The sequence below is a fragment of the Rhododendron vialii genome, chromosome 2a (genome assembly GCF_030253575.1).
Source record: "Rhododendron vialii isolate Sample 1 chromosome 2a, ASM3025357v1".
Taxonomy (NCBI): domain Eukaryota; kingdom Viridiplantae; phylum Streptophyta; class Magnoliopsida; order Ericales; family Ericaceae; genus Rhododendron; species Rhododendron vialii.
The window spans coordinates 24,236,727-24,308,815 of NC_080558.1; the positions used below are offsets into that span (position 1 = coordinate 24,236,727).

Genomic DNA, 72,089 nt, shown 5'->3' on the forward strand with positions numbered 1-72,089 from the left:
CATAATAAATTCATCAAGAAATTACTATTACTATAAGCTCAACTCAACTACAAGCCAAGGGAGAAATAGCTCCAACAAATACAAATGAAAGAACATTTATACGCATATAATTTCTGACATCCTAATGAAATATAAGAGTTTTGCCAACTAAGCTAGTAGTCGCTTGTCGGTTGAGTTAAAGAATTGTTTGATGCAACCACACTCAAAATCACACACTTTCTCACAAAAACACAAGGGTTCCACGCACACTGTATTGTACAATCACATCCAAATATACACACTCTCACAAAACACAAGGGTCCCACACACTGTTTGTTATTTGATTACGGGTAAAATATGTACTTGCCCCTTAAACTATTCAAATTTTGTTTACTTCATCCTTAAACTATCAATTGCACACACTTACCCCTTAAACTAACCAAACGTTACTTACTAAGGACAAATTCCATTTTCCATCCATATTTTGAACGGAAAACTTAGTTGATGGATGGAAAAGTTGCTGACTAAACTTACCCAACATGTTTGGCGAGGGGTATTTTAGACTTTTACTCTTTTACTCCTAAAACCCTAAAATAGGAACCAATAAATCAATTTGTGGGTTTTCAGCTAGTTAACCCTAACTCCCAGAGAGAGATAACTCTACGACTGATTAATTCGAATCCAATGGTTCGCGCCAAGGAGAGGATTGCTCGCACCGAAGATTTTCACTGTGACAACGCCATTGATTCTCTCGAAATCTATGATATCCTCTTCTCTCTTTTCTCCTTTCCCCATAATTTTTTTTCATTTGTTTGTTAGTTCTTTGTTTCCATATATATTCTGCTTTTCCTTCCTCTGCTTGATTCGATAATGGAGGGAAAGGGAAAAAAAATTGCACGACTAGATGAAGTTAGTTGACTTTTCATATCAAAAAATTGAGACTTAGGATAGTCACTTGCTCATTGTCACAGAAGGAGAGAGACGAAGAGGGTGGGTGAAAGAGATAAACATAGTTGGGGGACTGTGAGATGGATGAAGAAGAAGATACCTATATTGGTACAGTAAAAGACATTTTTAGCCTGTACATGAATTTTCCGTCCAAAATATGGATGAAAAGTGGAAAGTGTCCTTAGTAAATAAGAATTGATTAGTTTAAGGGACAAGTGTACGCAATTGATAGTTTAATGACGAAATAAATATTTTTTGGATGGTTGAATGGGCAAGTATACCTTTTGATTACCCAATACCTACTAGTTTCCATTACTACAAGGTCGCATGGAAAGTTACCCACCGATTGAGAACTGCCGAAAATGGATTCGTCGTCTAACCTCACCTCGCTTCCCGAAGAGAGTTTCGGAGAAGAAGATCAACTCCAGCACCAATCCAAGGAGACCAGTAGTGCCGCTTCTTCTGCATTTTCTTCTATTCCTAATCGTCCTCCTATCCAGTGAGTTTTCTCTTTAATTTCTTCTCTTGATTGCATCCCCTTTTTTTGTTTTTCTTTTGTGCCTTGGTTTATAACGCACACCACCTTATTTTTCGATCTCATCAGTATGGAGAATAGAGATAGACAGAAATGAATATACAATCGCTGTAGTACTCGGATTGAGGAAGGAATTGCTGGTGATTACTGCCGCCTATGTAGCTTCGAACCTTCGAGGCTGGCTTAGATCTTTCTACCCTGTTTGTTGACATCCTGCCACCACCGCGAAATTATTTGGAACTTGGAAGCCTAGACCAAATAGCCAATCCATTCAGTTGGAACCTTCTTCATGACAGCCCATTAGTTTGACAGCATCTCCAGCCCTTACCCTTTTTTCCCCCCAAATTTGAGCCATGGAGCAAAAACTCAATTAGGGAATGATATCTCCAATGGAAAACCACAAATTGCAACCAGATTTATTATTTTTTAAATACCGAATAACATACATGTAAATAAGAGAGAGGAAAAAATCATCAATCAGCCCCACAACTCCGGCGTTCAAGCAGGGCTCAATGCGCCCAAGAAATAGGTTTTTGCAGATTGTTTCAAAGTAGAAATTGGAGTTTTTGGATGGGCTTCGTGCTACTTTTATCGTTGGAACGAGTTTCGCTTGATGAAGTACAGATCTTGATCGTGTCGTTTCCGTATCAAAAATATAATTTAAAACAGAATAATTACTACTACCAAAAGCAGCAAGTACTCCGAGTATCGTCCTCAGGGATTACGAAGGCTAAGTTGCGGTTGATTCAATTAATTCCAAAAGAGATTTGATTGTTTGATTCCTAAAATATTAAAATCTAAATTAAATAAAACAATTAAAAGGTAGAGAGAGCTTATGAGAGAAAAGATCTAGGGTTTCTAATCCACTCGACCCGTTGTAACTTGTAACAATATTTATGCAATGACAAAGGTTAATTACTCGAATCAATCTGGATATTCACCTAAAGATTATCATGGATCACCAATAGCATGGGGTATTGCCGCCTAGCACGAACCGTCTTACTAGTACAATCCGTCGCTATGGCACAGATTGTCTAATAGCACGGCGCGTCTTACGGAGCATAACCCATCTCACTCAGTTATCACAAAACAATTAAGAACCGTTATATGAACGTGCATAAAACCTAGGAATTCATACACGAGTGATAGAGAAAATTAATATCGCAAATAAATCCTTATCTCATAATAAAACACTAAATCAAAACATAAACATTGTTACTAGAAGTTCGAGCTTCATCTACGCCCTAGACACAAATTTAGCTGACCATGAGAGTCGGACTTCGCAGCCTTTCTTTTTCTCTTGTGCTGAGAACTGATTTTCAAAGTCAGTGGCTAATACTCTTTTTATATGTAGGGTTTAATGCATGAATTACATAAGAGGTCCATAGGACTTTATGTAATTATTACTCCCTCCGTCCCGATTTGTTTGTCCCCTTTTTGACTTTTTGAAAGCGTTTGACCTCTAAAAAAATTGTCTATAATTTTCAATTCGTAATGTTTTTAATATGCAATATGGATCTTGTTTGGTAGATCTCAATTAGTTTTATTATACAAAATCTTCAAAATCATAAAAAATATTATTAAATGTAAGATATAAATATATTTTTAAAAGACACGAATTTCGACAATTGGACAAATAAATTCAGCGTAATTAGCAATTTAGCTTTGAGTAACTTTGCACCTAGAACCCAAACTTCTTTTGAATCTTCTTTTTATCCAATGTCTTGGGCAATGAGCTCGACCAACCTATAAACAAAATAAAAGTGAAATAAATACCAAGTAACAAATATAAATGACTAACAAGTATAGTTTGGAGGGCCAAAATATGAATATCTGGTTCATGTTTTCTCCAGTTTCAGACCTCAAAAAAAAATGGCGGTCTTCACATCCCATCTGTCTATCTATCTCTCTCTAAAGAAAGGTTTGAAAAATGGGTATGTGTTTCGGTTGTCCCTCATTTGGGCAAGAAATGGGTAAAACCTAAAATGGGGAGGGATTTGGGTAAAGCATTGGAGATGGGGTTTTGAGGTTTTTGCCCAAATTATGAGTTTGGGTCTTAAAATGGGTCAAGGCTGGAGATGGTCTGAATTTGAGCCATTGCTAGTTTATTATATCGACGTGGTGTTAGGGGTGGCAACGTGGTCGTTAGGTTTGGGTTTTGCAATTACTGTTTAGATCTTGGTGAAGATGGCCCAACTATCTCATAGTATTATGAGTTCCTCTGATTTGGGTTTATTGTCTTGCATGGTAGCTGCGACTCTGTTGTTATTACATAATAGTTTGATGGAATTCATTTTATGCAATTCCAAGAGCATAGAACTTTGCTTCATGTGGTTTCTCTACATGCTTACAAAATATAACATTTTCCATTGGAGTAGGACTGGCCAAGCTGGTTTCTCTTATTGTTGTTTTCGTTTTTTTTTCTTTTTCCCTTTTAGTTATGATAATCATCCTTGGTAATCAAATGACCTTTATCTTATATTTTACCTTTGTTCTTGTAGGGCTTCTTCGCAGAAATACTCACCTATTGGTTGGTTGGGCTATTTTGACCAAGAGGATGATATTCACATTCCAGATTCTAATGATGTAAATGGTTCTTTCTTTTGGCTCTTGGATTACCTGTGAGAGTTTCTCTTGTAATTTTAATTATTTTTCATTCTTTAAGAGGGTGGAATTTCATGTGCCTTTTCATTTTAGGTCTTTCACTTATATAAGGCAGGATCGGGTGGACCGGTTGTTTTTTGTCTGCATGGAGGCGGCTATTGTGGGTATGCTTGATTTTATTTTACTTTGCGATGTTTTATATTCTTGCCTCTACTGTATCTCTAATGCGTGTACGTTGACTAATGCAATTCCCCTTTCAACCTTAGAAAGCATGATGCAATATGACCAAATTGAAAAGAAAATTGATGTTTTCTTGCAATTGGATTTGCTTGTAATTTGCTCACAGTTCATTACGTCCAAAAGTGGTCTGGTGTGTGCCCAATTGAACCTCCACAGATTATTCTGGAAAACAATTTGACTGAATATTTGCAAGAGGTAGGATTTATAAATCAGAGAATACTTTTATTCGCATTCCTCTAATTGTCCGATATGCACCTCCAATTATTGACCTGTAGTACCTTTTTACAAATTCAGAATAGAACTACCTATTGGTTCCTGATGTCGGGATACATACCGTACAGAAAAGGAGAAAAGGGTTGGAATTTTTTTGACTATGCATACTTATTTGTGCTGTTATGTATATGTTGTTTGATTTCCTCAAATATTTCTTGTCAAACATTTTTTTTTTCCTTTCTCCATTATATGGCTTATCTGAAGTGGCAATCCATTTTGGAAACTGTTAACAGATCTCAACATATTCAGACTGTAATTATCACCTGAGCCCTTCACAGTAAATGTTTTGTTACAGATTATCCAACTGCTATGTTTTCCTATCTGCCTTAGAAATCATTATTCGGGTCAAGGAACATAATTGCCACACGCTACATTATGTTAGTACTTTACCACATGACTTTAATTTTTGTTTGTTGATAGCTTACATTTTTCCTGTCACAGTTTGTTGATATCTCACTTATGTTGGTTTCGTTGTTTCAAGCAGTCAACTACTTGTTTACCTTTGTACATGATAACAATTTATTTGCTCAGGCTTTCATTTGCTTTGGCTGCAAGTAAAATTAAGGAGAAAGCAAGGGTAGTAGCCATGGACCTAAGAGGACATGGAAAATCATCCACAGAAAATGAACTAGACCTATCGATAGAGGTATGTATTGTTTTGGATCCACTGGTACCAATGGAAAAAACCGTGTTATGCTGCTCATGGATATCCTCTGGTTTTCTGTAATGAATGAGAACGTTTTTTACACCCGTACTTTTGCTTTAATTTAAGTGCTATTCCTATTTGTTGCAGACTCTATGCGATGACGTGGTTGCTGTTTTGAATACAATGTATGGAGATACTCCTCCTGCAATTGTTCTTGTTGGCCACAGGTTGTCAGACTTTATTAACAAGTTCATTTCCATGTGGCGTTTGGGTTATTACATTGTACAATCATGCTAGGAATTTTACACAAAGGAAACAAAAAGAATTTCGCTAACAGTTACTAAGCTGACCTATGTGTTAAAACAGGCAAAGAATAATTTCGTGCTTCTTTTTTTAATACTGAATATGGATTTGAGGCCAACTTTTGAGTTTGTACACGAATGTCATATTTTGTTTATACCATAGTGACATGGTCTAAATCTTAAGTGTTGAAACTTGAAATTGCAGCTATGAGTTTTTTTCATTTTTGCAATTCTATATCAGAAAGGGAGAGCAGTACATTGGTGTGGACTCTTTTCTGAGGCTAGCTCCTCTTTTTTTTTTACTGCAGAAATACCCACAAGTTTCAACTGCCAATGTGCCTAAACCGTTAGTGAATTAATAGAGTAGGTAAGGTCCGTAAGGTCAAGTATGTAAACTGATTACAAGACAAAGTTTTCCCTGCATTTCACTGTTCTTCCCAAATTTCAACTGTCTTTCCTTCAATGCATAACTGCTTCCCCACGCCTTCCCCCTGAGCAAACATGTATATGAAAAAACGATAGGCAAAGGCAGGGAAAAAGATATAGACGTTTGGACTTTGGATGCAGGAAGAAAAATATTATGGAAGGAGAATGATTGGACCAAGAGGAAACTAGCTTGCAGTTTGTGATGGAATATTCATTTTGCAAGTTAACATGGGCATTCATGATTCATAATGTTCTACTATTCAACTACAGTAAGACTCGGCATCAACTGTTAAGTAAATTCTTATGAGATCCAGAAACTATATATTTATGCATTTCTCAACATAAGAATTACGGATTTATGTTGCGAGTTAGATTTTGTTGTTTCTGTTTGTCAGCGCCAAACATCACTACAATAACTTCAGCACACACATCCGCGTAACCATGACTTCTAGTATTGCTGAATGTTAATGTAAGGAGACCCAAAACCCGCTTTGGTGTTCCCCCTAGGACTTCAGATATTTAATCATCTAAGAAGCACAAGCACTTACACGAAGGGACCGCTAGTGTGTCCAACCCTTCAGGGTATCCGTATTACAAGGTTTTATTTGTATCATCGGGCACTTCACCCATACTTTCTGCGAAACCCGGCCATACTTATTGAGCTCTCCGAATATGTCCTATAGGCTGAATCTTTTCATAGTAAGAATGTTATGCATTCTTTGGGATACAAATTGTGCAGTTTTTTTATGAACATTTATGAGATGAATTCATCTTGTGGTCAATCTACCCTTCCCAGACACCCATTAATGGGTGGCAACAAGGTGTACTTCTATATTATATATTACATAGTCAACGATTTGTTTGGCATTCTTTAGAATGGAATATTTATGTGAATGTTATCTTGATGTCTAAGTTGTGAATTACATGGCCTTGTAATTAGTTATTGTTAGTTGCCTTTTTTTACTCGTTTTAAAATTAGTACGTCAGGTATACAACATAAGATATTATTATTGAAGTATGATCATGAACACTTAGTGCTAGGTGTGGCATGTCCTGCTTTTTTTTAAAAATAGGCACTCTAAAGTGTCTATGTTGTGTCATGTGTCCATGTCCGTTAATCATGATGAGGGATGTAATGCTAAGCCAGCTAAATTAAAAAACTTCTACTAAAACAAACCCCAAAGACAAAAACATGACATTTTTTGTGGCACCTTCCTTTCCTGAAAATCATAATAGATGTTACCCCATTGTTGTCAAAATTTAACTGCACTCCTTTCAAGTATACATACCGATGCTCTAGACTATCAATCGAGGAAGCATGGTAATGGGCACATAAATTGAATTGGGTCTCTAGGCCTGCCTTCTCCGATGCCATTTGGTTTTGATTTGGGGGCATGGTTCCGCAGCAAAATAGGTATAGGGGGCCACTGTTTCAGTAGTATTCTGAAAGTAGCCACTTTGTGCATATTGTCAGTCTGTCTCCAATCCTCCCCCTCCCGTACCCCCAATGATTGGGGATTACATGGGTTTTGTTATTGTTGTTGTTGTAGTTCTTGACAGGATGACCTAGTTATGCATTTGATACTAGCAGAGGGTACTTTTTAAGACTAGTGCGTCCTCCCTTTTCCTGCTATAAGTAGTTCATGGCCTCGTTCAATGAAATGTATGTTCTGTCTGAATGGCCAGTTTCTTATTGGTGATTATTTTTCTGTCTTGACAAATCCATGATTGAAAGTGCATTGCTGAGATTGTTGTGCAGCATGGGAGGCTCAGTTGCGATTCAGGTTGCTGCGAAGAAAGCATTATCTAGCTTGAGTGGTCTGGTTGTTGTCGATGTTGTGGAGGTTTCATTTTCAACTGGAAACCTTCACAAATACTTTTATCTCTTTATTTCTTTATTAGCGATTAGTAAAAGTTTTATGAATTATCACTTTGAATTTCAGGGAACAGCCATGGCATCATTGATTCACATGCAGAAAATTCTATCAAGCAGAATGCAGTACTTTTCAACCATTGAGAAAGCAGTAAGTGATGCCTCTATTTAAGCCACATTAGTGAACAGCTAAGAAATCTGTGGCACTATTTGAGGGAATGCAATCTTCTTCAGTTCATTTTGTAACTTCCTCAAAAAGCCAATACAAATTTTACAAAACAAATATCATATCAGTAAATGGATCTAACCAGAACCCATTTGTTAAAAGTGTTAAATATATCCCTCAACCCAACTAAAAATACAAACACCTGGAAAAAGTATCTTATTATTAATGTGTATTGTATATTGAATCAAGGCCTGAGAGCATGTTGTGCTCATAATTGAAGTATGGTTGTGATGAAAAATGAATGACTCTGGAGGTTTTGCTTTATGGCTATATATCAAAACAAAAAAGGAGGAAAACTTATCATAAGATAACTATAAGAGCCACACTCTATGTTAATCATTGACTGGGTTGTCATTGTGGGTGCAAGTGGTAGGAGCGGACCTGTGATCTTCCTATGATATGCGATTGTGATACACATTCCCGTAGGTTGTGACACACCTTCTGAGGTGTCAGGTGTTGGTCAATACCACCTCTGTCTCTCTATGATCAGTCAAGGTGGCGCTCCCCTTGGAGAGGGCAAGCCTTGGCAAATCCTTTGCTCTATCCTTCAAATCACATGCCTCATTTGGTCCTGAGGTACCTGTTCCTGACCTAGGGTACTGTGGAGTCATCATGCTCAATAGAGCCTTATTTTCATGTGTAGATAGATAGATGGCACGGGAATCTCGCCAAGTGTTCATAGTAGCATAGTTGGGGGCTCCAAGAGGGATCCCTTGCATGGAGAGATGGGGGGACATGGAGCCCGGGGTACTTTGTTTGGAGTATGAGGGGCATGGATTCAGAAGGGCTTAGTTATCCGCTCTCTCTACCGGTGGATTCCCACTTGTAAGTGCCATGTGGCGAGGTCCTTCCGGAGACCCACAGTCACAAAACATGTTCTTTTACCAAAAGAAAGAATGTTTAAATGGATAATTGGCTCCCCAAAACGGAGTAAATAAAAGGACGCAGTTACGTGGAAGGCTTCAAATCAAACAATGACCTCCTTCAGACGTTCTTGTATTCATGTACAAGTTGGCTTGGATGAGTTTCTTGTGCATGCTCATGTTGCAGCAAGAGCGATATACCAACTAGCCGGAGCTTAGCGAACTGGAGCTGAGTTGGCACTGGTTTTACCATTATCGAGTGGTTCTAAATTGATTATTTAGCAAAACATATTTGCATATCTGGCTTAAAAGTATTCCAACAATTGCTACAATGTAGTTTAATCTTCATGGCCATTGCTCTCCGTTTCTCATCGATCTTGTCGTTTGGACTCGGAACGTTCTTTTTATGAACCCAATTTGTATATTTCAACCTTTGACCTTAAAATATAAAATTTCTGTTTTACTCCCTCCGTCCCCATTGTCCCTCGTCCTATCCCAACCGGATAAAAAACTAATTATAACTTTTAATTGGTAATACTATTTATATGCAATATGGATCTTATTTGATAGATCTCAATGAGCTCTTTTAAACGAGGTTTTCAAAATCACCTAAACAATTATAGATTGCAAGATATAATCAATTGAAAAGTGGCACGGACTCCCAAAAGGGACTAAAGAATGGGGACGGAGGAGCATAACTTTTGACCAACTGTGTTCTCTTTTCACCCTATAATTCCTTGTCCCTTGGTTTATCTTGTAGAGGTGCGGATGTTTGTGGAGTTGCTTCGTGGCACACATCTTTTCTAAAATGTCTTGGTGTTGTTTCTACAATTGTATAATTAGACTCTCTACATTGACAGCAAATTTTCTCATTGTATGTTTGTTTGACTGTCGAAGATTGGGCTGTCAGATTGATTTGTTACTGTCTCTATGAATAGATCGAGTGGAGTGTCAGAGGAGGTTCTTTAAGAAACATCGAGTCTGCTCGTGTATCCATCCCCGGCACATTGAAATATGATGATTCCAAAAAATGGTTAGTATATCCTTTACGATTTACTAAATACAATGTTTCTTGATTGTTTCCATGTCTTCATTGTCAACTTTATATATTATTGTAAAGGTTGCTCATATGATTCTGATTAGCTCTATATCCTAGTCCGAGACCTAATAAACTCAAGTTTACCTTGATGTTGCAGTTATATTTATCGTACACAGCTGGAAGAAACGGAGCAGCATTGGAGAGGCTGGTATGAGTTAATTTCTATATTACTCCTAACATATTTGCACACTAGAAGTGCACCCCGTGCGATGCTCGTGGGTAATAATACTTAAATAGGTGGAACCATGGAAATACTTTTGACTTAAAGCAAGAGTGAACTTGTGAATGTTACAGGTTTTCATTTGTTTTTTCAATAAACACGTGTGAATTGAAGCTATACAAAAGAGAAAATTTAGAAGGAAAAGTAGTAAGTGTTGTGTGATATACCTCCAATTTAGAAAAAAAATCTTAGTCCTGTGGTGTTATGAAATTGTTAACTTGAGTCATTATGGATGGAAACGATATAGAATATTAAAATACAATGTGTCAAGGTGTTGTGGTGGATCAAGGGAACATTGCACGCGATGGAGGGAATGTGAAACTGTTATTGAGATTAAAAATTCAAAGTTCATGCTTCGGTATACACACACACACGCACACACAGAGTTAGCTTCTTATAATGGCTCCCCTACCGTATTAAAGTGCGGACGTCCTCTTTTCTCCTCTTTCCCGACCAAATTTCGATGATCCGAGCCGCTTAATGTGTTTAAAACGTAATTTTAAGGGTACCCTCAAGAAATCAGCAAAAAAAAGACCGGGAAGGGCTTCATCCGAACAGTTTTTATTTGAACCGTTCGATAAAAAAAAAACCGCTCGGACGAACCCCTTCCCGGTTTTTTTGTTTTGCTGATTTCTCGCGGGTACCCTTAAAATCACGTTCTAAACACATTGAGCGGCTCAGATCATCGCAAATTGGTCGGGAAAGGGGCGTCCTCACTTTAATACGATAAGGGCGCCCTTATAAGAAGTTTTGTGTGTGTGTGTGTTATATATATATATATATATATATATATATATATATATATATATATAGACATAAGTTTGACACTCCATCTCAGCCCTTGAAATCAACGACCGAGATTAGAACATAAGAGTGTATTCATTCTCTCCCCCTACTCCATCTCACCTAATCTTTTCTCTATACCCTCTCCTGTAAATCACCTTTCCCCTTCCCCCACTATGGCGACCTCCATCTCTGGCATAAAAAAATTAAACGTCTCTCCCTCCATCTCGTTTTACATCTCTCTCTCTCCATCCATCCCTTTTTACATCTCTTTTCCCTCCATCCCAGGGAAATGGGTTTGCTCTGTGAGGTAATTTATCTTCACCTCATACCAACTGCTATTACAGAGGCTTTTTGGGTTTCCATAACAATAGCTTCTGCGGCTAATTTCTGGGTGGAGATGGAGAAATGCTACTGGTATGCTATACGAAATCTGAGTTCGCGGTTCAGATGTAAGGTGTTAGTTATCCATAAGTCCACAAGTGGATCTAGGTGGGCTGGATTGCCACCGTTCAAATAGGGTTTGGATACCCCAAAATACGATTCATTTGCAGCTACTATTGTCGGCTAAGGGAGAGATCAGCATGACGTTTATGCCAAGTGAGATATTTGGTTTGATCAGATATTCATATGATTCAAACCACCTTCCCTCTCCAAAAGGCTACTCTTTTCATACCCTTGTGTTCCCTAGGCACCTTCCACTCTATATTTACTCTGCTTCATTGAAACATATTGGCCTCTCAGAATGTATCAACGGACCTCCATTAACATCAGAAGCCACAAGGAAATGCAAGAAGACTACTGTTACGTTTCATCTGTGATGTCTGTGTAGTCATTGGTAACCTAATATCCTAAAAAATGAAGCACCTTCAGTTGCCACGCATTATCTAATTTTTGTTCCATAAAGTAACTTGTAGCTGCTACTGTAGCTATGGATGGGAGTGGGGATGGCGAGGAAGGGAGGGTCCAGGTTCGAAAGTTGGGTAAATATAATGACTTTGTAGAATCATAAGTTTAGTATATCTTAGCAACAATGGCTTGCTCTCAACTACGGCATGCGTGTTGCACGTCTAGTCAGTTTGGATAGAATAGTGAGAGTTGGTTTTATTCCACAAACGTCCACAAACCACAAGTGTTATATTGTTATTTTCTAATGTCAAGGGCTACGTTCCCACATTGATGATTCCACAATGGGATAAAACTGTTCTTGCCTTAATGTTCGTATACGAATAATTATTGGAGAAATGTGTTTTATGTTTAAATATAAGTAAATGTTGTCTACATAATGGTAGGATAACACCATTACTGTAAATCTGAACTAAGAGCATCCACAATGACCTAACTTAAATTGGATAACCAAAAGTTGTCACACTACCTTTTGATTATCTATTTAAGACATTGTTAAGATTAGCAATGCAGAGGTCCACAATAGCATGATCAAAATTGGATAACCGGAACTTACCACATCACCTTTTCAAACTACAAAAATCTAAAAACTAACAACTGTGAATAATTTGAATACTTTTTTTTTTTTTTAAAAATAACAGTTTATGTTAAAAACAGTTGTATAAAAAAACCGTTTTTCGAAACGAAAAAAGAAGTTTTGTGGAAATATGTTTTTGAAAAAACACAGTTTTGCGTAAAAACATTTTTGAAAACATTTTTTTTTTTTTTTTGAGAGAGAGAGAGAGAGAGAGAGAGAGAGAGAGAGAGAGAGAGAGAAGGGAAGAGAGAGAAGGTTTTTGTGTAATGATGGGTGTACTTGATTGCCGATCCACTAAATTTGATTATTGGCAAAAGTTTGCTAGTTTTGGTCCAAAATTTGGTTAGTTGCTAAAAGGTTGCTGAGTTTGGTTATTCCAATGTGAGCACTTTTTGAGCAAACATTGCTAACCTTAGTAACCTTTTGGTTTTGATTTGGCCATAGTGGATGCTCTAAATACATCAAATTCCAGTTCATGTTTGCTATAGTAGATCTTCTCTGGCTTTGTAACTTCTCTTTTGGTGCTTTACTTTGTATATGTAAAAGAGGTCGGTCCTTTTAACCAAAAAAAGAGAGAGGTCAGTCCTAGTTTGGAATGCTGGTATTTCTGAACTAAACGAGATAGAAATGGAACTGATTTTAATTAAATCTTCATGGATTAATTTTTTCCCCCTAACTTATGGCTAGTTTACGCTATTTATTTTCAGCTCTGATAATCTGATGCATGGGGAAGTAGAAATTTATGAAATAATTGTTGGTTTAATTATCTTCTCTCTGGAATATCACATTTGTGTTGAATTTGTCATTTTCTGTTTCCACTTCCAATCAACTTATTGTATTTGTTCCAGGTATGAAGGCCTTTCAGAAAAGTTTCTGTCGTGTCCTGCCCCAAAGCTCTTGCTGTTAGCTGGAACAGACAGACTGGACAGGTTTTCTCCAATAACTCTACCCCAAAAATGTAGGAACACATGATAAAGGCTGTAAAAGTTTCATGGTAGTCTAATTTATCGCCATTCATGTATCATGACTCGGGAGCTAGAGTTATATTTTGCTTGGTTGTGCAATAAAATTATAATCTGTTGATTCCACACAGTTCAACAATCTAATGCCAAGTCCTAAAGGAAGGACTAATATATTGATCCAAGTATCAAACTGCTGGAGCCAAAATTGAGATTTACCGTGTGTGGTGATTTTTTTTCTTTTGGGCAAACATGATGGCAGGAGGGAAATTTTAGTAAGACCTTGAAAAAGCCTCTCAATCATACACTAGCTAAAGCTAGGAGAATAGGAATGCAAAATTAGTTCATCAAGATCCAATCAATGCAACCTAAACCAGAAATTGATAATATGATGTAAGCCATCTTGAATTCTTGATCTGCACGTATTCAGAATGCCTCTGATATGAAGCAAACAGATGAGACATCTTGAAACTCGAATTCTGGATTGTCACACCCCCAATTGGCTTACGCATATGCCACTTTGTTAGCCTCCCTGTTTAATTTTTTTTTTTTTGATAAGTAACAATGAGCAATACACTGAAGGGATTGTTTCAGCTGCTCAAAGTTCGTTGGATCTTTTGGAAAATAGTATCCCATATTCAGCTTTCCCTCCTCAGCATCAAAATGGTGTTAGGGGGAACACCACCCTCAAATTTTCATATGAATAAAATCTTCGTTCCCTTTCAGCATCTGAGTTACTCTTTTCTGGCACAGATAGAGGATCCATTTTGCAGCTCCGGACTGATCTCAAAGTTTTTGTAGGAAAAGGGCATTGTTAGCCTTCTTAACAGTGGGGAACTATTTGGTGGAACTGGAAAGCTCTCATCCTTTTGCACTTGCCCAAGACGACCAGATTGATTTAAGTACATGCTGTGCTAGGTTTCTGTTTGTATAGGATGATAATTGAGCTATATGGTATACTAGCATACACATTTGCAAACATGCATTTTGTTATTACTGACTCCAATTTTGCGTAAATATGGGAGTAAAAAATGCCTAGTACTCTTCTTTCTGTATGTTTTAATTTGTGAGAGGAGGACTGACCATGAATCGCTAAGACTCATACTGTTCAATTTGTTGTGGTAAACCTTCCTTGGAACTTTTCTTGAGGTTTCATTTTTTATACCAAGTGGAAAGCAACAGGGGTTGAAGATGAGAAAACTCCTAGTGGAGAAAGTTTCTAATCATGGGCAATACCCTATGTTCGAAAATGGTGCCCCCATGATGAAGGAAATAAAGTTTGAAGGGAAGAAAATCTCGGAAAGGAAAATGAAGATCTACATTTTCTCGAAAACAAAAAGCTTATATATAGTTTTCACCAAACTGTTAGAAAATTTTCTAGACTAAAGTTATTTTCAGCAAGTTTACAATCTTGAAGCTTGCTTTATGGTTAGTACTTGTGCTAGATGCTGGAAACATTCGATTTGGCAACTCATATTTTGATGAATCAATAGCAGATAGCATGGTTCATTGTGAACACAAGTGTCTTTACTGGGAATCTTTATAATGATACAGACCTCTCACCATTGGTCAAATGCAAGGCAAGTTTCAAATGGTAGTTGTCCGGCACACTGGGCATGCTATACAGGTCCATTTCAGTTTCATGTGAATTTTTTTCTTAATTAGTCTGGTTTTAATCATCATAATTCTCGTATTGGTTTGAAATATCATTTAGTGCTGCAGGAAGATGTACCTGATGAATTTGCAAGCCTTATACTCAACTTTATTTCTCGCAATCGGATAGGGCCACATGGCATCGAGGTTAGTGTTTGTGATTTCAAATAATTAGTTCCTTGGATTTTGAGATTCACGAGTCACATCATTCATTACTTGTAATCCAGTAGAGTTACGGATTTTGAGATTCACGAGTCACATCATTCATTACTTGTAATCCAGTAGAGGTACTTCATATTGAATGAGCCTTGACTAATCCACCTGAAATGTTTGCAATCTTGCTCTTGACGACATGGATACAGTTCATGCATTTTGGGACAATTATTCATTTACGATGGTCATGTAACCAATTTGCTCCTTCTATATAAACTTCCCAAAGAGATTCTAAAGGCCTTTTTTGGCACATATATTTTGCTACTAAGTATTCCCCTTGTCCGCTGCTTTGTGTCATGGAAATCCATATGGCTCTCAATCTTTCTTTTTCTTTTTGATCGGCAGCTACCAGATAATCTTGGCCTGGGTTAGATTGACATCTGCTAACCATTTATACGGCAAAACATACACCTGGTCTACTACAACGCATAACATACGTGAGGGTCCAGACTAATCCCATGTCTTTAAGGCAATGATTCTTGGATCTTGGATAGACTAATTTCATGCCTGAGGGAGAAATCCTTTCTAGGGATCTTGCATGCTAAAACAAGGTAGGTTATTATCGATGTAAGTGGCTTGTGATAATCGCAACATCATTTACTTGCATTCTCGCCAAAACTTAATCCCAAGAATGTGACCGGCTTCCCCCAAGTCCCTCAAATCATAGTGGCCGAATAACAATTCCTTTAACGAAAGATAACACCCCACATTATTTGCGATGAACAGACATCCACTTATAGTACTAGGATCACCACCATGTTTCTGTCTATTTAATAGCTTGATCTAGATGCATGCTAAGCTCATAAATGGACTTTTAAAGCTTGCACAAATGTGCTTTTGTCCCTTTGCTATGATCTCTGTTTGGTTGCATCATGCATATAAATTCCCCAAGATTCCCATTAAGAATGCAATCTTGACGTCCATTTGCCAAATTTCATTAACGGAAAGAACCACAGTTGTAAGAGTATCAGAATCGACTTATGTATGACAACTGAGAAATATAAGTTTCCTTGTATGACAACTAAATAATCATTGATATCAGTATATCAATTACACTATACTATGAGTTTTTTTCCTTATCTACAAACCGTACAAGGTGGAAATAAGGATCGTACCTTCAAGGTCTCTCTCATTTGATCTCAATAGATCCGAACCAAACGTCTATCTCGATTAAACAAGAACAACCCATACGAATTAATTAAACTTGATTGAGTGCACATTTCACGATCTTCTACTAGATCCCTTGAATGCTTGACCACGAGTTGAGAGTGCACTCAAACAACATTCTAGATTTCTCTCAATTTGAAACTAAGAAATGTCTCTGAGTTTTAGTCTATCAAGAAAGTTTTGGAACCGCCTGCATATAGGTTACAGTAGAGCCCATTAGTAGTAGATTAGGATTTGATTCCTAACGTTAAGATTACAAGTACCAATATGAAATAAAGTTCTCCAGTTGTTTTTATTTACGTAATTGATAGCTTTATATTTCGTTAAGACCTTTCAGTTAACTTATTAGCTTCATAATCTCTTTTATCCATCTTAATACTGTGTTTATTTGACTCCGCAGATACCAGGGATTTGCCGGCCATCACAGTTTCAACCCTGATTGATTTTCTGTCACAACTAAAGATGACAAGCCTGGATATGGTGACTCATAATAGTCGATAGGATTTCCATACAAGATGTTTTCAACTGTAGTGTTTGGGAGGTTTTCCTTTTCTTTTGGTTCGTTGATTGGAATGCTGCAATTAGTGATTCATTTACCCTTTTTTGACAAAGTAAGGAATTTTATGAAATGCAGCTGCAATTTGTGATTCTTGATCAGAGGATGTTTGGGACTTCTCCTTACATAAAAAAAAAAAAAAATTAGCTCACGATTATTGGAATACTCATCGCTTGGTTCCATAGCTCAATTAATGGTTAGGCAGGTTTCTGCCTAGCTGATTTCGGCTCCTGCTATGATGCTCTCAAGCAGTTTGGGAGCATCATGCGCCAGAGCCGGACACTAGTGTTCGCGTTCTCAAGCGGTCGAGGAGGATTCTTATGTTTACTAGGCTGCTGTTCGCGTTCTCAAGCGGTCGAGGAGGATTCTTATGTTTGGCATCGGCGATGGGCAGCAGAGTTGAGGTCGAAGAACAAAGGGGAACCCAGCTTGCACGAGGCGATGATGTGGAATAGTGATGAGTCGTGGTGGTGGTAAAATACTTGATACGTGGTCTCAAATCAAGCGTTGCTAGATGCTGACAAAGGCGTAGATTGGCTCTACTGCCTTTGACGGAAATTACTTGCAAAAATTTGTACTGTTTTTTTTTTGGTAATTGTACATGGTTTGCGATTACAGAAATGCTACATACACTACCTCATTCCATTATACCATCCACTACATTTTTTGTGGGGCCTATTTTGGGTCCCACAAAAATATGGAAAAATATCCATACATTTTTGTAATTGTTTGCTGAAATTTGATTTCATTGTCGGACTGGATAGGAGATTAATGTAACATAACAAGGGTAATTTAATTGTTTGCTAAATACTATTAGAGTGTGTTCCACTAGTACTTTTTTTTTTTAAATAAATACTTTTTTTTTGAATTAGAAGTGATGTGTTGTGAGAGAATGATCTATCTCATAAAACGAAAAATAAATACTTAAAAAATAAGAACTTGGTTATTTAAAAGCAAGCTAATTCAAAAAATAAGAACCTGAAATGGTTATTTAGCTTCTACAACTTATTGACTTTTTTTAGAGCTAACTTACAACTAAATACGATTTCAATCCGTAATAAGTACTACTCTATAAAGTGGCATGTGTTGCCATAAAAAATGGTAAGCGTAATCATAAAAAATTGTAAATAACGTGAAAAGTTTGATTAGATTATTATGAAACACTTATTTGTGATTCTGTAATTTAGTAAGTTGGTAAGAGCTAATAATTACAACTAAATTTGGTTTGTTCTTAAGAAAAACTTACTTGATTAGCTTCTTCAACTTATTGGCTTTTGACAGTTAGGAAGCTTCTTCTTCAATATATATATATATATATATATATATATATATATATATTGGAGAAGAAGAGAGATAAATGAAAGCTAGAGTGGATAAGTTTTAAGAGTTTAAGATAGGTTTGGAAAAATCTAGTGCCAATAATGCCATAACTGGTGGTAGGTAAGCAAGGCAATAATCAAAACGTGCTAACTTTCTATGGTAAATTGGTTTCAGCATATAGTCATCTTTATCTTTCAACAAAGTAGGAAACAGTAAAGACGGAGTGAATGTTGTGAACAAGTGTTAGCCTATAATAATAAAAAATCAGCTTTTGTGGCATCTGTAGCCTTATTTTATGATAAGTGGTAGATATACATTTATGTAACATCATTAATGTTGTAAATTAGGGTATAGTACCTCCTACCGCATTGAATTTACTACTCTTATAAGGCTAAAACTTCCTATCTCACATACTACTCAAATCATTGATTGAAGATCAGAAGATGAAGCTAATGATAGACACTAAATTTGGAAATTGAGCTACTCAAACTAAAAATCTGTCATCTGTGTCATATGAATCTTCACTGGTAACGCATGGAAATTTCAGTAAGTGGAACGTACATCAAATGTGTGTAGAGAGAATGGTGGAGACGGGCTCTAAGATTCATGGAAGGGGAATATGGTTTGGTTTCAAGTGAGAGGATAAGGAGTTGAGTTTTGTTCACCCTCCACTTAAGAGGGTGAATATTACCCTTCTTCCTATTGGTTGAATGAGTGTGGATCCCACCACAAGGTGATGTCATTCTTACTAGAAATTGTATTGCATAGTAAGCATGACATCACTTTGTGGTGACTATTTCAACTAGTTTGCAGACACGAAGTGACTACAAACACAAAGTAGGTTAGGATCAAAGAGAGAGAATACAAGACACATGATACATTAGGAAAACACTGACTTTCATTAGCTTGGTTTTTACAATAGGCAAAGCCCCCCTTTTATAGGCGTAAGGCAGGGTGGCTTGCATCATAGCTTACATCACTGAATAGTATGTCATATAATTGGTTCACCTGCCATGCTACTGTACCTACAGACTAAAGTCCACATTTATACATACGTTAATACAAGTGGTATGGCATATAATTGGTTCACCTGCCATACTACTGTACCTACAGACTAAAGTCCACATTTATACATACGTCAATACAAGTGGTACCATAATTGAACACTGCTATTTACATGACTATGACATTTCAATGCTATCAAGACTTTACACAATAGTAAATTCCAATAATTTCACTCCCTCCCGGAAATGGAAGGAGAAACAGGTGGCATGAGCACGTGATTTTCATTTTGGATTATCTGAACCACTGCTTCCAGAATAATTTTCAGTTCTATCAGTCAAGTAATACTATTATTTTTGCGCCATTCTTCCGGATAAGTATCATTGAATTTCCAATTTGCAGATTCATAATGGAGGAGAGATGATGGTACTTCTGCAGGTGTCAATCCATTGAGTGAACACAGTGTTTGAGTCATGACCAGATAATTTCCATTGTGGACCTGGATGCTTTGAGACTCCTGATATGCCGAGAGGAATATAGTGTGATACTCCTTTCTCTATGTAATAGAACCATCTGGATTGGGATGACTCCTGTTATTGCAACTTGTCCAAAAAGTAAATTGGAGATCTCCGCCTGCACTGTTGGGGATTTGTCTGATCTTCTGTTGCCAGTAAGGTATGCTTCCAAAGAGCAAAAGAAATTTCAAAAAGAAATCTTCTGGAGGTTGAACTTGATTGAACGCCGCATGAGCCAGATAGACCAATACTGCTGATTTATTAAAACAGACATTTATAGTATACACATCAACTAAATACCATAAGAGGAGATAGGCTTCTTTTTTGAAATAAAAGACATTATGGTAAGATACTTCAAACTGGGTGAGAAAAGGATAGACAGGATGGAAAGGTAGACCTTTTATGAGACCTTCATTAAGACCATATGCTGAAAATGCTTGGTTTGTATATGCCATCTGGAGAAGTTCCTGATGAACATTTTGAATTTTCTGCTGCAAATCTCTGATAAGAAGTTCCAAAGAGGATAACTTCTATGAACAACATTCTCCAAATTTTGTTGGGAGTTAGCAATTCTCTGAAGAATTTTGTTCTGAGCCAAAGAATTTGCTGACTGCCAATTTATTGCTGCTTCTGGCGCTGACACTGCTTTTGTGCTACCATCGGGGAGAATGGTAGTAAGGTCTGGAATTTTATGACGGTGAGTTGTTCTTTCTTGAGAACTATGAAATTCCAGAGGAGGAAAATCTGCTTCAGTCCAGGAAGGAAATGAGGTGAACATAAAACACCCACTTGGTTGACTCGAAGAGCCATCATCAGATGGAGATTGAGGAGGAGGTGGAGATTTACAAGGAGTGGGAGGTGACGAAGGACATATGAGACATGGTTCTTCAAAGTCCTCTTCATCTTCTAGAAGACTGTCTTCTAGACACTCATCACAGTTACAAGCATCAAAGTAATAATAACCTGTTTCTGAATTTTTGAAATAGAAGACTGGAAGGCCACTGGGTTGGAAATATTTAATTGGAGGGCAGGTCTAGAACCATCTACAAATATGTCAATTCTTGAGGGGAAAATAACAGGATGAGTGGAAGATGATGGAGAAGTTTCTTTTGGAAAAGAAATCTCTATTGTACCATCAGGTTTTGAGATGAAAGTTGGATTTGAGGATTGGACAGGTATGGGCTTGTTTTGATTTTTCTCATAAGCTGTAACCCAAGACTCTGGGAGAAGCTTGAGAAGCTCAGGACGAGAAATCTGTCGTGAAACATGGACATAGGAAGCTTGGTGAGGTGCGTTGACTGTTAGGAAAATGGCTTCATCTGTGGAAGACGGTAAGGACATGTCAAAAGCATGACTTTGAAGGTGATAGGCCATTTGGTAGTGAAGGGTTGCTGCATATGTGGTGGAAATTTGAGAGGCACCACCAATTTGAACTTGCATTTTCAAGGCTGATAGCAAATGAGGATCTGCTAATGGCATGTTGAAATTGGGGTAAAAGGTAAAGATCACAGTTCCAGTATTTAAGGTGGTTTGAACTGTAGCAATACATGCGTGCTGGTACTGAATAAACCTGGTGTCAAACAGAGCAAGTCTGGAAGTAACAGGTAAACTTTTTCTGCCATGAAAAGTGACAGCCAATCAGATTGCTCCAAAATGAAGATGAGTAAATCCTTGTTGTTGCCAAAGGCGAGGCAAATCAACTGGGATTTCCAAGGGTAAAAGTTGTTCAGCTTCTGTAGCTGCTATGAAGCATTGATCAAACTTAGAGGCTTGAACATAATAGGAAGAAGGGTAATGTTCACCCTCTTTTAAAGAAGGTGAACAAAATTGCACTCGAGGATAAAGAAACAAGAGTGTGTCTAGTGGAAATTGAAGAGGGGATGTACTCCACCTCAAAGAGCGACAAGGGACAAGACCTCCTGGCAAAGGGGGTAGTGAATGATTGCGAGGGCATGCCAAGACCATGACGTAGTCTAAGTATGAATAAGGCTGTAGGGCCTGGTTCTTGACTTCAAAATGAAAACAAGAAACGAACCAAATGCCACTTGTATTATCGAAAATCAAGTAACAATAATGTCAGAATTAGAAGCTTGAACAAGGAAATAAACTCCCTTTGTTCTAATTGTTGTTCTCTTTTGGGAGTTTCAACTTTGTAAGGAGACATGTAATAATTGCCCTTGCATTCAAATTTAATGACAATATTTAAATCATTGCCCCTATATTCTACCCAAAAATGCTAGGGGTATCGAATCTTAGGGTACCGAAATGTACAATCTCATTAAGAGTTTAGAATCCTGAATTCTGAATGAAAACTTGAAGTTTGGATCAACCACTTACGCATATCTAATTGAGCTGAGTTTTTACAGCGCCACTCGAAAAATTATTTTAAAATTAATGTATGGTTTGGATTATTCGTGTGGGACCCACAAGTAGGCCCCGAAAGCCATTATACATTTTCAGTAACCCAAAATTTTGGCACCAATAGCCGGACTCTATGCTACTCCCTCCATCCCTTTTTTTGTGTTCAGTATTCCATTTTGGACGGTCCCTTAATAAGTGTCCATTTTGTAAAGTTAGGGGGGTAAAAGTTGGTGTATTGTCTATTTTGTCTCTAAAAGTAGATTTTATTTTGAAAAGTTAGTGAGTAAAAGTGTAATGATGATGGGTAAGTAGGGAAAGTGGAGGAAAAAGTTGATGTGAAAGGTGTAATGATGATATCTTTTTAATAAGTTGGAGTTACGAAGCATGACACTTAAAAATAGACGAAGGGAGTACCTACTTTGCAATACTTTGTATTCACTTTTGAGGGATATTTTTGAAAAATCAACAAGTTTCTACTTCCCAGTTTTAGAAAAGGACCAACATAACGAACAATCAGGAACACATGGAGTAACAAGTTGCATGAACTTAAACGTTATAAAAGCTAAGAAGCTGAAAGTAAATAACTAGAATTGGAATATTGAGGCGCGAAGCTCCTACCTTGTCTTACCCTGGAAGTAAATGCCCAGTAAAAAAAAATAGTGGGCCCTGAACATGAGCTACGTTCCAACCGTTGCTAAAATCGGTCAATTATATTCAAAAAAGGTTGAAATATGTTCAACTGTTGGTAATGATGGAAGCTCCCCTAATTGCCGCCATGTGGCGGTTTTTCAAGACCTATTTCTACATCCTTGTATGCACAAACCACTTCTGCTATAAATACGGTTCACTCACGCTCCATATAACAATAACCTCCTTGTAGTTGTTATAGCGGAGGAATTTTCCCTCCTAAATGCTTTGAGAAGCTGTCATCTGTCCTTGGAATTGGACCCTGAAAATGTAATACTACTTGTTCTGTGTCTCCAAACCACTTTCTTTTATTTCTAGGAACTCAAATTGGTTGTAGACATTGATTGCAAACCAAACTCTTCTGATGAGTGTCACATGGCCCTTTGGATCAGTCAAGAGCTTAAGTGCTCCTTACTTTTCTGGTCCTGTTCCTTAATTTTGCTAATCACACCAACCATCTTCAACTGAAACTTGCTCCATTAAGTGTCACGTGGTATTCATGACATGGTCATCGTGCAGTTTACCCTTTTGATGCTTAAAATCCAAGAAAACATAAGGAATTTCCTTGGATAAACCCTGAGGATCAGCATGTGAATGTAATCAGACTTTGAAAAATCTCAACAACTTTGAAATGTAGAAGTTTGTTGCTTAATGATAGGGTAAATTTGGTGTACCCTTGTTATATCGAAATTGGTTTATTAACCATTGATTTTTTCGCACTTGAACTTAATTGACCTTGACTTCCTTGTTGACCAATAATGCAAGCCCATTTAATTTTGACTTTTTGTTGACCATGAGCCCAGGCCCAATTTCCATGTCACACTCAATCATTGGCTTTTTACAAAAATGTCAAAAATGGGTATAAACAGGATGGCTCCAAGAGGTGAAGAATAATGAAGAGATAAACCTGGGCAGTCAATTAGAAAAAGAAAATTGGATGAACAAGGGAGAAGCAAGGTGGGAAAGTGGGGTTTGCTCGGTGAGAAACTAGCAGCAGGTAAAAGTAGCTAGAGAGAGTGGATGACAGATCGACTATGGACTGCGAAGGTTATAATGGGCAGTGTACACGTAGCAATCGTGGCACCAAAAGAATATTGTGGTGGAATTATCACCCTCCGTTATCAGATCAGAATTTAAACAGTAAGATCAATAAAATTATCGACAAAACAAGTCAAATGTGAGACAACTTTGAACTTATGTTATTGGCAATTCAACTTGAATCACATAATGCATGTGCCTGAGTGCTAGACCGTAAGCATGTGTTGGGACATTCCAATATGGTAAAATTTGTGGGAGTGAAGATTAAGAATGGAGGAGGGGAGGGTCCTACCGAAAGATTATGTGACATGACTTCTTTTCTCCGAGGAGAATTTTGTAATTGAGAATGCAATAAAATCTTTAAAGAAAATAAAAACTAGCCAAATATTCTGATTGTGTTGCGAGTTTCAAGATACTTCAACTGAGATCCAAGTCCGATTTCTATCCGTACTTTTGAGACAATATCCAATAGGGCCGGCTATTTGCAACCCACTAATTTCTTAATTACTCAATTTCTACATACAACACACAACATATTTCTACAAACACAATTTACTCTATACGACCCAATAAATTTACCTACATTTTCCAACATACCCCTTTTTCTCAAACCCCCTCAACCACCCGCATCACCACCACGACGACATCCTCCTCCACCACTAGGATCTCCATAACCACCACCACCATGACATCCTCCTTCACTACCATGTTCTCCACAACCTCCACCACCACCACAATCTCGACAACCTCCACCACCACGATCTCTACCACTGATGAGACCAAGAAAACTCACAAAGTAAATTGTTTTGCTTTCTGCACAACTTCAGATACACAATCTCAAAAATGTTATAGAATTTTGGGTTTTAAAACCCGAAAATCTTTACAAAATTTGGATTCTAATACCTGAAAATCTTTGACATATTCATGTTTTAATATCCGTATGGTTTTAGAACTAGATTCATACTTTAAAATTCAAAAATATATGTAACTTTCGAGTTTTAAAACCCGAAAAAACCTTCCGGTTTTCGGGAATGTGAATATGAAATGATCGAAAAAATGCTCCACGTTATTCGTTCGGAAAAACTCAGAACGCTAGGAAGGAGTTGTTTTCTTTCCCCTTGTGCCGACGGTAGATTCCTCCGCCAATACCCCGACTCTCTCTCTCTCTCTCTCTCTCTCATTAGGGTATTTGTGTATTAGTTGTGAAATTTTTTAACGGATTGTATGAAAAAGATAGTGGATTGCAAATAGTCGACCCCTATCCAATTTGTTGAGGGAGAGTAAGTTTTGAGAGCCTCTCTAAGCTAGCAAGAGAGAGCCCCCTTCCCCATCAGCTGCTTCCCCCTTCTTCTCTACCCTTCCCCCGACAGCTCCACCAGCTCTCCCCTCCCATTTTCTTCTCTCTTCCTACCTCTATGGTTGTGAAATGATTGAGACTCTATCGTTAGAGAGAAATCTCTCACTCCCCCCATTATATTTGGACTATAGAGACCTAGATCTAAATTTTGGCTCTTAACTCCAATCAACTTGGGCAACGGGTTTATAAGCTCTCCAACATGGACGATGAAGGCGTCTTGCGACAAAAAGCAAATCCAATTGCGATTGTCCACCCAACCCCAGTGGATGGCCAGGAACAACCTTTCTGTTTTTTTGTTGTATTTTACTTTTAATCTGTTTTTGTTGGGATGATCTTTCAGCTAAAAAGAAATAATTATCCAACATCCAATTCACAATCTTACCTTCCCGTATGCTGACGGTCTAATTTATTAGACACACAACTACCGGTGCCATTTTAAGATTGATTTAATGGGAAGAAGATATAAATACACCCGTGGCAATTATGCAATTCAAGTAAAACTTTCTGGCCTCCGTGCAAAGAAAAACAAATATATGTTTGCTGGTAAACTTCCCAATACAAAAATTCATGATCTTCAGTGAAGCTCCATGTCTTTCCCATCTCCTTGTTCTTCACTTGTGCCTGAAACAAAGGTTCCACAATTGCGCTTCTCAAGACAGTTATCCCAACTGTGCAGTTCTTAGAGAGTTTCAAAGAGAGGCAATGTTTGGATCATGGAATGGAGAAGGGATTCAACGAGGGAATCAAAAAATGCAAGAGAAAAGATAGGGATATTTGACCTAGAAAAGCTAAATTGTTTACTTCGTTTTTTCCCTTCCATAAATCTAATGATCCAAACACAGCTGGAAAAACACAGAAATAAATGCACATTTTGTGGATAGAATGTCAGACTTACAACCAAAATAATTTCCTAGAAGCCACAGAATAGGCCTTGCTTTAGGATACGAGTAAACCAGATCGACAACCGCGAAGTGAGCTAAGCAACAGTATAAACCTTCACCACTTTGGATGTGTCACAGACAATAAGGTTTTCAGAATCAGCTGGCGTGGTGCAGAGCCAATTGACCTGACCAGGTTATGAGGTCAGTGATCAGAAGCTTAAACAGTAAATGAGGATAATAGACTGTGGAAAACTCACTTTTTTGCTCAAATTGATGTTCAAATGCATCAGATCAGGATTGCTGCTGGTTTGGCCATCATCAAAATATCTACACCAATCCCAAACCTTCACTGATTTATCATTTCCACCAGACACTATGTGTTTTCCTTTCTCCCCAAACATTGAAAATGCCCTGATTAAATAATATAGTATTTGTGACTAATCAAATTCCATTTGTCGGAGAGTAAAAGTCTAATAAGTACTTACACGCATGATGCAGACGCAGTGTGCCCTCCCAAAGAGTTATCCAAACACAACTTTTTTCTCCAATTCTGATCTTGAGTTTCAGTCTGAACAGATGAAGCATTGTCTTTTGCTTTTGATTGAGCGCCCTTATGGGGCTTTAAGGAATTTTTTGACTTACTAGAAGCAAGTTCTGATTCAATATCGATCACCTCAACAACACCATCACCCCTGGCTACAACGCATACCTTTCCTACTTTGTCTACCATATCAACCTCAGGAACGGCTAATGCATGGACAAAAGCAGGATTCAAGCTTTGTCCTGCGCTACATCCACCATCTGCGTCAGGAACACCTGCATGAAAGCAACAATCAGTCCAACCAAACTTCCGATAAAAAAAAAAATCGACCCAACCAAACTTCAAAACCACATCAGGTCCTATTTGTTTTGTTAAATTACAAACGACAAACCTATGAAGCACTATCACTTCTAGAGGTCGCCATAGCTGTCTCAAACACTCCGGGACAAGTATGAGACATGCCATGTGTAGCATGTCCATTATATTTTAATATTATGTTCATTAAATTTTTATATTTTCCTTATGCTGGGACACGCCGGGGACACATGCAGACACGGCAAGGTGATTTTATAAATTTTGATAGCTTTTCTGGGGTAAAATATTCGAAACTTTAAAAGTGTTGGGCCAGAAGTGTAATATCAAACATGTGTATGTGTATAGGCATACATTATCGGTCGAAAATGCATTCGATAGGAGTCATAACGAAATATTTAGTGGCTACAGTTTAGGAACTGTGTCCGTGTCTCCATTTTTTAGAATTGCCATTTCCCATATCCATGTCACCTACAATGGCCTTATCCATATCTTTGCTACATAGCTGCCAACTTATCTGAATGCTCAAGTCACTACAGAGGGGTACCTTCACTTATTACGTCATAAACGAGGCCCGCATGTATGGAGAGCCTCTCTTCTATATGCCAAGTACGTTGGAAGTATTATGATTATAATAATCAGGTCGGTGGTCAGGTTTGAAGTTCAAACGAAAGCACTATTGCCTGCTCCGATAAATAACCACAGGATTTAGTTTCCATTTCTGAATAATTAACAGAATCGCACACAGAACAAATGAGTGCCAAGGGATACTGCCAACTAATTCTCAACTGTATATTACTATTAAACAAGCAACTTCTAGCAAGAACCGGAAGCACAACCAGGCCCGGCCAAGGGGTAAGCCCAGCAAGATGGCGGGCTTGGACAACCCTCGGCATGGGGCAATCAAAAGACAAAAAAAATCCGTAAATATAAAAATAATAATAAATGCAACAAAGAAAAAAATTAGGGGTATGTATAGTTTCCATCCAAAAAAAAATAGAAAGTTTCTTGGAATACAAAAAACATGTGAGAGAGAGTTATTTTCAAGAACTTAGACATTTGAAAACAATATGGTTGAGAGAAGTTATAAGGTCTTATTGGAAAGATGGTGGTTTTCAAATGGTATGGCTGGTTTATTGAATTTTGTTGACTATACCGGTCATGGTTGCTTCGGCGGCGGAGAGGAGCTTTTCGAAATTGAAGTTGACATAAAAATTTACCTTATAACTACCATGTCACAGTACTTTGATAAGTTAAAGTACAATGATTTAATTGAAGAATTTACTTCAAAAAATGCGAGGAGAAGTTGTTTTCTTTGAATCGGATCATGTTAATCCTAAATCAATATGATCAAGGTTGCATTTTGATTTTGATTTTGATTTTTTAATGTAATTCAAGCTAAAAGTACAATGTAACCTTATTTTTGTTTATTGTCTGTTTTTTTATTTTTTATGACGTGATAGTTGTTAGTGGGCAACCAAACTTAAGGTCAGGTTTGGGCAACCCAAATGCCGGGACCGGCACTGAGCACAACCATCATATAGATAATCAATGCAAGCATTTCAAACCTAACTCGTCCTAAGTCTACTTTTAGATATTTCATAGAGAGAAACAGAGATTAGACGAGGAGAGAATGGAACAGGACACATACTGAAGTCAACAATTTTGCGTGGGCGTCCTTTGGAGAAATCCCACATCACAAGCTTTGAATCAAGACCACCGGTGATCACTGGAATACAAAACCGTATAGAAGTTGTTAAGTGGTAAGGCATAAAATAAAGTTTCAGGTGCATATTTTAAGATTCCCGAAGTATTTACAATTGCAATTATGACCTACCTTGCACGTAACAAAATTATGTAATTAATTACAGTTCCTTAACAATCCGGATAGTTTGCAACATGATCTTGCACATGAAAATAGTGATAATAATGTGTCATAGAAAGGAAGAAGTTTACCACACCATAACTCTCAAATGTTTATCACGTTTTATGAAGATCGGTTTTACCACTTCATTTATATCGTAACACCAATTGAAAATTTTTGATCAGCCAGAATCGTGAGTTAAAAAACTGTTATACAGCTCTCTGTGGACTCTGATTCCTTTATTGATATTTCCAACAGGTTGTCACTTGTCAGTCCCAGAACTCAGAAATGTGGTTCAGTAAGGCAGACCATTTTTTTTCTCTTTCTGATAAGAAAGGTGGTTCAGTAAGGTGAAACAATGTTTGTTATTTCCAACAGCTTTGGTTAACCGAGGCATGCTTTCAATGACATTTGCATTGGCATATGATCTTAACACTATAAGTCCACATCAGATTACTTGGCCAACCACATTCAAGGTTGCATTATGCATAGCATAATGACCATATCTGGTCTGGTAGCATTGTTCTAACACAAACATCATGTAATATCAGAAGGCAGAGAGATCAGTCTGTCTCTTCTTCTTCAAGTGGAAGGCTGCGTAACCTGTTGAAATGTGAGTACATGGAAAGGCAGTGCAAGTGGGCATACCCACAAGCACACACGAGAGAGAGAGAGAGAGAGAGAGAGAGAGAGAGAGAGAGAGAGAGAGAGAGAGAGTTGCATAGATAAGCAATAAATACCTTCCCAAGGCCTCCAGGGAAGGAATTGTACACAAGTACATATCTAAAGAATTCAGTCAAGGAGAAAAGGCTTAAGATACTTGAAAGAGATCAAGAATTTCGCCAACCACCAAACCGAAGGTGAAAGAGAAAGAACAGATTACATAAATACAACCTCAACCTCTCAGCGGGAAGTATATCATGAGAGAAGTCCGTTTACAACACTACAATACTACACTTCTTCAGACGAACGAGACCCATTGAAGGGTAACAACGTGAACGGTTTGAATAAATGTAAAAGGATACACTTGTATGGCCAGCTCTTAGTGTTTTATAGAGGCATTGCTGGCGAATATCAACGATCTGCCACAGATGCACTGCTCAGTAACTGATGGAAACAGATTTTCTAAACATAATGCGTAGCTAATGATGAGAGAGGGACAAGGAGAAGGGAAGAGAATAGCCAATATGGATCAGAAATTATAAAGCCTGTGGACAGGAAAACAACAAATTAGCCAATATAGATCTGAAAATAAACAGATGTAGGATATACGGACCAAGTTAAAAGGTGCCAAAGATGGAGAAGAAATTGTCTACTGTATAGAATGCAGGGGAATTTTCATTTGAGAAGATTAACCGCAAAGTCTATTAATATGAATTTTGGTTTCAAAGTACACAAGCAATTTATAGTCCCAAACTACTCTTCATTTTATGTGTTCCTTCCACTTGATTCATTTCGTTCAAATTTGAGAAAGTCTCTTCTCCATGCAAACTATCTTTTTCCGGAGACCATTGCGCAAGTTGTTTTTGTTTCCTTTCCTTTCATCACCTTTGGCAAATAATTTCTTCCAAATGTTCTCTTTTCTTTTCTGTTTTTTATTTTTATTTTTATTTTATTTTATTTTATTTTATTACAAGCGGTAAAAGAATACAAATATCATAATTACATCAAACTGGAAACAAGTCCACAATCACTACAAGCCCAACCCAACTAACAGCCCCATTAAGGAGAGAATAAACCCAACAAATATGAGGGGAATAACATCCAGGCACATGTGGAGCGATTCGAACTCCTGAGCTCTTAGTGAAATGCATGAGTCCTTGCAACTGAGCTATCCCCGTTTGGTTATTTCCTCCACATGTTCTAAGAGCATCCACACCGGTGTTTGCCATTTTACCCTTGCCATTCTCATTTTCTAGCCAATGAAGTGTCATTTTACCAAAAAAGGGGCAAGGGTGGTACACCCTTGTATGCTATTTTGTCATTCTCATTTTTATCTGTTTCTCAATCAAAAATGACAACTTTGCCATATATTTTCTCAAATTTGGCAAATAAAATGGCATTTGCCATATGTGAGAAACTTTTGAGTTTGTGGGTGTGGGGTGATACTTGCCATTTCTTTTGCCATTTTGGAGAAATGGCAACAAATTTCTCAAAAAAAGCAACCGGTGTGGTTGCTCTAAGCATGTACTTAATAGAGGCATGAAGTTTACTAAGGGTCAGCATTGAAAAAGATCACTGCGTCATATCCTGGACTCCTTTTCTAAGATACTCCCTTCTCACTGTTGCCCTTACTCTTCACACTAAAAAGTGGAAAAACCAAGAGCATGGTATACCATCAGCTAAGAGGAAAAGCAAATTGGAAGACGGATTACTTCCAGCATTTCACTAGCCATTCCATATAAAAGGCCAACAAAAAACTCACTCGATAAAGAACCCACCCCTATCTCTATTACATGAGTGGAACAGTTTCGGGCCCAAAGACACCCAATTTGGGTTGGGCTCTTTGGCCATTGGTGTGCAGGGTTCCTATGCAATTCTGCCAATTGACGTCTCACAAAAGCTTCGGAGTTCCATGCATTGGGGCCTGGGGGGAGAGAGAGAGATGCATGTACACACATTTACAATTTTCCGATGAATGTATAGATTTTGATATCAATTTCTACTAATAAAAAGATAGAGAAGTCCGGACTACTAGTCTTCTGCTCTGGTTGGACATTCTCGATTCTCTGATTATCTCTTCCTCACAGCTTCTATGTCATCTTTGTATTCGGGTGTATGGCGCAGCGCGTTATAGAAAATAATAAATAGTGTTTAAATTTTACATAAATATCTACTTAGCATTATTGGACCTAAAAAAGTACCCTCTTGAGTCAATCAACAAACATTCAGGGGCTGGCATTCAGGGGGGTTGCTAACCTGTAACTTTCAAATTTTCTGTAAATAATAATATCACTATGTAAAGATAGGGTTTGATGGCATAGCAGTTGATTGACTGGAGCAGGGTTCTCCACTTTGGAAGCCTCAAGTAAAGCCCATGGGCCCAATGCATAGAATTAAGCCTTTTTGGTCCTGTAAGTGTCTTTGGTAATTTTACTATTTAATACTCCCTCCATCCCAAATTGGTGTTTGTTTCCTTTTCTGACGTATCAAAAAATTGTCTGTATCTTTTAATTAACAATATTTTTTATATCCAATACGAATATTGTTTGATAGATCTCAATTAAAGATTTTGAAATCATAAAAAACATTATAGATGACAATTTTTTGAGTGGTCCCAAGAAAGAAATAGGCACAACAATTTGAGACGGAGTGAGTAATTAGTAATAGGAGGCATTTTAAGTAGGTTATTTTCATTTTTCCTTTTATTTCTATTAGGGCAAATGTTTCCTTTTATTTCCATTAGGGTTACGAGGCTATAGATAAGATACATGTTCAACGCTGTAATCATTAAGACTTTGACAAGAATTTGAGAATTAGGGTTTTGCCCCTTGTGTGTGCCACTCTCCCCTTCTCCCTCTTTCATGTCTCATCAATTGGTATATCTATATCTTCCCCCCCCCCCCCCCCCCCCCCCCCCCCCCCCCCCTTATGCGTACAAGCCCCCCCTCCTTTCCCCTTATGCGTACAAGTTACTATTCTCAAATACTATTCACAGTGCACTAAACAACAAAATTGTCAATTCCGTTCTGTACCGCTTGAAATACCAGCTTGTTCTGGGCAATACCGGATGTACCAGATAATACCAGCCTGTTTTGGACATTTTATTCAGTCCCCTATGTTTAAGATCGGCCTATGGATTACATGGGAAGGGTGAGGGTTGATAAGCGCGTAAATGTTCACATACGCGCCTCCTAATTTATCCTGAGTAAGTCCATTTATATTATTACTTGGAGTTTTATACTTTATTTTTGTATTGTAGGTATTTGGAAGTTTAATGGAATAAAACCGGACTAACAAAGTCAAGTGACAAACCATGGCAGTTTGTTGGCCGAGATAAGTGTGGTCTGTGAGACATGTGCTCTTAGAATTGAAATTGGCTGAAACCATTACAAATGCACATGTCTTGATGGGCCCAAGAGTTAATTGTGTTGTTGGTCTCTTTAATTTATACTTGGACCACGTAAAAGGAGGCCTGGCCATTCTCGGCAGAAGGAATGGCCCACAGCTCTGCGAGAATGAATAGGGTTAATTGGGAGGCCACGCATACAGGAGGAAAAAATAAAGGGAAGTCGGCTACAGCAGCTTATAAAAGAGAGGCCACTTACTTAACCGGGGGGTACTTTTTGACGCACGTATCACTGGAAGAAAACGAGAACAGAGGGCGAGGGAATTATTACGCATTACAGAGAAAAAAGAGAGCTGCGCAGACTCACACGCATTCGGAAAAAAAAGAGAACAGTACGGCAGTCAACAGAAAAATCAGTCCGATGTTCTCCTCTCCGATGTCCGGCTAAACTCGTTTCTAGGGTATAGATGAAGCTCGAACTCTGAGTAACGACTTTTATGTTTCGATTTAGTGTTTTTATTATTCGAATCATGGTTGTATGACTTGAGATTTATTTGCGGCATTAATTTTCTTTATCAAATCTTGTGTATGGTTTTCTAGATTTTCATGCACGTTCATACAACAGTTCTTTATTATTTTGTGATAGCTGAGTAAGATGGGTTATGCTCCGTAAGACGCGCCATGCTATTAGACGATCCGTGCCATAGAGACAGATCGTACTAGTAAGACGGTTCGTGCTAGGCGGCGATACCTCATGCTATTTGATGATTCATAGAAATCTTTTGGCGATACCGTGAGGGCCCGCGAACCCTAACGATACTTGGATTGATTCGAATAATAGACCTTTTATCATCGTACATAAATTGTTACAACGGGTCGAGTGGATTCGAAACCCTAGATCTTTTCTCTCATCAACTTTCGTTATTTCTTAATTGCTTTAATTTAATTTAGCTTTCAATATTTTCGAAATCCAACAATCAAATCCTTTTCTGAATTAAGTTAGAAATTAATTAGAACAACTACAATTTAGCCTTCGTAATCCCTGAGGACAAAACTCGGAATACTTACCGCTATCTTTTAGGTAGTAGTAATTATTCTGTTTTATTAATTATTTTTGATATGGAAATGACCGATCAAGGGTTCCTGCCTATAGGCGGCCATCGGTGTCGCCTCCACTGGCCGATTGGTTTGGATAGAACGTACGAGTGGCAAGCTCAACGTTCCGTTCGGTACAGATTTACAGTTCATTTATATTTTTTTCCGTGACAAAATTTATGGGCTATGGGCTTATATATGATTTTCTGTTGTTTTGCGGCTTTTCTCCTATCCTAACGATCAAAAATCAATTGAATCCTTTGAAGATTAAAGGTCTGGTTTCTTGAGCAAAGCAGAAAGTCTACTTCAAGCCTCAGTTGCAAAGCTTTCTTTTTTTTGCTAGTAGGGTTTTTTTTACTGTTTTAAATCGGTTGATATTATATATTGAATTTAATTTAAAATATTAATTGCGGTAAATCCGGAAAGGTATCGAGATACAGACCGATACCGGTACGTACCATTCCAGTAGGGAAAACAAACAGCATGCTAGCTGGTACGGGATTGACAACTTTGCTAAATAGCCATCAAAACAGCCCCGAATCCAAGGTTTTCCTTCCTAAAATCCTATCCCTTACATAAATAATATCAACTAATTTAAAACACTAAAAAAAACCCTAATAGCAAAAAAAAGACCGGTAACGGTACGTACCATTCCAGTGGGAAAAACGGTATGCTAGCCGGTACGGGATTGACAACTTTCCTAAATAGCCATCAAAACAGCCCCGAATCCAAGGTTTTCCTTCCTAAAATTCTATCCCTTACATTAACCCTTAAAGTCCCACATTCTTAACCCTCTTCTGCTCCACAAAACTGATGTGAACAGCCTGCTACTGCTGCTGCCATGGTTCTGATTTTGAATAAACTACGCGTAGAAGAGTACCCCCTCCCCCCCAAAAAAAAAACAATCATTTTCTCCGGCCATAACCATGGTTACTAATGCTGAGTTGAACTCAAAATTTGATGGTCTACATCAAGAACAAGAAGGTTTGAAGAAATCAGTGGAAGAGATTAATAAGGCACAACAAGTATTGAATGAAGATGTTGCACAAATAAAAGCTCTTTTGAAATAATTAGTAGCCATGGGTTTGGAAAGTGTTAAAGCATCAAACTCCAAACCAATTGGCAAGGAGTTGAGAGGCCGCCCGGCTCATATACTAGTTTTGGAAGAGATAATTAACCAATGTAGGACAAACTCCAACACTTTCCCGCACGTGAGATCCCCCGACTAGCACGTGGAGAGATAACAAACGATCTATTACACTTGGATCACAATAAACAATGATGCACTTATGGTACAAATAAGGGGGAACAATAATTCTCCGAAACCCTAGCTTTATACCCTAACTTTGATACCATGTTAAAGTATTCAACTCCAAACCAATTGGCAAGGAGAGAAGAGGCCGCCCAGGCTCATATACTCGTTTTGGAGGAGATAATTAACCAATGTAGGACAAACTCCAACAAAAAGTACCTTAAAAGATAAAGCTCAAGCTAGTGGGTCTTCCAATGTTCCTCCTCTACAAATTCGGGGACGTGGCCAACAATGCACGGTAGAAAATCAACGATTGTTTGACGTTGACCGAGGAGCAAAGCTAGAAGTTGCAGACTTTAATGGGGACCACAATCCGGAGGTATTTTTTGATTAGGTGCATAGCATAGAGAGTTTCTTTCATTGGTACCAAATGACAGATGAAAGAAAATTAGGCCCTGTTCCACTTTCTCAAATAAGGACTTATTTTTCAAACTTAAAAATAATGGGCTTACAAAAATAATTTTTTAATTTTTTTTGCAGGGTTTGATAGATCTCATCGAAATATATCAATTAAGATCCATATTGCATATTTTTTTATTTCAGTAAGCCTATTATTTTTAAGCTTGAAAGTCGCAAATAAGTACATATTTTTAAGGGGCAAAACTGGAATGCCACCTTACTTTTTTCCAAAGCCAAGTAAAAGGGTACAACAAGAATTTGGTGGACTAAATTTCAAAGGGAATACTATATTGGTATGCGTGCATGGGAGGACAATGACCCGTTACTTCGTACCACCGAGTTACAAGCAGCGCAAGTGTCTCACTTGCAGTTTACTCAGTTGACACAGTGAAGCAAGTCTGTGGAAGAGTACACTAGATTGTTCTATAGTTTGGAGACTAGATCAAAGTTTCCATGGAATGAAGATGTGATGATCTCAATGTATCATCAGGGATTGAATCCACAAATCTCTTGTGGATTGGCTGCTAGTAGATTGTACAACATGGCAGATGCAGTCCAAGTAGCCCTTCAAATGGAAGAAGAGGAAAATAAGAAGGCTCCAGTATGGCCTTCGGTGGAATTTCTTACAAGGGTGAAAGAACTTTTGTGGATCCTATCCGTAACAAGTTCCCAAAGCGTCCTCCCCGTGCTACTTATTCTCCTTCTCTTCTCCGACTCTATACGGAGGTAATACTAAGTCCAATTGTTTTAATTGTCATGGTTTTGGACATCATGCTAAAGACTGCCCTTCTCCCAAACAGAATTTGACTGTTTAAGTCTATTGTTGTGATTGAAAGCGAGGACAATGTAAAGGAACAAAAATCAGAGAAACTAAAGTTTAATCACCAAATTGTTGAGCCTCTTCATCCCGACTTCGATAAGGAATCCGATAATGATGTGATTAGAATTATCCGTCCTCTACTTGCTACTAAGGGAGATAATCCAAATCTTGAGAAGTTGCAACGTGGACAGATTTTCATACAAGGGTAAAGTGTAATGACCAAGTGTGCTCATTAGTGATTTGATACCGGGAGTTGTACGAATGCCGTATCGAAGGAAGTGTTGGATTGTGTCCCACATCACCTGGACAAGCCCCCTCTATACTGGTTATAAGGCCCTAGCTTCCCTCTCCTTAATACCTGGGTTTTAAGGAGACTTTATGGGCTGAACTTTTCTAACATGGTATCAGAGCCAGGTTGGGCCTTTCGTTGGTGAACCGTTGTCCCGGTTGCCACGATTTGTGGGCCAAGGGGTGTGTTGGATTGTGTCCCACATCACTAGGACAAGCTCCCTCTATGCTGGTTATAAGGTCCTAGCTTCCCTCTCCTTATTACCTGGGTTTTAAGGAGACTTTATGGGCTGAGCTTTTCTAACAAGAAGCCGTGAAGAAATTGGGCTGACCAGTTGATCCGCATCCCGAGCCTTGTCATGTAAGCATGGATCACCAACACGAAGCTTAAGGTTGACAAGCAATGTCCCGTGACATTCACTATTGGCAAGCTCAAGGAAACAACAATGTGTGATGTTCTTCCTAATTAAGCTTTGTCATATTCTTTTGGGCCACACATGGATTTGGGATCGCGATGTTGAGCATTGGGGCATGCAAATACTTATTCTTTCATTGACAATAACACAAAATACACCCTTACTGGTACCACCTATTCACACACCATCAAGTTGAAGACAACATCCTCGCTGATTAGGCCGATCCCTCCTTCAGATGGTATCCTTGGTCCTGCACCTAACTCGCCGGAGTCGAGTTCAGCGGAGGAGAATTGATAGCGTAGCTGTTGATTGGTTGGACCGGAGTTCTCCGCTTTGGAAGCCTCTAATAAAGCCCATGGGCCTGATGTGTACAATTAAGTCTTTTTGGTCCAGTAAGCGTAGAATTGATGAGTGAAAAAGTTGTTGATTGGTTTTGACCCTTGTGTGTGCCTTTGTCCCCTTCTCCCTCTTTCTTGTTCGTCATCAGGGTTTCTACCGACACAAAAACAGAGAAGTTAGGACTCTCTGATCAAGCGGTGGCTCGAGGATTTCAGTTCAGCAGTGACAAAATCGAGCAGAAATTTTTTGCAATGCAAACTCTATCTTCAATACAAAATTTTATTTTATTAAAGATAAATTGAGCCTGATAAGTTGTTTTTTTGTAATATACTATCTATTTACTCACAGATTTAAGAAGATTTTCACTTACACTGGCTATGCACGAATGACCCAGTGCAACAATAACAAAGAAAAATCAAATTATATTAAGAAATACAAAATTTTAGTGTATTTTTTTTAACCCAATGGGTTTGCTTGAACCCCCTCAAACACTAGTAAAGCCACCCATGCTTATGTTATATGATCGGATCAAAGATTTAGATGTATTTTTGTAAAAATAAGGGGAAAAAAAGATATTTGTTACTCACGTGAACGAAGAATAGTACTCCACCTGTTACTTTTGTGTATTTTTGCACCGCTTTAAGTTTTAAGTTCTCAAACAGTCAAACTTATTTGGGCTGGGCTTATTTTGTATTGTTGGGCTATAATATTTTGTGTCCAAGTTTAGTTGGACTTTTATAAGTTAACCTTGCACAAGTAACTCAGCGCCAACCAACAACATTGAGGAAAACTTAATTTATATTTTTAAAAAAATTAGTGCATTTTTTGAACCCCTCTGGGTTAGTAGGGGAGCCGCCCCTGCTCTGGTCTTCTGCTCTTGCTTAGTCAGTCTCAATTTCACTGATTCCCTCATATGTAAAATCTTGCGTCATAGAAATTGCTTTATTCAGTGATCATACCTTCACATCGCCACCATCATCTGCAGCAGCAAGAAAACATGACCTAGAGTTGCATGCAATCTGCAAATACACAAATTTCAAATAACATCATCTTTCTTTGTAGTTATACATAAGCCTACCATTTCCTCCATATGAATTGGCATGTAAACATGGTTGTTTTCCCCCATATGAATTGGCATGTAAAAATGGTTGTGTGTGGAGCAATGGCAAGAAATTTTATACTTACTTTAACACAAAAAGCAAAAGGCAAAAAGCAACACGTGAACAAAAAGAAAGCAGTAACTTGTTCTGGAAATATTGACAGCTTTTACGAGATCTTGAGCTAACAATGGTAATAGATAGGAGACAGTGCAGCCAAAGACACCAGTAGTGAGTCAAAGAGACATGAGGTCTATAACTAAATTTGGCAACTCCTCATAATTCCTAATTGGACTAACGAACTTAAGAAAAAGATACGACTACAACTCCATACACACCTCTTCTCACAGGGGGTGGGTTGTGTCTGAAAGATTTACATATTAGTGTTGATAGCTCTATGTTCACTACAGCGCATTCAAATAGTCATATAAAGAGAGAGACCAATAAGTACCACAAGTGGTAAGTAAGATACTCCTGCATCATGTCAACTTGTATACGACTAAAGTAAAGCAAAGCTAAGTTAAGTTAATCAACAATAACAGAGTGAAGCAAACCAAAACAAAACATTGCTATGAACATATTTCACAATAACAAACCACATAAAAATTCACCTGATTTATCTCCTCTTTATTATAGTTGTGACTCTCTAACCACTTCCATGAGGCAGCCTTCAAGATTGACATTTATCACATAAGACAGTAGTAACCACAATAGACTCATTTCAATGTTACAACTTGCATGAAACAAAAAAACAAAGGGTTGTCTGGGGAAGTAACCGACACGGAAAGAAAAGGCAGTGCAATCAATACAAACTGGGTGGCAAAAAAACACTAACAATGACTGAATTGTCCCACAGAGCTATCTCATATAAGCACAACAAAAACAAGATGGCACTGATGTAAAGGAGGGAGGAGGGAAGGGAGAAGGAATTTGGATTGAGGAACATGTAGTGCTCATATCAACAAGATCGTGGTTCCCAATTGTAGCGCAAACTGAATCTAATGGATATCTTCTCGATTACAACCAGAATGAAAAGATAATCGAAGGGTTAATTGTTTGGGTTTCCACTTTCATCATTGAGCAATAGTTTTGCTTCCAAATCAAAACAACCAGAATGAAAGGAGTGGTGTACGGAGAAATGAGTAATTAATGAACTCTTTGATATCAAATTGATAAAAAAGAAAATATTGAAAGCTCTCAAGAAAAACCTTGGAAGACAAAAGGGAAAAACTACGAATGTTTGGGTTTTTGGTTTAACGTGTTGAAAGAGAAAAGAGTACTCCATATCCGTTAGCTGCTAACAGAAAAGAAACAACTTTAGATCAACCAAATTAACAGAACAGTCAACGGGAAAAATTGTAGAACTAAGAACTTTGAAGGTACAGGTTTAAGTGCACAAAAAACCCCACCTAATTTACAAATAAATGAACCACCATATTATTGTCTATGTTACACTTTGGGCAACTGAACTCTCCTTAAATAAAATAATAAGGGTAAAAATGATCACTTCAGTGATTTCCTTCGATTTTCTCTTTTCATGTCTTCCGCAGTCAAAACTCCAAAAAAAAAAAATCCAATTCTCCTTTTGGAACTTCAGCTCTTGGGTTTCACCAAATTTGAAAGTTATCACTACAGGTTTCCACACAATTTTGCACATCTCAACAATCTAATTTGTTTCACTCTTGTAATCATTTAACAGATATACCAAATGCAGATTAAAATGAAGTACCAACAGAATTGATGGCTGTGCCGTGTGAGGTAGGGTCGGAACAAGTTGATAAGATCCCCTTAAAATGTCCCCGGGGCCCATGTGGCACCATGGGGGCGAAATAAGGAAAGAGAGGTATGGAGTTTCTCATGCTTTTTGTATGTATGATTTAAATGAACTACATAGAATAGCCAAACAGTTAGGGCACACCTCCTTTAATTTAGCTGAGTAGGCAGAATGCCCCCCCCCCCCCCCCCCCAAGGCTATTATATATATATATACTAGTGCTGGCCCGTGCCTACGGCACTACCCATCCCAATTGAAATTGGAATTACCCTTTGAATCTTGATAGCGTCTCAACTTGATGGCATTTTTGTAATATATTTGTAAGAGTGTGGATACTTTCTTAAGAGAGTTGGAGAGCACACATCGACCATTGGATCAAATCAATTTCAACCTTTGGATCAACTTGTCTTGTGTGGAGGCCCACACCCTTGTGTAATATATTTGTAAGAGTGTGGATACTTTCTTAAGAGAGTTGGAGAGCACACATCGACCATTGGATCAAATCAATTTCAACCTTTGGATCAACTTGTCTTGTGTGGAGGCCCACACCCTTGTGTTTTATTATATAGATGCACACCTCCTTTAATTTAGCTGAGTAGGCAGAATGCCCACCCAGGCTATTACGGTTATATATATATATATACGGGGCGGTTCCAAGGACACTTAAAAAAACCCTTCAAATCTTAATCTCATAGTTTTCGATCAAATTTTGATGATCCGAGCCGCTCAATGTGTTTAGAACGTGATTTTAAGGGTGCCCGCGAGAAACTAGCAAAAAAACTAACCGGGAAGGGCTTGATTTGAACAGTTTTTTATTGAACCGTTCAATAAAGTTCAATAAATAACTGTTCGGATGAAGTCTTTCCCGGTCATTTTTTTTGCTAATTTCTCCCGGGCACCTTAAAATCACGTTCTGATTATATTGAGCGGCTCGGATCATCAAAATTCGATCGGGAACTTGGGGGGTTTTTTTTAAGGATTTTTTTAATGTCCCCGGAACCGCCCCGATATATATATATATATATATATATATATATATATATATATATATATATATATATATATATATATATATATATATATATACACACACACACACAAACACATCAACTGAAGGAAAATAACAGACTAATAATGCCTGATGTATTCTACCACACTAAAACATTCAAGCTAAGTGCGTGGTGATATATTAGAGATGTTAAACATGAATAATTACCGAATGTACATCAAACGCCTTGACTTCAGTTCCTGATGAAACATAAATGATGTCTTCATTTCCTGTGTCAAGCAACAATCGTTTCTCACAAATAAAATCAAAGCATCCCCGAATCTATCACAATTTGAAAGTACAAACATATCTGACAGATATATCACTTCAAATGGAAGGGCCTATGCAATAGGCAAAGTGTACACCTCAAAAATTGCTTTACTTCACCCTTGTCCAGAGAGAGAGAGAGAGAGAGAGAGTACCTTCTTTCTTTTTTTCTTTCTTTTTTGGAACATAAATATAAAACATCAGCCCAACTTGGAACTTGAGTTCGCACCATGTTTGTGTACACAAAAAGTATGTAAACCACTCTCCATTATCAGGACATTATTTTCACCTAACTATTACAGGCGTACATGTCCAAATTATATGGTTCAAAGTCAAAACTCTACCAAATTCCCATAGAAAATAGAGAACAAGAGGAAGAAAGAAACATTCAGAGTCAGACAGACACTTGGGACTTGAGAGTGCAGAATGAACAGAGTTTGGCAATGATTGCATTGGTAACTTGCAAAGGTATCTTTAAGTAAGGATAATCATATCATCTCCCGAGTGCAAAAAGATAACATCGTGAGCCTTATAGAACAGTTCACATCCCTGTAACGCACAATGAGCTCTATAATAACGAGACAGATAAACTAGAAGAACACTATAGGTGTGAGTTCTTAGGTCAGAAAGTAGAGGCAGCCTTTGGTTCTTAGTTGCAGGATCCACTATCGAGGGGGCAAATCCGCCCCACACCTTGCTATTGCTGCCAAGTTAGAATGTCTTAAGTGCCTCGCTCCCGTCGAGAATGAAGCCCACTCCCAACTAAGATAGAGCCTCTTTCTTTTCTTTTTTTGAGAATAACTACGATATAACCTCTAAACCGTACGAGTTCTAAAAGGAAAAAAAGAAGCAAGGACAAAGAAAATAGAAAGCCGTCATAAGATACTGCTAAATTATTACCTCGTATTAACTCAAGTACTTAATATGAACATAATATTTCCTTCTACTTACAAGAAAATTTGCAGTTTACATCAATTACTAAAATTAACCAAAATTGTAGAGGCTCCCAAGCTTAGATACTTGTATATCTTCTGGCTGGTAGGTTGTTAGTGTTGGGAAACTGAATCCCCAATACCCAGTAATGACGCGTACAGATTAGACAACAAAAATTGTAAAACCCTATAAAGCGGAATTAGGGTTCTACCTGAACTCCCTGCGACACGAACGCTGGTTGAACTTGTTATAGCACGTCTTGCAATAAACCACGAATACTGCTCGACCGTACCTTACGATCTTCTATCGTATTCCCTGCACGTCTAGAACACGAACCAAGTGTGGACTCTTTCGTGATCTGTTTGCTCTCTTTAAGCCTGCCTCTATTTACTGAATAATAGAAAAACATACATTTGACCTAGAGAGCATAACGTGTATATATAGGGCTACGATAGGGACCTAAGGAGTAATAAGTCTGGGCTCCCAGTGTAAATAAGAAAACTTAATCCCACCAGGATTCTATTTCTTATTTCACTAATTATAATTCACCCCACTACAGAATTATAATTGCACTCCCGTCCTTATCTCAATTATATTACGAGCTCCATGATATTAAATACTTATTAATCTCCCCACGTTAAGAATACAGATACCCATTGATTAAAATAAATTACTCACAATCTCCCACTTAATCAACATCTTAATTTGAGACTATCCGCTTAACTTATTCGATATGTCGGATACAAATATCCACCTGCAGGGTTTGACATAATTGAAACTTATAAGCTTACTCAAGGGGTATCATCAATCCCTATCGGGACGTGGATTCCATTAATAATTAATAGTTGTCATATACATAATGTTGCTACCCAACTCACTGAGACTATTGACCGTATAAAGATCTCACTCTTTAATGAATCAAAGTCAACAACACTAAATATATACTTCTAATAATTATCTTTGGATTAAGAGCATAAGCATTCATAATAACCATGAGATTCCAATTGTCTTATAAAGTTAGTATAAAGACAATTACCTCAATACGGTCCCGTTCAATACACACAAAGTATACTAGCACAATGAGTTGGAATTAATACCATTCCCTGTAGTCAAGAAAAACCTACTAAAATATTGTGCTACAGTCCTACCGATGGTGTGTCAAATTCCATCTAAGACTGTGAACCATAACTTATATTCCACAAGAACCGATGATCCAATCTTCTGTGTGTAAGCCGTACTCTACACACTGGATTATTTACTATGTAGAATAAAAGACACACATGCACAACATACAAAAATATCATGCAAATATTGCCCATAAAAGATTCTCATCAAAAATGGATAAAACTGATTAATAATTAAATATTAATCCATCATATAAAAACATAACTTTTACATAATCTCCTAACAAACTCCCACTAAGACTCAAAACCATACTGCCATGCATCTCACTCCCATTCCCTCTACGTGACTATCAAAAGTCTTAGCTGGTAAGCTCTTCGTAAAAGGATCTGCCAGGTTATTCGCTGATGCAATCTTGGTCACAGCAACATTACCTCTCTGTATGATCTCTCGAATAAGATGATACTTACGCTCAATGTGTTTGCCCTTCTTGTGAGTCCTTGGCTCCTTCGAATTAGCAACTGCACCGCTATTGTCACAATAGAGTGTAATGGCTGATTGCACTGAAGGGACCACTTCCAGATCCAACAAAAAGTTTCTAAGCCAAACAGCCTCCTTGGCTGCTTCAGAAGCTGCCACATACTCTGCCTCCATGGTAGAATCAGCAATGCAAGATTGTTTGATACTCCTCCAACTTATAGCTCCACCTCCCAAGGTAAACACATATCCTGAGGTAGACTTTCTGGAATCCCTATCTGACATGAAGTCTGAGTCTGTGTACCCATGAGGTACCAGACTATCTGACTGGAACACCAACATATGATCTCTAGTTCTTTTCAGATACTTGAGTATGTGTTTTACTGCAGTCCAATGTTCTTGCCCTGGATTAGACTGAAATCTGCTAACCATGCCAACGGCAAAGCAAATATCAAGTCTAGTACACAACATAGCATACATAAGGCTTCCTACTGCCGAGGCATAAGGAACTGCCTTCATTTTCTCCATCTCTTCAGGTGTTTTAGGACACTGATCCTTGGATAGATTGATTCCATGTCTAAAAGGGAGGAACCCTTTCTTGGAATCTTGCATGCTAAAACGGGCTAGAATGACATCGATATAAGTAGCTTGTGATAAGCCCAACATCCTATTCTTGCGATCTCGTATAAGCTTAATCCCTAGGATGTGACCAGCTTCTCCCAAGTCCTTCATTTTGAATTGGCCGGATAACCACACTTTCACTGAAGATAACACTCCCACATCATTTCCGATGAGCAGGATATCATCGACATATAGTACTAGAAACACTACAACTTTTCTGTTGTGCTTCTTGTACACACATGACTCATCCGGACATTGATCAAAACCAAAAGACTTGATTGCTTGATCAAAACGAATGTTCCAAGATCTAGATGCCTGTTTAAGCCCATAAATAGACTTTTTAAGCTGGCACAACATGTGCTTCTGACCTTTTGCTATGAATCCATCTGGTTGCACCATATAGATACACTCATCCAAATTTCCATTAAGGAACGCGGTCTTTACATCCATTTACCAAATCTCGTAATCAAGATGAGCCGCAATGGATAAGAGAATCCGAATGGACTTAAGCATGGCTACTGGCGAAAAGGTTTCCTCATAGTCGATCCCTTCTTTCTGAGTATACCCTTTCACAACAAGCCTCGCTTTGAAGGTATGCACCTTCCCATCCGCCCCTCTTTTCTTCTTATAGATCCACTTGCATCCAATGGGTTTAATCCCTTCAGGTGGTTCTACAAGATCCCATACCCGATTAGAGTACATAGACTCCGTCTCTGATTTCATAGCCTTTTGCCAAAGTTCCACATCTTTATCTTAAAGTGCCTCATTGTAGTTACAGGGTTCAGCATGTTGATCATCAGGGATCATTTCAAAAGACTCTCCCAACAACGTATACCGATTGGGTGGAACAGTAACCCTCACACTACGACGAGGTACCGATGTGTCAATAGGTGCCTCTACAAATATCTCTTGTGGCATTTCCTCCTGCACTATTGGTGGTAAAGAAGTTTGTGCCGGTCTCTCTCCTCTCAATTCTTCTAGAACAATTTTACTTCTGGGTTTGTGGTCTATCACATAATCCTCTTCTAAGAACTGGGCATTAGTGCAAACAATGACCTTCTTATCCGCAGGACTATAAAACAGTCCACCTCTCGTTCCTCTAGGGTACCCCACAAACAAGCAAACTTCTGTCCTCGATTCCAATTTATCTGCGTTCCCATTCAGCACATGTGCTGGACTACCCCAAACCCGAACATGCTGGAGACTAGGTTTGCACCCAGTCCATAGTTCTGTGGGTGTAGATGGTACTGACTTAGATGGTACCAAGTTAAGAATATACGCTGTTGTTTTTAGTGCATGTCCCCAAAACGAAATTGGTAAATCTGAATAACTCATCATTGATCTTACCATATCCATAAGAGTCCTATTCCTTCTCTCTGCTACACCATTTTGTTGTGGCATACCTGGAGCTGACAACTGGGATGTAATCCCTTCAGCTGACAAGTAGTCCCTAAACTCTCCCAAGAGGTATTCACCACCACGATCAGATCGTAGTGCCTTGAGACATTTACCCAAACGCTTTTCCGTTTCCGCCCTATACTCCCTGAATTTCTCAAAGCATTCGGACCTACAGCGCATCAAATAAATGTATCCATACCTTGAGTAATCGTCAATAAAAGTGACAAAGTACTCAAAACCACCTCTAGCTTGGACATTCATAGGCCCACACAAATCAGAGTGAACCAATTCCAACGGCTCTTTGGCTCTATATCCTTTTGCTGAAAAAGGCCTTTTGGTCATCTTACCTTCCAAACAGGATTCACAGACTGAAAGTTCCTTAACTTCTAATAAACCTAAAGGTCCATCTCTAACCAGTCTAGAAATCCTAATCAGATTAATATGACCAAGACGTAAGTGCCAAAGATACGTTTGGTTCAATTTCGAAGGCTCATTTCTCTTACATGGCAAATTATTAGTGTTATTCAATTCATGCAGTTGCACTATAGGAAATATAGGATTTATAATGTAGAGATCATCCACCAATGAACCAGAACAGATAAAACGTTTATTTAACTTAATAACCACAGAGTCACTAAAATAAATCAAATATCCATCCTTTATTAACTTAGAAACTGAAACCAAGTTTCTTCTAACAGTAGGAACATAAAGACAATCTCTCAAAATTAAACTCCTATTACTACTAAAATTTAAAAAAACATTTCCTACTGCAACTGCTGCCACTCTCGTAGCATTTCCCATATGTAAATAAATCTCCCCATCACTGAGTCTTCTGGTTTCCTGGAACCCCTGCAATGAATTGCAAACATGATTAGTGGCTCCCGTATCTACACACCAGGTACTGGTAGATAACACCGCTAAACATGATTCAACAACTAGTGAAAAAGATTTACCTTGTTTGTTCACTTTATTGAGAAAAATCGGACATTCCTTCTTCCAGTGTCCTTTCTGCTTGCAGTGAAAACACTTGCCCATAGGCTTTTTCACTCCACCTTGAGGCGCATGAACTGCCTCCACAACCTTTTTCTGAGACTTATTCTGCTTCTTCTTGCCTTTCGACTTAGAAGTAGAAGCCTTCTCTGCCACTAGCACTGATGGTGATTTCTTCCCAACCAAAAGACCCTCAGCTGCTTGGAGTTCCTTAAGAAGTTCCGCCAAAGATAAATGCATTTTGTTCATAGAATAAGTCAGGCAAAACTGCTTAAAACTCTCAGACTGCAGTGAGTTAAGAACGAAATCGATCTGGGTTTACCCATCAATTTCAGCTCCAAGGATCTCTAGTTCATTAAGAAGAGCTATCATCTTTAGAACATGATCCCTAATCGGGGTCCCTTCAACATGGGTGATGCTCACCAATTCTTTCATAGCAACTAGCCTTGCTGCCCGATTCTGATCCCCAAACATTTCTTTGAGGTTCAGCATCATATCAGAAGCAGTTTCCATAGCTTGATGCTGATGTTGCAATATATTCGACATAGAAGCCAAAATATAACACCGCGCCATCTCATCAGCCTTAACCCAATCTTTATAAGGCTTTGCTTCCTGTTCTGTGGCATTTTCTTCAGGTATAGGAGGGCACGCCGTAGATAGCACATATTTGTGGCCCTTAGCAGTTAACACAATATTCAAGTTTCTTTTCCAGTCAACATAGTTTGGTCCAGTAAGTTTATTTTCTTTGAGAATAATAGCAAGTGGATTGAAAGAGCCCATTTTTGAATTTGAGAATCAAATAACATAACAATCAATTATGAAGGGCAATAAAAATTTTGAATTTCATTTTAATATCGGTTCCCTCTGCCACATGTTAAAAGAAAAACATTGGCAACCCTACACACCGTGAAGAGCATGCCTCGATGAGAAGTCTCTACTCTTTATCATTCGTGTAGATAGGCACAACCTTTTAATTTTACTATCTAGACACTATACCGTGCCAAGCAAAATTAAATAGCCAATATAACTTCGGTCCTATAAATAATAATAGTGACTAAGATGGTGAGGATACTATTATTTACAGCTAATTGTATACCATTACCTAGCCCCATGACCCATTGCTCCGTTATGAATTACCTCAGATAGTGTAGTAATTCATACAACAATCATCATAGACCTATCCATTAAGGAAGTCTGTACCGATGAGGCCATAATTAATTTTGCCCGATGGGGGGGAAGGTTCTAAAACCATCACACAAAATTAATTACATCATCTACATACTAGTAATGGAGACCGTGGGATTTATAAAAATAAACTCCCTCTCCCACTTAGTTATTTAAAAAAAAATTTGTGAGGGTTATCAAAATTTTTAAGTTTGCAAAAAACGTGATCTAGGTCAAAAGCCATATATTACCATGTTGTCCCAATATGGTAAACTATCACATATGCAAACAATCATAGAAACATGCATAAACATAAATTAGGAAACATAATAAAATATGCATCCCAACTATTATGGTCAAAGATGCAATCCTTGAGCAACAAGGAATCCTTCCAAACTTGAAATCCTTAAGCAATAAGAGTCCTTCCAAACTTGAAATCCTTCGGCTATACTTGTGTAGAAGACTTAGATAGTTTGAATCAATCAAGAAAACCAAAATCCAACCGTGCTTAGGCAAGAAATTTCGGATTTAACATATTCCAGCGTAAACTGCACAGCCTTCAGTATTTTGGCCGTATCTTCTTCATCTGACCTCCAATTGAAGTGATTCAAATTGTGTTGGATTCGAAATTCAATTATCTACAACTTTTGTGAAGAACAGATTTTCTGATTCCAATGTTTACTGGGTCAAAATAGCCCTGCAATCAGACTCTACGAATCTGGAAAAAAACTGTTGCGCGCCAAATAACTTGAATCTTTTGTATCTACCATCTTCGATCTCCGAATAACCGTCGAATGCTATTACAATCGAAGAAACATACAAATATCGATCTTATGCCTCCATTGGAGTTCACATGCTACGTTAATTATTACAACCACGGAAAATAATCGTGGCACCCAATAAATAACACATGCTACGTTAATTATTACAACCACAAAAAATAATCGTGGTACCCAATAAATAACAATAACCACGAAAAAATTATCGTGGGATCCAATCACATAAAACCAATAAAAATCATGTGACCATAATAGTTGGGTAAGAACGCTGCAAAAACAAGGGTTAGCACAGTTCTACGTTCTACCCTCTATAACCTACGGACAACATGGCCTGTTTAATCCATAAGCGTGATTACAACCTGGCTCTGATACCACTGTTGGGAAACTGAATCCCCAATACCCAGTAATGACGCGTACAGATTAGACAACAAAAATTGTAAAACCCTATAAAGTGGAATTAGGGTTCTATCTGAACTCCCTGCGACACGAACGCTGGTTGAACTTGTTATAGCACGTCTTGCTATAAACCACGAATACTGCTCGACCGTACCTTACGATCTTCTATCGTATTCCCTGCATGTCTAGAACACGAACCAAGTGTGGACTCTTTCGTGATCTGTTTGCTCTCTTTAAGCCTGCCTCTATTTACTGAATAATAGAAAAACATACATTTGACCTAGAGAGCATAACGTGTATATATAGGGCTACGATAGGGACCTAAGGAGTAATAAGTCTGGGCTCCCAGTGTAAATAAGAAAACTTAATCCCACCAGGATTCTATTTCTTATTTCACTAATTATAATTCACCCCACTACAGAATTATAATTGCACTCCCGTCCTTATCTCAATTATATTACGAGCTCCATGATATTAAATACTTATTAATCTCCCCACGTTAAGATTACAGATACCCGTTGATTAAAATAAATTACTAACAGTCAGACAAGTCACCGGTAAAAGAGACCATCCTTGGATTGGTGGGGAATTGTGTAACCAATAGGGGAGGCCGGAGGGAATATAACGCAGAATAATCGCTACTATCATTTCTCTTGTTTGGTTGATGTCATTATTGTACATGTGGTGCTTTTTGTCTAGTAAATTATATCCTGACCACCTTTGTAGATATAGTGTTACATTTTGCCTCAACAGCCCATTGTCAAGTACTCAAGTAATGCAGCCAAATGTAGGAAAATGGGTCTCATATTCAGCAAACCTCTGTGCCTGATGGTATGGAAGATTTTGTACAGATTAATATTTGAAACAAAGAAATTAACCATAACATACAAAATCACCTGGCTTGAAACATAATGATGAGATGGGATCCTCCCCCACAAGCATGACAAATAACACGTCTTTACACCGCATATCGAACCAGCACACACATCCATCCTGATTTCCGTTGAATAAATAAAACTCCATAACCAAGCGAAATCAATTGAGTCATTAATAACCAATTTTCAGTGAGAATCTTCAAACTTAACAATATTAACCCATTGTCAAAGGGGGAGTGTCTAAGGATAACAACTAGGGGTGCTAATCAAGCCAAACACAGTATTGCTCAGGCCTTGGCTCAATTCCTTTTTACACATGTTCAAGCTTGGCTCGAGCTTGAGAATCTTTGAAGACTGATTGTTCAAACTTGGCTCACATTTGCAGTTTTGTGATCGTTATAAGCTTGGTTTGGCTCGTGAAATATGCAAGTCAATCTCGAGCTTTCAAGCTTGTGCTTTAACTTGTGAAATTTCGAGCTATAGCTTAATCTCGCGACATTCCAAAAGTGACAAAAGTTGGGGTAGAAAAGCTATTCACTGTAACTTCCCAACCTAGAAAAGTAATTTTAGACTTCTCAATAGAAATATCCTAAAAATATTGGATATATTTATTGATTTGCCCCTACCTTTGTAATATTTACAGAATGCCCCCTATTCACAAGCCTATCAAGCCAAACACCCATATGCTAAAAAGCTTGGCTTGAATTTTGAAACAAGCAACAAAAAGTGATTGAGCGCTTGTACTTTGTTTGAACAAGCCAAAAGTCAAGCCAAACTCGAGCCGAGCTCAAGCTGTTTGGTTTGTTTAGCAACCCTAATAACAACATCCACTGCAATACAGCAATCAAGGAAGCATATATATTTCTAAACATGATGTAAATTTTACGGAATAGGTGTGTGTGGTGTATATGAACAAATTCATACACTAGCAGCACTAATAAATCGGATATGTATGCTAGTCTTTTCATATGAGTGGAGAGTGTAGTATTGGTTACTTTGACACAAATACTTTAATGGGAAAAAATCACGTTATTTGACATTTGGGGTCAATTGATAATTCGAGGTATGGTCCTTTTTTATTGGTAAGTGAATGGAGAGTATAGTAGTATCATTCAACAGACATTAAACGATAGATATCATACTTTAACAAAGACCTTTCTCAATAATAATCACATTTGAGCCCCGACCCGCCTTTTTAGTTGGTAATAATTTGCGCCCCATACTTCCTTCACGCTTTGTTTCACACCAAAGTGGTTTATTTCATATGGGACATTGCATCAAAAATTTTGAATGAGCACATTAGCTGGTAAACAAACGTAATCCAAGAACAATCTCGTATAACTTTGACCTCAGCTTATGCAACTGTAGTACAAAAAAATAACTCACATTTATTTACTCTATATCATTTGCCTTTACGCACATCACTTTCATAATTTCACCCAAACATGCAAATGCCAGTCCTGACCCATTTTTCAATCCAAATTTGGGTAAAATTTTGGGTCAAAGCTCCATTTAGGTTAGCCTTCTCCAATGCTAAACCAAAATCTATTGTTTTTTATGCTTCCCTCCACAATTTGGGCCAAAATGGCACATTTATTTGGGCCAAAATGGCACATTTATAAATAATAAGAAAGTGCAAAGATGTGTTGAGAAAATGTCACCCTTGTTCAGGTGAAAAAAGGGTAGGCAAACAAAATCGTATGGTAGCATCTCTGTTTTTCTTAGTTCTATCCAAACCCAAAATTTGGGAAAAACGCTAAAAATATGGGAGATCCAAATCCATACACATTTATAGAAACACCTCTTTCACTTCTTATTATTTACAAATATGCGATTTTGATCCATATTTTGGAGGAAAACACAAAAAACACGATTTGTATAAATAAATAAAAAAGAGGTATAACATTGGAGAAGACATGCCCAAATGAAGCTTTTGAACAAAATTCTAAAAAAAATAGGTAACGGCTGGAAATAGTGCCATGCTTATGCCTCAAGTAAATAAATAAGCTTTCGAAATGATGAGTGGGTTGTGGATAGAGAGGTAAGGATCTGTGTCAGGCTCGGGATGATGTTGTTAGTGTGGTACCTCTAGGGATGGCCTTTAGCAAGCCAGGAAAGAGAGAACTACAGGAAACGACCTTAGGCTCCTCCCTGACGCGCGTTGAGGGTGGTCTACGATCAGAAGAGTTCAGGCAGAGGTGAAAACCAATTGATATTATCTTAGTAAAGTTACTCAGATTTTTTTTATTTTGGTAGAAAAAAGGAGAGTATTGGAGAGCTCTTAAAAGTCCCTCACTTTTCTTTGCATCCTTCCTTAAAACCCCAAAATTTGACCCCGTATGGAGTCGTCACTGGAATCGTATATGCAAGACAGAACATAAACTTAGAGATATAGATATATATATGAATACACACACACACACACACATACACATATATATAGAGAGAGAGAGAGAGAGAGAGTGAGAACCTCGCCGGCAGTGGCGATGAGGCCGGGGCGGTCTCGAGAGGCGATACAGAAAGTGGCAGTGGCGTTGTGACCTCTAAGCCGTCTTGGGTCCCCCACCATACTTATCGTCTTCTCTTCGGGTGGCCTCCTCCGATGAACTAGGCTTCTGGGTTGTGTGGAAAAATTATTCAATAGCTCTGGCGATGGCCCAAACTCATCAATCTCCAACACAAATTTGTGTTATCACCACCACAAAATGGAATCCACTCAAATATGTGCACCAATATTAAAAATTAAAAAATAGGAGTTTTTAAATATCCATTCCAATAAGACATTCCACGTAAGTATTCATCTCATCCATTTTTTGGAGTTATGTTTTCATCTTTTCAAATTGTGAATTATCTTTCTACTCTTTTAACAAGATATCCATATGTGAGTATATATTACATTCCTAAATTAGTAGGATTAAACCATTTCCTAATTTAGTAAGATTTAATCATAATAATTACATAAGATAATTACAAAATAGGATTGCAAAATTTTAAAAATTTGCAATAACCAAATTCCACCAATTTTATTTCCTCCTTTACCACTTATGATTGGTAAATCTGTACATGTAGATTTCAAGTTGAAATGGGTTTCAAATTTACATATGATAAGTTATTTGAAATCAACATGTTTATTGTTTTGTAAATATGCCATGATTTGAATTTCGAACAAACAGTTTCATGGTAAATGGTACAAATAATTTACCATGAAATGATATGAATATTTCAAACGATTTCAAATAAATTATTTTATGAAAAATAATTTAAACGGTTTATCATTTACCATGAAATATTCATATCATTTCAAAAGTTTTATAGTACAAAATATTCCAGCAAACCCACAATGAAAATCAAATTTTAAAACCATGATACTACATATCCATGAATTCAACATGAAAAATCATGGCAAATTTCTCGTACTTCCACTATCACAAATATTCTATGCATGCATTAATTCAATTAAACCATCTATTTTTATGACAAAATATTCCTCCAAATCCTCCATGAAAATCTAAATTCAACAATATAAACACGTAGCAGTGAATTAACCATGAATTATAATGGCATATTTGGACATGGTAAAAGTTACGATAAATCTACCATGAAACTCTACAAAATTCATCAAAAGTTGAATAAAGAACCCTAGAAATCTACACATTCATACTACTACTTTGAGAGGTATCCTTGTTTCCCCAACGGAAGGAGTTCAGGAGCTCATGGAGTCAAAACAAATAACCATGCAAGAACAAAACTCCATTGAAAAGCAAATTAAAAGCTCATAAAAAATAAAGATTAAACCCCAAAGCCCTTTTTCTTCTTTTGTCGTTTTTCTTCTATTTCAGCTGTGGCACTTTGTTGCAGGCATGGCAAAAGTCCCTTTTCCAATCCTTTTTCTTTTTCTTTGAGAATAAGTTCTATCAACCGTCGGTGTAAAAACCCATTTTTCTACCACAGCCCATTATGGGCCCCACCAAGTGTCTATTCTTGTGATCTAAACCGTTCATATTTTAAAACCAGCAGTATAGTATTGCCATTCAAAAAAATTTGCTTGATCGGAAGTCGATAGATATATCAAAATTTGAATTTTGGTTTAAAAATTGGTCGATCTGATTTCTGTCAATAATAATAAAGATAAACTATCCATTTTACAAAGTAAAATTCAATTTTTGATACTCATATCAATGTCCGATCAAGTTTATTTTTTACATGGATACACTACTATGTGGGGTCTACAAGATGAACGGTTCAGATCAATAATAAACACACTGTAGGACCGATAAAGGCGGTGGTGGAAAAGTGGGGTTTTTCACCGTCTGTGGAAAGAATTTAATCTCTTTTTCTTTTCTAGTGGTCGACTGAGAAAGTTGTTTATGGGCCAGGATGACGGAGACTAGCGATGAAGGATGGAGGAGGACAGATACTAGCGATAGAGTACGGATGGCGGAAGATGGAGGACAGAGACTAGCGGCGGAGGATGGACGGACGACGGAAGATGGAAGATGAAACCACCGGAGGATGAGAAATTCTATGATTTATTCTCCGCGAGGGAAGTCCATATCTTCTGGTTGTTTTTCAATCCTAATAATTTCAAATGAACTTATAAATATTTGGAAAGCATGAATTATGGAATTTGATAACAGTTACAATAAAATAAAATAAAAAACAATTAGGACCTTAAAGTTTATTTTTCCATCCCAAAATTCTTTGCCTATATAGTATCAAAAAAACTAGGTAACATGGTGTATTAACGGCAAAATTGGGTTTATAAAAATTCAGGGATGAAAACATAACCCTTAAAAGTGGACGGGATGAAAACATAACTCATACTAGACTGGAGGATGAATATGTAAGTACCCCAAAATAATATACACATGTTTTGGATTAATCTATAAAACAATGAGCAGTAGTTTTTGAATCCAATACATAATCAACGGTCCTAATTTATCTCCTCTTTATGCATAAATCTCCACCCTTCATTCTACATTCCGTTCAAGTTTTATACGTTTCAAAGTAACAAAATGGGAAAAGATATTCTAAGTGATTATCCAAACAAAAAATAGAAAATTAATGTATGCAGTTTTAGGACTGAAGATTTTGAAAAGGAAATGTTAAAATGACTCTCCATACAAATCGGCATATCGGCATTTGCAAGTATAGGATCGAAGTGAATTCTAAAAGACAAAAAATTCTGTCCACTTAATTTAAAATTATGCTCATTATTAGGAAATGTTTTGAATCAAGCAATGTGTTTGACTGTTCGTAGCTGTCAAGAAGTCTATTGAAATTGGAAATCCATAAAACTAATTAAAGAAATTACCATACCGACAATTACACATGATTGATGGATTTTAAAGGAAGGAAAATGCTATGTACCCCGAAAGAGTATCCAGAAATTACCCCAAATTTGGAAATCGATGGTCTAGATTGACTTTAGCACTCCTCTAAAGGGAAAGACAAATCAACATGTCCAGAACACTATAACTTTTTATTTGCCCTTCAAAAAAAAAGAGAAAAAAGAAAAAAAACACAAACAAATGCTAGAATATTGGAATTTCCTCCTCCGAACTGTTTTCTTTAACAGAAATGCTGCTGTACCAGCAGAAGTGGCACAGACAGCGCGTACAGCGTGTGTTTGGGCCCGTTTCGGGTCCAACAAAAATAATCGGAGCCGCTCATTTTGTTCAATATATTTTGCTTAAGTTCCCCGTAAAAAATCAGTCCCATCCGACATTGATAAGGGCATTTACGAAGCGTCAAAAATCGCTTTAGAAATTTTCATAAGCAATTTTGGATGCTTTGTAAACGCTTTTATCGATGTCGAATGGAGCTAATTTTGTACGGAGACCTTACGCAAAATATGTTGAACAAAATGAGCGGCTTCAATTATTTTTGTTGGACCCGAGACGGACCCAAACGCGCGTTGTACGTGCTGTCTGTGCCCACTTTTGTTGTACCAGTAGCATTGCTCTTTGTTTAAGTGGTTTGCTGCATTGTTGTCCTTTCTCAAATGTGATGCAGGGTTTTATCATCACGGGTTATATCTTCAAAGTTTAAATTCAGGCTTTTATTTTTGGCTCGCTAATTTGTAGAACTCTCTTAGTTATGGATGACATCACGTATCTTGGCCAAGTAAAGTCCCTTTCTCTCCTCTTTATATGTATTTTTTTTTTTTTGTAATGTCTACTTTCCTTACATCTATGATCTTCATCGATTCAATAAAAAATTTCTTACTTATAACATCTTTGTGTTGCTATTACTGGAGGTTCAGTGGCGTCAAAATGGAATTTGGGAATTGTTACCCTCAAATGACATTCGGGTTGCTAAGGTAAACTAACCGACCTTTCCTACTGGAGTACTATTCCTTTTACAGCCCCTTACATACTTTGTTAACCTTTTTTTTAAAGGAAAAAGAACAAGGTGTACGAAAGTGTAAGGGGAAAGAGAAGGTGCGGGCAGATGAAAAGAAAATGCAATTCAAGAGGTATGATTCTACCGCACTTAAATGTTTGGAATAGATACCGCATCAAAAACAAGTAGCGAATAAAATTAGATTACTAATTCTACGAAATGGGGCGGTTTGTGATATCTTGGGCAAAACTGCAATAAATCATTTATTTTTCCTATTTTCTGCAAGCTTCTTCTTCTTTTTTTCAATATTCTTGTACTTATAAAATATAGATCTTTGTGTTTATAGGAAAAAAATTTAAAAAGCCCCTGAACTTTTAGAAACTTTACAAAAGAAACACCTGAACTTTAAATGATTGAAAAAAAAAGACAATAGAATATTCCTGCTTCGTTTGAACTTTAACTAATAACAAAAAGACACATGAACTTACCATTCCGGTTACCAACTACGATTCTTGATCAGTGTTCAAAAGTCCCATTACGGTTACCAACTACTTATAGCCAATCCTTGAATTTCATTTCCACATCAATCGAATCCTTCAAGGCAATAGATAGCACACTACGTATCTGACCTCAACGATATTCACAAACTATAAAACACACATTAAACCATCCAATTTCCTTCTCTATACTTCTCATAGATTTTCTAGCGACACACTAAATGGTGAACTTAGAGACATTCCGGGTATCTAAGACTCCTTATATCCACTGCACGTTCTAGATTGTTATGGTCCCGTACATCCATTTTGCAACTCATAGTCTCATTATGTCAAAAGACTGTTCAACCAAGTTATCACTCTATACGTATTGAATAAGTATTTACGGGCTTAATCTTAGACAATTAAGTGAAAACAATCCAAATCACAAGAACCGTGATCCTAGTACTCACATTGTAAAATTTACATGCACCTCCTTTTATATATTCAAACATTCTTTCAAGAGTTGACCTGAACATTCACTTCAAGGCCAAACCTATCAGGTTCAACATTCAAACATTCTTTCAACATCCCTTCGACCCATTCATTTCAAATTCAATCACATTCTCATAGTTGTTCTGGTTTGTCAAGTACATCATCGTCAGTCATTCTCGTGTCACAATACATAACAACACATCCATCAAACCAACTCAAAGATCACAACAACCAAAGGAATGAGTGGTAGGCTCGTCCAGGTTGGTACCGATACTGAGGAAATGGACGTACCGGTACCTCTTGGGTTTTTCGAAAATGGTTTTCAAGCTAAACAAGGCTTCACCCAAACAAAGTACGGAGGTTCAAACACCAAAGACATGCCACATCATCACAAAGGGTCCAACACACATACCTACTCAACACATTTCGTAAAATCTTTCCTTGATTTTCCTCATTTCTTACCAAATTTCTTCACAACCACGATATACCATATGTATAGTCATGAATCCAACACTTTAATCTCCTAGACTCCATCCTTAAGACCATTCGATCATATCACATAAACTCAATAAGCCAATACTCAATCATAGCTAAAATCAACACATCCAAGAATCCCAAGTAATAAGAAAGTTAAAATCAACACATACACAACTCATAAGCACGTAGAGAAATGAGAAAAATCCCTACCCATAGGGTTTTGAACAAAACCCTAAGCACTCCAACCAGATCTAGCCCATATCCACCCAGAACAACCTCCCTCCAAGCTATCCTACAAGATCTAGGGTCAAGATCTCCCTAAAAACATGGCACAAGGTGAGGAGAGAGATAGAAAAACGTGGTGGAGAGAGAGAAACCAAGAGAAAAGATGTGAGACTTACCCTTTTGCTTACCAAACTCGAAACCAAGAGAGATTGTAGTGTAATACACTTAGATCTTCAAATTTTTTGAAAGATTCATGGAGAAATCAAGAGATTTGAAAGAGAGATTGAGGAGAGAAGTGAGAGGAGTGATTTTAGGGTTTATCTCATGGGTTGTGGGTGAGAAATGATAAGGGGTTCCTTTTATAGTAGTCCAGTTCGCATGCTGAATTTTCAAATTTTTTTGCAGGCTGTACCAGTACAAGGAAAGAGTTGTACCAGTACAGGTCATGGATTTGTCAAATAGGGCAACCACTAATCAAGTTGTACCGATACAAGTTTGGAAAATTTTCAAACTTCTTCCTTCTTCCACAAATTCAACCCCCAATCACTACCAGCACATCTACACTTATTTTTATTCTCTAAAGTTAAGTAAAGACTATCTTTTCTTTGATTTGTTTAATGAAAATAAGAAACAACATATTAGTCTAAAGTTCAAATGAAACAACCCCATAAGAGCTTTAGTCCAGCCTAAGTTTCTGTGATGTGTAGAGTCCATTAATAAAAATATTTTAGAGTCTAGAGTCCGTGAAAAGACAAAATTGTCATTAATGAGACAAGAATTTTGTTTGGCTAACACAAAAAATATTTTTTTATTTAAATTGTCTTAAATGAGACAAGGGCCTTGTTTTTTTGTTTTTTCTTTTCAATCAATAATGCTATTTTTATTAATGCAAAGATGAAATATCAAAAGGGCCTTACTTGACTAACACAAAATATGTATTTTTTCGTGTTTTTCGATCTTGTTGCACTTTCATAGGGTATCCTAGGGTTTTAAGCACTTTCCTAAGACACCCTAGGATTTAGACACTTTCATAGGGTTTAAGGTGCACTTTCCTTTTATAGGATTTTAGCGGTTTAGGCAATATCATAGGGTACCCTAGGGTTTTAGGCACTTTCATATATAGGGTACCCTAAGGTTTTAAGTACTTTTATAAGGTACCCTAGGATTTAGGCACTTTCATAGGGTACCCTAGGATTTTAGGCACTTTCAACGCCGGTCAACCTTGGTCAACGCCGATCAACCTTGGGAGAGGTTTTTTGTAAATTCTAGGCGGAATGTCCTTTAGACTTTACGGAAAAATATTTATGTCCTTATTATAGCAAAAATCCTTATACTATGTCATCCTACTCAATTTACCTAATAAGAAGGTACCCCCCATTTGAATCTAATGGCAATGTCAAAAACTTCAAATTCCATCTGTACAAAAATCTGGATTTTCAATTTTAGTACGAAACATAAAACTGCACATTTTTAATTTCTCTTACCCTTCACGTATGACAATGAAAATTTATAATTTCTCTTAGAATAAATTAAGGAACAATTACCGCCATTTTTAATTCCGTAAATCGATACTTTTTTGGAAAGTCGTTTTTCTTATACTTAGCCAAATTTTTGACAGACAAACAACCGATTTGAACCCCAATCAACACTAACACATTCACCGTACTCGCATATACTATCACAACATCCAAAATATATATTTCAACTATTCTCCGATCATCCGTACATGCCCAATAAATAACAAATAATTTGGCTCAAATTAAACACTTCACATTTGAAATAAATAAAGAAAGGGCGATAAATCACGGGTCTCTACATTATCCTTCTTCTTCTTTTTACTTTCAAAAATTACTTTTAACTCTTTCTTTTTTTTAGTAGTAAATGAATATGCAATAAAAAAAAATTTCCTTACTATTTATCAAAAATTACTTGTAGACAACCCAATTTAGGACTCTCTCCAAACCACCTTAGATCTCCAATGATGATACAAGACAGAATTGTAAATTTGGAAGCTTGATCAATAACTTTGAACGTTCCAACCCAAAATCCCATTCAAGCCATAACCAGTGCGGGACATAACCTCCCCAACACTGGAGAATCCAGTCCCAAGCCCAGCGCTGGACATCCAAACCCCAGTGCTAGAATTCAATCTCATTTCTGACAGTTCTGACTGCTATAGAAATCTGATCATCACCCTACTAGGCATGCAGCCTACTCTCATCAGGAGCTAAGCTAGCATAGACGCTCCTCCTCCATTTTCCTCTACAAATACAAGGCTTGAGAGACCTCTCAAAGGACCAGATACTCTTTTCTCATATTTGCTTGTGAAAATTCTAATTTTCTAGAGCAAGTTGTGAGAGAAAATCAATTCTTAGTGAGAAAAATACTACAAAAATCAGATTCTCATTCCAAAAATTCTCCTTTACTACAATACTCCATTCTAAAAACGTTTTTCGCCATTCTTCATCCAAACCACTTCACAAACCACTCAAACCAAGCTCCAAAGTCTTGATCAAGCATCCAAAAAGGTAGAAAATAGTCTACATTGTCGATTTTCGTTATTTTGAGGAATCCAAAGGGCATACGGCGGTTACATGTTGGCTGGTGCACCATAGACCACTGCTACAAGAAAATGTAGTCTGGCTATGCCCAGCGCTGGACATTCCTTCCCCAACGCTGGGGTTGTGCTCCTGGACTTACTGATCATTCCAATATAAGTGTAGTTCAACGACTCTAATGTTCATTTTAAGCATTTATTCGTTCATTCTATTACTATTTCTTATTGTTTACTTTAAGAAATGCATCATAAAAACTCTAAAAAAGTATTTTCCATGCACGCGTACTAATTAGTCCACTGTTTGAATAGTCAAAAACATTTTTTAAAGTTGTTCTGGGAATAGAAGCCCAGCACTGGACACCTAATCCCCAGCGCTTCTGCCTCCATTTCCTAAGATTTTAACAGTCTATATTCATCCAGCATGCCATAAATGAATCATGTGTTCCTTTCTGCTGTATATATACTGCACACTTTGCACATGCCTACACCATACATGCTATTTGTTTCAAAGTTAAGAATACAAATATTTTCTAAAATCCCACAAGCATTTAATAGAGACCAATTCTCATATTGGGCGAGAAAGGGCGAGAGAGGTGCCGAATAAAAAACCTTCTTTTTTTGTAACATGGCTTCCGAGCTCAAAATCTCTTGTTTGTTTCAAGCTCAAATATCATTTTCCAAGTTCAAGGTTTCTCAAGTGGCAAACCATTTTCACAAAAACCCGAGTGGTGACTCTTTTCAAAAACCATCAATCAAATTCTCAACGGAGGGGCCCAACCTCGAGCATGGTAGCCCACACTACTTTAACCCCATTTTTTTTATTATTCCAGGCCCCCCCCCCCCCCCCCCCCCCCCCCGTTACTTTCAAATTTTACTCTTCCTCTCTCTCTCCGTTTTTTTTAGAACTTCGACCCCACACCACCAATCAATCCCACAATCAACTGCCTAAACCTTAACCCCAATTTCAAAATTTTGAAATTACTTTAACCTCCTTTTCTTTACTTTTTACTTCCAAAAATTAACTTCTAACTCTCTTTTTTTAGTAATAAATAAATATGCAATAAAGTTCTCTTTTTTTCTTACTATTTCCCAAAAATTACTTTAACCCTTTTTTTATTTTCAAATTATACATTTCCTCTCTCTCTCCCTCTTTTTTTTAAAATTCAACCCTACACCACCAATCAGCCCAACAACCAACCGATCGATAGAGGAATTTTAAATTTCCTCGAAATCCAAACCTTAAATCACGCAAAGAGAGAGAGAGAGAGAGGGGGGGGGGGGGTGGTAATTTGAAAGTATAAAATGGGTGGTCAAATAGTCCCCGAAATCCAAACCTTAAATCACGCAGAGAGAGAGAGAGAGAGAGAGAGAGAGAGAGAGGGGGGTAATTTGAAAGTAAAAAATGGGGGGTTAAGTAATTTTTGATAAATAGTAAAAAAAATTATTGCATATTTGTTTACTACTAAAAAGAAAGAGTTAAAACAGAGCGGTTTTGTTTAAAATGGCTAGGCAAATAAACAAAAGTAACATCTTCAACCGTTAAATCACTTCCTGATAATATTAGGCCATCAGATCATTTTTTTTTAAATGGTACAAAAAATATTCTCTTCATAAATCTATCAATAAGTCTACGTACACTACCTGTTTCCACTACCTCAAAACGACGTCGTTTTGGGGAGTTCCAATATAAAAAACGAAAATCTCACAAAAAACCCAATATCTCTGTTTCCCTCCCTACGCTTCGTTACAGAAGAAGAAGAAGACGACGGCTGCCGACAATTGCCGCACCCAACCCAGTCCACTGCTAACCACTAGCCGTGTAGACGACTCCATGATCACCATGCGTCAAAGAGCTTCGAACCACAATCACTGGTATCGATCTTGGACGCCGACGAAGGTCTCTACCACCACCACTGTACAGCGACGAAAGTCTCTCTCTCTCTCTCTCTCTCTCTCTCTCTCTCTCTAGAACGTTGGTATCGATCGAACTAGGGTTCCAATTTGTAGATATTGGGGATTTTTACACAAAAAGTTAGGATTCACTGCCTACTGCAACTGTTCATAGATATTGGTTACAACTACTACTATTCGTTACTCAAACTCTATCCCTCTCTTCTTCTTCTTCTTCTTCTCCTCCTCTCTCTCTTTTTGTAGGTCTTTGGGGAAAAGGGGGAGCACGCGTTTCTTTGATTTTGGATTTTTGTTTTATTTTATTTTATTTTGGAGGGGACCTCCCAAAATGACGTCGTTTTGGGGTAGTGGATGAGGTGGTGGAAATAGGTTGTGTACGTAGCATTCCTGTAAATCTATCCCTCTCTATCCTCACTTTTTAGGCAATGTAGCTCTATGTAAATGTTATCTTTAATGATCAGATAGGTAAATATCTCAAAATGATAATTGAAGTTTTTGTGGAGATTACGTTTTCGCATATATAAGTCGAATAAAACAAATAATTTATTTAAGTTGAGACTATGTTACATTCCGACGTGCCTTTAGGCACGGTCATCTACTAGTTATTCATAATACTAGAAAAATACACATTTTTTTTATAGATTAATCATTCAACAAAATGCTTATTATTCAAAAAAATACATGTGTTCTAATGTTAAGTATCCATAATATCCAAAAATATGTGAATATGAATTGCTAGTTCCTACAGGGGTCTACGGCGTGTTGGAAAAATGAGTTTACTTTTTGTGATGAAAACCAATAATATGAGTGCTATAGAATTAGAACTCAACTTGAAAATCGATGATAACAAAATGATGATGAAGGCAAGAGTGATTGTGTCACTCTCCTTAAGACAGATTCGTCCCCGCTACGGTGCTAACAGTTTGCATGAACGTCTATCTCCCAGCACTACTTGATCGAACTCCCCACAGAAGTAGCACTATAATCAATGGGTCTGTTGAACCTCCTTATGTTTTGTACTCTCTCAAATGTATGGACACGAAAGGAAGGAAAAATCCTCAGTCCCCAAAAAGAATGAAGGACGAAATATATATAGACCAACTGGCGACTATTCGATTGTCACCAAGGGAGGAGACACAACTATTCATATAAGACGCGTCAGTCCACGACAAATAGGTGTCACTAAAAAGACATGACTCTAAATCAAGTCAATTCACATTCAAAACAAAAAAATATATATTATATTCTAGGGAATGACTTCGGTGTCTCCGGTCATTTTGGGGACACCGTAACTTTTAGCATAACAAAACCACTATGAGCATAACTAAAATCTATTATGAGCATAACCAAAACCATTATGAGCATAACAGAACCATAACAAGGCATAACTTGTTTGTTATGCCTTGGTTAGGTTTGGTTATGCCTTGGTTGGTTTTTTGGATATTCCTTGGTTATGCCTTGTTTGGGTTCTGTTATGCTTGTAATGGGTTTTAGTTATGCTCATAATGGTGAAGTTATGCCAAAAATTATGGTGTCCCCGAAATGACCGGGGACACCATAGCATCATTCCAATAATATTTTCCAACAATCCCCCATATGAATGAAATTGACTCGATAACCAATGCAAAAACGATGCAAACAACAAAGAGAGTACGAGTGGAAATTTCTGCATAGGATAGGTAGCTTTTGGCTTTGAACATGCCCTTGTGAAAGACTATCGGATTTACTTGCTAACCAGTGGATGCAGTGCCTTGAATTGTTCAGCGTTCTGTGTAAACCAAGACAATAGAATTCACACAAAATCTTTCCGAACACAGTTGGTTAGTACGGTTGTGCCCATTTTGGCCCTGGAACACCAACTGGTTTCAAAGAGTGCTATAGAGAATTCAACCTTAAAAATTCTCACAGAAGCGGCCCCACTTAATACTCATATAAGTGATCTCTTATTAAGAGTATCTTGCTATACCCCACTTTGATTTACCAAGGTATAAGAATCATTAAAAGTTAAACTTAACCTAAAACGCTTCAGGCATCACTATTTCACTATAGGAATGAGTTGGAGAGATATCTCCTCAATGATACTCCTAAGTCTCACACAACTCGATTGTCCTATTGAACTTAGATCTTGGGATCTCCAGTCAGCTATGTTGGGTTGCTGTTATAGAGACTTTTAATTAATAGGCTTTAATCCCATTCCCCTCGATGATCATTTGTTCTCTAGTCAAAACTTAACTCAACGGATCCATAGTAAATTTTTTGACGTTTCATTCTCAAGTGAGAACAAATGTTGAACGGTAAGTTGTCTACAACAGAAATATTGAGACATACCGTATTATATGGTCCTCTATGCCTTTCAACTACTGATGGTCATCACACAACTCTGGCACAGAATTGGACCTCGTTGGAACATCCTCTAAGAGATGGCGTAACAACTCTGCTACTAACTTTTTTTCTAATGCAATGAGTTGATCGGACTCCATTGTAGACCTTGCTATACATGTGCGAGGATTTCAAACTCATTGTTGCACTCCAATTGGAAAAGTAAATCCACCTTCGGATTCTAAATCTTTAATTTGAATATTCAAATCACAACACATATTGTGTTAAGAATATAATTGGACATCTCCAATAGTGCAACAAATAATTTAACTTTGTGGAAATTATAAATATTGTTTCCCTCACAATTCTGAAACTAATTCGGAATTCAACAAAATAATTTTCGTAGTTTATGACATGACACAAACAATGTCTAAACTTCTCTTCATCTCTCGTGTTTCAAGACACATCAGCAAGAAACAACTCACACATTGGGTAACTCACCCAATATTGAATAACTTTAAATTCAGAAGATTTTATGCTAATTGCAACATGCATTCTAAGTATCTTTGCCGATTCAATTGATAGTCTCTATAGCATATAAACCAATTTCATTTTATTCAAAAGTATCTTGTGGGACGTAGTTGTTTGATAACTATCAAAACACTCAAGATTGTGGAAACTTTAATATTCCAAATCCTTCCATGCCAATCAAACGTAGTGATCCAATTCGTTAGGTCTATTGAAACTGAATTTCAAAAAAATCCAAAATATGAATTTACACGTTTGGCGTTTCCAATAGATTTGGTCCAAGTGACAACTCCAAAAGTCAAAAAATGTGACTTATTCACCAATAATCGCCTGACTTATTCACCAAGGGTCACGTCTCTTGGTGTAAAAGCAACGGTCACATCTCTTGGTTTAAATCTCACAGTCATGTCTCTTGACGTAAACCCAAAGGTCACACCTTTTGGTTTAACTACAGGAAGTCACATAGTCACACCTTTTAGTTTAATCCCAAGGATTACATAGCTTCACATATAGAGCAATGTGACATATTAGAGAGTCACACCCCTTTCAAATTTGATGAAAGAAACCCTATTGAATAGTCACAACCACTGTCACCTTTTCTGCTCGTGGCAAAAATATGTAGCTCCATTTTTTTTTCCATAATCGAACCACATACGATCATGTGCTGTCAATAACCCCAAGGGTTAAAACCGCTTGCCAATAGAACGTATTGTTCCCAATGGTCCATAATAATCAGTCACAACCTTTTAATTTAACGAACATATGTCTCTTTCTGGAAATTTGTATCACTCTTGCCTTGATCATTATTTTGTTATTATCGATTTCCAGGTTTTGAGTTATAATTCTATAGCACTCATATTATTGGTTTTCATCACAAAAAGTAAACTCATTTTTCCAATAATCTTAAGACAGATTCGTCCCCACTACAGTGTTCACGGTTTGCATGAACGTCTATCTCCCAGCACTACTTGATCGAACTCCCCACAGAAGCAGCACTACAATCGATGGGTCTGTTGAACCTCCTTATGTTTTGTACTTTCTCAAATGTATGGACTCGAATGGAAGGAAAAATTCTCAGTCCCAAAAATGAACAAAGGATGCAATATATATAGACCAACTGGTGACTATTCGGAATAGTCACCATAGGAGGAGACTAAGGAAAAATCCTTATATAAGATGCGTCCGTCCACGACGAATAAGTGTCACTAAAAAGATATGACTCTAAATCAAGTCAATTCACATTCAAACCAAATAAATATATTATATTCCAATATAATTTTCCAACACAGCGAGCCAAAACGTTACCGTTGTGTGCTAACTTTTGCTCTTATGCTATGGATGGTTATGTGGGGCTCACTTCGAAGTTCCATACAAATTATCCGAGCCGTTAAATAATTTCAAAATAATTATTTGTGTCGTCTCTATAAAAATCAGCTCAATCGAATAACTATAAGAAGAAATTAAATAGGCATAGACTTATTTAGGTGTCCATCCATGTAGATTTGAATACTTATATTCTCATCCTCAAAATGTATTCTTGCCCTGTTATACTCCTATCCATATATTAATATAGATATTGTCTACCTAATATTTTGATTTTCCCATAAATTTCCCCATAATTACAGGGATCTTTTCAGTCTCCATGGAATGAGGTATCCAAAGGGAAGCAATAACCCTCTCTCAACCCGTCGTGTCTCATACAACATCTGGTGGTGCCCTCGTGGGCACGTTCGATCATGTCTATTCGCCACCAATCATCCATGTCTATTCGCCACCGATCATCCATAGCCCCTGATCTTCCTCTCTTGCCGTTGGTTCTCCGTCGTTTAACTGGATCTCCATACTCGCCGATATCCATAGTTGTCATTCAGCCGGATCCCCCGCCTTTCGGTATCGGGTCGTATTTTTTTCGCATGGGATTGTAATTTGTTCTTTCAGGGTATTTGAAGAAGACGACGAAGGACAAACTTGTGGTAGAAAATCGGAGATTTTTATCGATTTATACCTTTCCAAATAACTATTTGCCAAAATATACCTTTTTTCAAATTATTTTTAAAAATAGTTTAAAATGCACATTCCATGTGCGTCATGCATATGGGATATGCGTTATCCGAGCTGGCATATGCGAGCCGGGCCAGCTGGATTTCCAACGTGTATCACGCACACCCAACCTGCATCATGCATATTAGATATGCATGATGCATATCCAATATGCGTCATGCATATTGAATGTGAGTGATGCGTCATGCATATTGGTGTCCACTACAGGTCACGTTTTGCATTTTGTGACTCGCTCGAGAAGTGCGTGGTTGAGGCCTATGGCAGTCTTTGTCTCTTGGCCCGTAGATGATTTTTGCTTAGTTTAGTTTTAGACGTTAGTTGGTATGTAAAGTTTATTTCTTGATAGACTTCCGCTGTAGTTTAGTGGACAATATTATGACCAAAACTTATGTAATATTAATTAATGGTCCCCTCTCTCTCTCTCTCTCTCGAAGTGATTTCATGTTGGTAAGGACTGTAATTTCGGCACATGTATTTACTTTTTTTCTTTCTAAATGCTCTGGGAAATAAGACAAAAATTCATGTAGGCATACCAGCTACGCGACGACCATACTTCTTTTCTAGTCCCGGGGTGAAAGTTTAGCAGATTGCTAAATTTAATTAACTTATTGGAAAAGTACAATCCTGCTGAGTGGAGACAACTTTGTTAGAATTGACTATTCCAGAGCATGTTTGGTGCCAATTACAATCTTATTATAACTTAGCCAAAAAAAAATAGTATATATTACAATCCTGTTATAGTTTTGTTGTTCCAATTACAGGCTATGCTTGGTTGGTTTTATTACAAAACAAATAACTCGTTTTCACCGTCTTTGATTATTTAAAAAATTGTATCGGTTATGTTTCATATTATGACCAACATTTTTAAGACATTTTTTTTAATTCAGACACTTTATTTTTTACTTTTGGAACAAAAAAGAAAGTGGAGTAAACAAGTAAAGAATGGAATAAGGTCAAGAATACACAACGCGTGATGCATATAGGATAAATCTGATGCAAAGCTGTTGGAAAGTGCGTACGATTGTATTGAACAGTTGTAAGTTTGATTCAAAGCTGTCGGATTCCCCTGCCATTGCAGGAGGGAGGCAGAAATATTGCATCACGCACATGCGTTTTCAAAGCTGGTGGATTCTCCAGCCATGGCAGGTCGCAGGAGGGGGGGCCAGATTTATTGTGTCATGCACATGTCATATGCATCATGTGCATGGTATGTGCATCACGCACATGGTATGTGCATTATGCAGTTGTTGTATAATAAGGGATCCTCTCCTCCAGTAATTAGAATCCGATATTTATTTTCATTATCGGTTTATACACTCACAAAAAAAATGACCAGTTCTTGTAATGAACGTATAATGTGTGTACATGTCGGTGGTCAGGTAGTCCAGCAGCCAAACAGTCCGTCGTACGCGGGGGGTACTGTTCTATTATTATCAATATCGCATGGGATAACTCTCACGGATTTGAGGCAGTTTATTACTAATGCAGGAAGATTGCCGAGCACGGTGATGAAAATAACATATGCCTATCCAACTCTTAGCTTCCCTCACACAATGTATACATACGTTGGGGTTGAAGTCATTGACGATAATGGCATCAATATAATATTCGATGTTGCTGACAGCATATCTGGTTCACCCCCACTCTGTACACGGAAGTTCTTGACGATAATAATTTCAGACAAGAAGTCGGGGGATCACAGTGCAATAGTCTCCCTATCCATCGTTCCACTCAACGGTCTCATAGGCCGCATGAAAGGGATCCTTCTAAACAACAATATTTAGGCAACGACACATGCTTTGCATATGACATGCATGACGATTCCACCATCTTCGAGCAACACAACAACTACGTGGAACACGATAGCGCATTTGACAATAATTTTGGAGATGACGATGAGGTCTCGCAAAGCTCCGAGGAGGATGTTGATGATGGTTTAGAGGCCGAGGACCACGAAGAACATGAGATTCCTGAGTTTGAGACGCCAAGTTCCATGTTCACCGATGACACATGGATGAACATCGTGGACCCTAGTCCGCAAATGCCTAATAAGAGTCACGTTGGGTGGGATGGACATTGTGAGCTATTTAAGGGGCAGGTATTTATTATTACTCGTAATTTTGATGAAATCATTTTTTTAGTACAATGTGAAACAATATGAGCTCAATAGAACTTTATTGGCAGGTTTTCTTTTCAAAGGAGGAGGTTCAGAATACGGTGAAGAAGTATAGCATGCAACAGAATAATGTGGTTAAGACATCAGTATCGTTACCGACTATGTTGGTGTACAAATGCAAGAACCCAGTCCCATGTCAGTGGTGACTAAGAGCAAGAAAGTGTAAGGATGCCGATGAGTGGATAATCAGTCGATACGCAGGACCACACACTTGCGTTGTGGAGAGTGTAACCCAAGATCATCATAATCTTGACGCACGGTTCATTTCTGAAATTATCGCCCCTATCGTGAAAAAATTCCTTCAAGCAATGATTTTAGATAGGCCAGAGGGATTCCAACCATCATATGCGAAGACTTGGGCTGCGAAGCAAATTGCTATAGCAAGAATTTTTGGGAATTGGGATGAGTCAAACGCAGAAGTCAAAAGTTTCTTAGCTGCGGTGAAAGTTAAAAATCCAGGTACGAAGTACATCTTGGTGTCGAAAGATACAAATATACCAGGATGCCACACATTCGATCGTCTTTTCTGGGCATTTGGGCCGGCCATCGAAGGGTTCAAACATTGCAGGCCTGTGATAAGCATTGATGGTACCTTCCTAACAGGAAAGTACAAGGGCGTAATCTTGGTTGCTATGAGTCAGGACGCAGAAAATCAAATATTCCCTATTGCATTTGCCATTGTGGAGAAGGAGGATGCTGATAATTGGGGGTGTTTCTTGTCCTGCCTCAGACATTTTGTCACCAATCGAACAGAATTGTGTCTAATTTCAAACAGGCATACTGGTCTATTGTCGTACATCAAAGGAGATCCATTTTGGAAACCCCCCATGCTTATCATCGCTATTGTGCCTGTCACATTGGGGCAAACTATATGAGGAGGTTTAACAAATTGTGGGCAACCAAGTAAAAGTTACGACCATGGAAATCCAAAAACGAAAGTTTAAAGCTCAGCTTGAAAAGACTAAAAAGTTCGGTGACGAGGAAAAGGTCTACAAGGAATTAACGGAGGATTTGGTTTTAAAGAAATGGTCATTCGCGCATGATGGAGGTAGGCGTTACGGATCGGAAACAACAAACATCTCAGAGTGCTTGAATGGGGTCCTAAAAGAAGCTAGGCACCTGCCCATAATGGGAACGGTTATGATGACATTTTACAAAAGCGTTAACTATTTCAATGACAGGGCCGTAGAAGCACGGAAAAAAATTGAGACAGGGGGAAACTTGAGCACGTTTGCCATAAAAAAAGTACAAACACTGGAGGAATAAGGCATCGAGACACCAGGTCATTGAGTTTGACCGCGCGGCACAAACTTACGAGGTGCAGACTCCAATGAATCCGACAAGTCCATATAAAGGAAATCATAGGCATTCAGTTGACATGACCAATCGTACGTGCAGTTGCAACAAGTTTCAACAATGGAAGATGTCGTGCTCGCATGTGCTTGCGACGTGTATGTTCATGAAAATTTTCCCTTTTGAATACTTCAGCGATGTTTGGTCGCTCAACTCAATTATACAAATGTATGTCTCTCAACCATTTAGACCCCCGAGTGACAAGGCATATTGGCCTGAAATCAATGGGCTAACCATCATTCCAGATTGAGAACATATTCGGGGGCGAGGGCGACCCCAAGTGACACAGTTCAGGAACGAGATGGATTGGATTGAGCACCAACCATCACAGAGACAGTCATGCACATTGTGTGGACAAGAAGGACATAATCGAAGAAAATGTTCCGGAAACAAGGCAGAAGCGTCAAGTTTAAGAACGAATTTGTAGTCGGTAGTAGTAAAATATTTACATATGTATGGAGCCATGTGGTATTGTACTTGTTTTAATTTGAAATCTGTGTTTTTAAATTTTAAATTTGTAGTTTGTAACTTTCAATTATGTTTGTAATTTATGATTGTGGTCACATTATAGTTTACTTGTCTCATTGTTGCCAATAATTTTCTGTTTTCTATGCCTATTAAAAA

The 72,089-nt window shown here is 37.7% G+C and overlaps 2 protein-coding genes and 1 non-coding gene across 11 annotated transcripts; 2 read left to right on the plus strand and 1 right to left on the minus strand.

The window, feature by feature from the left end:
• Positions 1-1,195: 1,195 nt before the first annotated feature.
• LOC131315834 (uncharacterized) lies at positions 1,196-17,149 on the plus strand. Of its 7 annotated transcripts, none has more exons than XM_058345041.1 (13): positions 1,196-1,426; positions 3,964-4,048; positions 4,160-4,230; positions 5,111-5,225; positions 5,373-5,452; positions 7,713-7,797; positions 7,897-7,977; positions 9,854-9,948; positions 10,112-10,162; positions 13,349-13,429; positions 15,014-15,086; positions 15,182-15,259; positions 16,893-17,149. In XM_058345041.1, exons 1-13 carry the CDS (start codon positions 1,290-1,292, stop codon positions 16,929-16,931), a joined length of 1,071 nt encoding a protein of 356 aa, XP_058201024.1. In that variant the 5' UTR covers positions 1,196-1,289; the 3' UTR covers positions 16,932-17,149. The 7 variants fall into 7 exon arrangements, with proteins under 7 accessions (XP_058201024.1, XP_058201026.1, XP_058201025.1 ...); XM_058345043.1 differs by having other exon boundaries at positions 1,217-1,426; positions 7,713-7,776; XM_058345042.1 differs by lacking the exon at positions 16,893-17,149 and adding an exon at positions 15,671-15,891 and having other exon boundaries at positions 1,217-1,426.
• LOC131318261 (small nucleolar RNA snoR100) lies at positions 7,259-7,366 on the plus strand. Its single transcript, XR_009197590.1, has one exon. It is a non-coding gene; the product is annotated as a small nucleolar RNA snoR100 (small nucleolar RNA).
• An 8,937-nt stretch (positions 17,150-26,086) lies between the features above and the next one.
• LOC131315833 (uncharacterized) lies at positions 26,087-53,237 on the minus strand. 3 transcript variants are annotated; one of them, XM_058345037.1, is made up of 11 exons: positions 53,016-53,237; positions 50,567-50,663; positions 41,692-41,753; positions 39,313-39,369; positions 38,564-38,623; positions 29,952-30,008; positions 29,667-29,709; positions 28,714-28,791; positions 26,695-27,025; positions 26,467-26,620; positions 26,087-26,394 (listed from the first exon to the last, which is right to left on the minus strand). In XM_058345037.1, exons 1-11 carry the CDS (start codon positions 53,112-53,114, stop codon positions 26,305-26,307), a joined length of 1,128 nt encoding a protein of 375 aa, XP_058201020.1. In that variant the 5' UTR covers positions 53,115-53,237; the 3' UTR covers positions 26,087-26,304. The 3 variants fall into 3 exon arrangements, with proteins under 3 accessions (XP_058201020.1, XP_058201023.1, XP_058201022.1); XM_058345040.1 differs by lacking the exon at positions 26,467-26,620 and having other exon boundaries at positions 53,016-53,194; XM_058345039.1 differs by lacking the exon at positions 39,313-39,369 and having other exon boundaries at positions 53,016-53,192.
• Between the last annotated feature and the right edge of the window lie 18,852 nt (positions 53,238-72,089).

Coding starts and splice junctions, on each gene's coding strand:
- LOC131315834 (XM_058345041.1), top strand. CDS start 1,290: ATGGATTCGTCGTCTAACCTCACCTCGCTTCCCGAAGAGAGTTTCGGA. Junction 1,427..3,963: donor CCTAATCGTCCTCCTATCCA/GTGAGTTTTCTC, acceptor TTGTTCTTGTAG/GGCTTCTTCGCAGAAATACT. Junction 15,260..16,892: donor TAGGGCCACATGGCATCGAG/GTTAGTGTTTGT, acceptor TTGACTCCGCAG/ATACCAGGGATTTGCCGGCC.
- LOC131315833 (XM_058345037.1), bottom strand. CDS start 53,114: ATGGTGGGGGACCCAAGACGGCTTAGAGGTCACAACGCCACTGCCACT. Junction 28,792..29,666: donor TCCCTGGAGGCCTTGGGAAG/GTATTTATTGCT, acceptor TTTGTATTCCAG/TGATCACCGGTGGTCTTGAT. Junction 26,395..26,466: donor ACATCAATTTGAGCAAAAAA/GTGAGTTTTCCA, acceptor TAACCTGGTCAG/GTCAATTGGCTCTGCACCAC.